This window comes from Urocitellus parryii, chromosome 6, assembly GCF_045843805.1.
Source record: "Urocitellus parryii isolate mUroPar1 chromosome 6, mUroPar1.hap1, whole genome shotgun sequence".
In the NCBI taxonomy this organism is placed as follows: domain Eukaryota; kingdom Metazoa; phylum Chordata; class Mammalia; order Rodentia; family Sciuridae; genus Urocitellus; species Urocitellus parryii.
In genome coordinates this window covers 171,761,326-171,817,445 of record NC_135536.1, presented here as the reverse complement: position 1 = coordinate 171,817,445, position 56,120 = coordinate 171,761,326, and the positions used below count along the sequence as shown (strand labels likewise).

The 56,120-nt window shown below is 46.0% G+C and overlaps 1 protein-coding gene across 1 annotated transcript; it reads left to right on the top strand.

Annotated features, from left to right (window-relative positions):
- The first annotated feature begins 2,291 nt into the window (after positions 1-2,291).
- Tgm3 (transglutaminase 3) lies at positions 2,292-33,953 on the top strand. Its single transcript, XM_077800164.1, has 13 exons — positions 2,292-2,311; positions 7,776-7,978; positions 8,326-8,571; positions 9,090-9,208; positions 10,005-10,133; positions 13,453-13,630; positions 13,735-13,870; positions 21,101-21,204; positions 22,258-22,503; positions 26,273-26,581; positions 29,652-29,809; positions 33,231-33,364; positions 33,806-33,953. Exons 1-13 carry the CDS (start codon positions 2,292-2,294, stop codon positions 33,951-33,953), a joined length of 2,130 nt encoding a protein of 709 aa, XP_077656290.1.
- The last annotated feature ends 22,167 nt before the right edge of the window (positions 33,954-56,120 follow it).

Genomic DNA, 56,120 nt, shown 5'->3' with positions numbered 1-56,120 from the left:
CTCCTCCTGCAGGGCTGTGTTCTCAGTTGGGGCCATCGCTGTCCTCCCCAGGGACACATGTCAGGCTGCGTGTGTGCTGAAGTTAGGAAATTCTTTTCCTACCACTTGGGAGCAGAAAGAGCGAGAGGCCCGTCGTGGGCTGGGAGATGAGCTCCAAAGAAGCCAGCATTCCCCTCTCTTAGATTTATTTGGGAGAAGAGGACAGTGACACCCCCCTCCCTCTAGAGCAGCTCAGGTGAGATCATGTGAAAAAGTGTCAATAGTATCAATGACACAGAGGCCTAAGGCAGGCAGTGCTCACAGAGCTTTTAAAAATACTAGCGCTCTTCCTACCCCAAAAGTGCTAATTGACTGGTCTGGGGTGAGGCACAGACCAACATGACACTCTCCAAAGGATTCATCTGGGCAGCATGGTCGAGAGACCCTCCCCTGGTCTGAGAGATTCTAAACTCTGTTCAGAGGGGAATGAAGTCCCCCTTCCCCTCTAAGCAGGCCATGGATGGCAGTTTCCAGGGACTGGCCCTAGTTTTTGCCCCCCCCCAACCACTTGGGTTAGCTGCAGGGTGGCAACTTCGAGTCATCCAGGCTGAACTGGGGTCCAGGCTCTGCCTGAGCTCGTGATATTGGACAAATGACTTCACCTGACTCAACTTCCAAGTGCCTCATCTATAAAACGGGCATGACCACATCAGAGAGTTTTTCTGACATTAAAAGATGTCATGCAGGTAAAAGGCTTGACATAGTGTCTGGCTCCGAAGAATACTGCCATGGCAGCCCACAAAAAGCTCAGACCTTCCTCTGCTCCTGCGTGACTTTGCCATTATATGTGCAAACCCAGGGATAGCGGTGGGTCTGCCTTAGATCCCAACAATAACTCTACAAGGGAGGACATTCAGATGGCAAAACTCCTTTCTACACATGAAGAAAGAACAAATTAGAGACACTGATACTCTTGCCTGTCTAGGCCACCAGTCCAGGGCTCTTCCCTCTTTGTCCCAGAGAGCCTCACACCAGCTCCTTCCTCTGTCCACCAACAGAGCCCCAGACTTCCCACTACCTGGTGCCACTGGTGCTACTCAGGGCTGGAAAGTATGAATAGGGAGGCCAAGCTAAAACTGCAGAGGCTGGAAAGAGAAAGGGGAAGGGAGGCTGTCGTCAGAGCCAGAGGTGGGGCTGGCCAGGAGCTGGAGAGGTAGGTGCCTGTGGCCCAGGGGGCGGGGAGAGCGGCAATCGGAATGACTCACAGCCCTTACATGACTTGGATCTGAGACCCGGCTTCTGGGCCAGGCTCGGCTTATAAACTTCTCTGTGATCTCAGCAGATCTCTTCTGTTTTGAGGTGGGAACAAGGGGTGGGGGCAAGGGGTGGGGGCTCAGTTTCCTGTTCCATAATGTTCAAATTTTGGATTCTATCACTCTTTTTCCAAGCTGCCCATTGAAACCCGTGAGCGGGTTGTGAAATCAGCTTAGTGGATGGTGACCAGCAACCTTTTAAAAATATGAAGTAACAGAGAAAGTATCTGAGTGCTTTATACCCAGCTTTATAAGAAGCGCTAACATTGTTTCGTGAAACTTGGTGTCGGTTGCTGATTGATGTGTGCAGACACGGTGTAAAATGCGTTTCTTAATGTGGTTTCTAGATTTTTTTTTTTTCTGAGAAAGAGAAAGAGAATTTTTTAATATTTATTTTTCAGTTTTTGGTGGACACAACATCTTTATTTTTTATTTTTATGTAGTGCTGAGGATTGAACCCAGCGCCCCGTGCATGCCGGGCGAGCCGTTACCGCTTGAGCCACATCCCCAACTCAAGTTTCTATTATATATTTTTTAAAAAGCTCAAAAGCCATTCACCTAGATGATTTTTTTTTAGAATTTCCTCTCAGCTGTAACTCTAGAAGTGTGTCAGATAAAAATGTATCTTTGTCTTGAGTAGAGTCTGGGCAGGTAGGAGGTCCACCTCCTGGGGTAGTTGTCATGCCACATTGGGTCACCTGCCAGCTCCTCTGTGGTGTGATCCTTCGTGGAGCAGAGGTGAAACTTAACCACACGCCCAGCAACCAAGGCGTCCTTACCTGCATGCTACAGGGACTCACAGGGTCAACTGGGCTGATAGTGACCCCCTTTCACAGTCTGCCATGTTCTCCCATCACCCCTGCCAAAGTTAGACCCCAGACACCAGCAGGGCAATTGATCAGGTTTCTCTGTGACAGTGAGCCTCCAAATAAGTGTCTTACCAAAAACAAATAAGTAAATAAACACGACAACAGTTTCTTTCTTACATAAGAGGTGTAGATGCCGGCAGTTCCGGGCAGGTAAAGGCACTGTGGAATCTTCCTTGGCCCAGGCTCTGTCCTGCCTCCAATTCTGCCATCTCTAGGGTCTGAGGTGGCCACTGGAGCCCTGTCCACCCTCCAGACAGCAGGATGGAAGAAGAGGGAGGAAAACAAGCAAAGGACATTTGCCAACAACTTTTTAAGAGAGCCTTCCTCCACAGGGCATGGTGGCACACACCTGTGATCCCAGTGGCTCAGGAGGCTGAGGCAGGAGGATCACAGGTTCGAAGCCAGCCTCAGCAACTTAGCAAGACTGTAAGCAATGTAGTGAGACCCTGTCTCAAAATAAAAAGTAAAAAGGGCTGGGATGTGGCTCAGGGGTTGAGTGCCCCTGGGTTCAATCCCTGGTACTGAAAAATATAGAGCCTTTCGTATGAATTTTTATAGCAGCACTCTTCAGAAGAGTCAAAAGGTAGAAACCATCCAAATGTCCATCATGTAATGAATGAATAAACAAACTATGATCTATTCATAGAATGGAATATTATTATTCGGCCATCAGAAGAGAATGAAGTACTGATACATCCTATAACATGGATGAGACTGAACAGCAGCATTATGCTAAAGAGCACATGTTGTGTGACTAATTTATATGAAATGTCCAGAACAGGCAAATGCATGGGAGAAGAAAGCAGATTTGGGGAGGGGGACTGCTAACAGAGGGGGCTCTTTGGGGACCAGATAGTGCATAACATTGTGAATGTACTAGAAGCCACTTTAAAATGATTAAAATGGTGATTTTTTTTTAATGTTATGGACATTTTACCACCATTTTAAAAGTTGATTCTCTGGAATCTGTTTAAGCGTAGAACTGCCTACAAGTCGGGGCCAAACCTTATTCATGTGACCACCCAGGTGCAATGGAGCCAGCAAAATATGGTGCCTGTTGATAAGGGGGATTTTATGACCAGGAAAGGAACAAATAAGTATTGGGAAAGAATTTAGTAGTGTTCTCCACAGTAGGACTGCTGGTGAGAAATTGCCTGACCCTCGAGTTAAGCAGTAACTCAAGGAGGTGGCATGATATTGTGGGATGAGCCCTGGAATGGAGATCCAGAGGTGCCCTTTGTGGGAACCTGTATTTTCCTCTGATTTTTTTTTTTTTTTTGCATTCTGGGGATCAAACCCAGGGCCTCACACATGCTCTACCACTGAGCTACACCCCCAGCAAGAATGCGCCTCTCCATTCCCTCCCTCACCTAGGCTGGTGCAGGAAACAGCCCTGAGGTTCAAACACGTTCATGAACTGCAAACTCGAGGAGAACCATAGATGGTCAGGTCCCTTCTCCCCCTTTGTCTCTGTGCACGGGTGGCAGCGTAGGCAAAGTGCTCTGCCAAGGGCCAGGACAGGAGCAAATGGGTATTGGGATAGAATTTAGTAGTGTTAGGTGGAACTCAGAACTGTGGATTACCATCCAAATGCAATAATAATATTCCATTCTATGAATAGATCATATTTTGTTTATCCATTCATCCCCAAGTAATCCACAGGGTCAACAGGTCCTTTCCAAGATCCCAAGAATTTTAGGAGTTGGGGGTGGCAGAAGCATGCATTTCTTATGGTGTCACACCTGGGTTTGGAACCCTGGCTTTGGCAACTCCTGGATACAGGACCTCAAATAAGGTGCCTTGTCTCTCTGAGCCTCAGTTTCCAGTTGCGAGAGTTCCTCGATGACTCACTGCAGCCTGTTGACCAATGTCTTCCTCCTCCGTCCTCTGCAGCTCAGAGGAGGCTGTGATCCCACGATCCCCTCGTGGAGAGCAGACCTCCTCCTCCTTGCTGGAGCTTTCACTTGGTGTAGGAAAGGAGGCGATGGTGAACGTGGGCTCCGGAGGCAGACTCCTGCGACTGTGTACTATAGTCCTCCACGCTGGAGCCGGGTGACCATGACACGGCCTTCTCCACACCTTGGCTTCCTCATCTGTAAAACAGAGTATTACACATGCCCAACTCACAGGGTTTATGGGATGTTGCATGTAAGGACTGGAGTAATGACAGGCACATGGATGCCCAGTAAACTTCAGCTAGTACTGTGATCGTGGCCACCACAATCACCCTGGCTCTGACCCGGTGGGTCATGCAAAGTGCACCCATCTCCTCGCCGCCCATGTCCCTGGTGGGAGGAATGTTGTTTCTGCAGCCGAGGCCCCTGGAGCTCAGTCTTGTCTTGGTCATTCTCCCAAAGGGCCAGTCACTGGTCCCTGGGATGAACGAGACGGGCCTTTGCTGCTGACACAGATGCAGCAAGGACAATACAAGCTTTCCTAGAGCTGTCACAGGTGTGGGCCTGGCGGGGAGGGAAAGTGCCAGGTGGAGCTGCAGAGTCCCTCCCTTCTTTCCTTCCCCTGTGTTGGCAGAGAGCCATCTGGGGACACACTTTCTGTGCCCAAAGAACTCACAGTCTAGAAGAGTGAGTTTGATCTGGAGAAGGGCGTGCTTCCTTTAAGGTTGAGAAAGGAGGTGAAGAATCTGGAAGTGGCGTAGGGGGCTCAGGTGGTCTGAAACCAATTGTTCCATGCAGGCCTTCTTTTTCCTAAAGTAACTCCACGAATAAAGCTCTACCAGATCTCCACTGACCAGGACCAACAGAGAGCAGTGAGCAAGGCCAGTAGGAGGCAGAGGTTAAAAAAGCTGGGGACCATAACCCTGGAGAGACCGAGGACCCAGCAGCCTGGTTGTCTATGAACCATGCAAAGCTCAGTGTCAGCTCACATCTGAGTCTCTGCATGGCCATCTCACCTGCTACTGATGGCCAGGACCATTCACCTTTTCTTCCTCCTTCCCTCTTCTCCCTCCTGGCCTCCCTTTCCTCCGCCCTTCATTCAATCAATTCTTGAGGTTTGCATGCAGGTCTCTGTTTCCACAAATAACCCTGCCCTGGCCCCCTGCTCGCTCCTGTCTCCCTCCCTCCCTCTTCCGTGCAGGGCCTCTGTTCTAGGCAGCTCACTCATCTACGCCTGCGGGCCTCTCTCCCCATCCTCGGGAAAGCACACTGCTCTATTGACACCTGACAAAATTATCTTCTTTCAAGTCCCAGCATGTTCATCCTTCTTTTTAATTTGAATTTATTTTTAATAGATAAAGACTGTATATATATTTTTGGGACACATACGATGTTTCAAGGCATGCATATATTGTATAATGTTTAAATCAGGTTCGACATGTCTATCTCACCATTTACCATTTTAGGGTTGGTTGTTCGTCTTTCTTAGAGCTCTCTAATTATAGCTTAGTACTCATTGATCAATCTGTCCCCAATGAGATCAACCTTTTGCATATGAATGAGACCATGTGGTACTTGTCTTTCTGTACCTGGTTTACATCACCGTACAAATGATCTCTAGTTCCATCCGTGTTGTCAAAGGACAGGATTTCAGCCTTTTTTTGTGGCTGAATAGTATTCCATTGTGTGTATGTACCACATTTTATTTACCTGCTCATCCCCAGATGGACACTTAGGTTGACTCCAATTCTTGGCTATTGTGCCCAATAAACCTAGGCTGGCAGAGGTCTGTTTGACATACTGATTTCATTTCCCTTGAATATTTACACAAAAGTCGGATTGCTGGATTATAGGATAGTTCTAATTTTAATTTTTGGAGGACTTTTCATACAGTTTTCCAGGCTGGCTGAACTAGTATACATTCCCACCTGCAGTATGCAAGCCTTTCCCTCTTCTCTTACCTCCTGGCCAGCCCAGCCCTTGTCTTTTGTCTTTTTTACAATAGCTATTGTTTCTAGAGTGAGGTGTGGTTTCCTGTGGTTTTGATTTGCTTTTGCCTGGTGATTAGTGATGCTGGGCATTTTTTCAGAGACCTGTTGGCCATTTATATGTCTTCTTTCAAGATCCAGCTTTTCACCAGACACAGTTAAGCAGGAGGTTCACCAGTTCAAGGGCAGCCTCAGATACTCAGTCCTAAACAATTTAGTGAGACCTTGTCTCAAAAGATTAAAAAAAAAAAAAAAAAAAAGAGCTGGGGATGTAGCTCTATGGTCAAATGCCCCTGGATTCAACCCCCAGTTCCTAAAAACAAAACAAAACAAAACAATTCAGCATTTTCAATGAAGCTTTTTCTGATCCCTATAACTGTGATTGTCTGCTGCCTGTGTGACTGATGCACCATCCCTCTGGGCAGGGGACAGGATTCCCCTGACTCCATCATCCTTTGTCACTCATGCCTATCTCACCCGCTACAGATGATCTCCATCTCACACGTTTTTCCACTCCGACATAGGGTCTAACAGAGTGTGGTACAAAGAACAGGTGTCTTATATCTGTCTAATGAATGGGTGCCCTGCATCTCACCTTCCTTTATGGACCAAATTTTGAGTGGTAGTTACGAGGGTGTTTTGTGCCGTTAGTTTTTTCTTTGTTCACTTATTTTTTCATTCATTTATATATCCAGTTATCCTACCCCAGTCAAGCCATGTGCGAGGCACCAGGATTCACAGATCAGGAAGGCATATTCTGATGGTGAGAGAGACACAAGTTTAAGAATCCAATGTGACTGGGGTGTGCGTCTCCCTCGCAGCACGGTTGTGGACTGGTCATGAAGACAGAACTGTTGGGGTTACGGAGGAATGAGTGACACAACATCTCACTCATCACTCCAGGGAATGAGCTGTTCTACAGGTTTCCATGAGCCAAACTCATGGGGTCTGTCATAAGCCCCATACAGTGTGGCTCTGTCACTTCTACAATCACATGAGCAGGACTGGAGTGGGGCGGATTTTGAGATGGGTGTCCTTGGGGTCTCATCCGGGGATTTCACTGGCCTTTGATCCAGTCCTCTGTGTAGCTTTTGCCGGTGAGTTTTTGCAAGTTTCCTCGGAGGCTGGAATTTCCCAATCTCCAGGTCTAGAAAAGTTGCTGAGGGTCATGGTTAGCAGCATCCTAAGCTCAGGCCACCTCCCAGTAAATGTTTGGCCCTTGGTGACAGGGGAGATGCAAAGACACAAGAAAGCAATCCATGCCCCCAGAGTGGAGACGTGCATCCTCCTCCCCAGTTCTGTTGGAACCTCATCCACTAAGCAATGAGACATGCTGAAACATAGGACAGAGTTGCTCTGGGGACACAGGTCTTCTGAATGGCTGGTGAAGTGTCCCTGAGTGTTTGGCTTATTCCTTGAAGTCTTGAGTGACAGGTCACCGGATACAGATGAAAGACCCTCTCAGCAGTGGGAACAGTATGTGGAGTGGCTCAGCTCTTTACAAGATCGGGGCCTTTCTATAATCTTGGATCATGTGAATTGGAATATCTGGGTCTAGAAAGGCCAAATTGGAATAGACGGTGAGATTTTTAGCAGGCAGGATCAAAGTCTTTTTGACTCTTGATGTGATTCCTTCCAGAAGTTCGGCTCTGCCCTGATTAGCCTCACCCCATCGCTGCTTTTTGGTGTCTTATACTCTTCTTCTCCACTCCACCACCCTTGACTCCCAAGAATTCAGGTTGTCCTTCTCTGTCTCACAGCTCTGAGACTCCAGAGTGTCAACTGGCAAAAGTCTGCCAACCGGGATGCACATCACACGGAAAAATTCTCCAGCCAAGAACTCATCGTGCGCAGAGGCCAGCCCTTTGAGATCGCAATCGCCTGGAACCGAAATATTGCCCCTGAAGAACATCTAGATTTTGTGGTCTCCACAGGTACCTGCTCACCTCCCCACCACATCCACAGACACCTGAGTAGATTTGGGGACTGCCCATCCCAAGGACAATGGCCACCACACTGGGATCAATGGGCTTTTTTTTTTTTTTTTTTTTTTTTGACTCTGGCCCAGCTCTGCCATCAGTTCAGTGTAACCTTGGGCAAGTGGCTGCCCATCTTTGAGCCCAAGAGTCATCACCTTCAGATGATACTTCCAGCGGGATCATAGGAACTCCTTTGGATGAATCCCCCCTGAAAGGACTTTGCGATCTTACTGGAACCTGACATGTCCCCATGGTCTGACCCACCGTCTTGGGTCTCCTTCATCTTCTGTCTTCTTTGACAGGGCCTTCGTCCTCAGAGTCAGCCAAGACAAAGGCGATATTTCCAATCAGCACTGGGAGCGCTGGAGGAGGCTGGAAAGCTCAGCTCAAGAGCAAGGAGGGCAATATGCTGACGGTCATCATCTCCAGCCCGGTCTCTGCACCCATAGGGTGGTACACGATGAACATTCAGGTCACCTCCTCCTCGGAAGGGATGTACACCTCGAACCTCGGAGTATTCGTACTGCTCTTTAACCCCTGGATGCAAGGTAAGCCCGGATCCAAGCTGTGGACCTGGAAAGGAGGTGAGGGAATGCCCTTTTGCAGGCTCAGGTTTCACTGGGGCAAGTTTGTGGGCTGTGGAGAGAACAGGGAAGCTAGAGATCAGAAGCTCTGCCACTTACCAGCCTTGTGACTTTGAGCGGTCAACGCTGTCTCTCTGATCCTCAAATCCTTCCCCATCAAGTGAACATCCTGCTATTTCCTCTGGGGATCACTTGAATTTTTATCCTGCCTAGCATGGTTCATTATAATTCTGACTCCAATACAGTTCTGAAGCTTGGCGATAGCTCTCTGCCTGAAGGAGGGAGTATGTGTCATCCCTGGGGTCTCATTGCCAGACCCCCAGGTCGGCCCATCTGCTCTTTCCAGCCCAGAGCACCACAAAGAAGGTTGGAAGCATTAATAACCCAAGACCTCATTCCCTAGGCGCAGGTTGGGGGAGGGCTGATGGCTTGGATCCTCTGTGGGATTCTAGTCCCTGGTATCTGCTTTCTGTGTCCAACAGGGGATGATGTCTTTATGAGTAACGAAGCCGAGAGACGAGAGTTTGTTGAGGAAGATTCCGGCGCCATCTTCGTCGGAAGCACAAATCGAATTAACATGGTTGGCTGGAATTTTGGACAGGTAACAGTGAAGACTAAGGACAACGTCCCAATTAAGCAAGCTCAGTGGCTTGTCTCACAGATCAGCTCCGTGTCTGTCCATTTGCCTGCCCTTATTCATTCATTCAGAAGATATTTATTGAGCACCTATTATGCTCCAGACCCTGAGCTGCTCACTGAGGATACACAAGATGGAGAAGATCTGCTGCTTTAAGGAGTCACAAGCTAGTGGGCTTGACAGACACACGTTACTCAATTAGTACAAAGAAGTATTACCGGGGCCTCAATAACATAAGGCCCCAGAAAGACTGTCAGGACAGTCACATAGCTTCGGTTACTCATTCAGTGTTTTAAAGGCCAAAGGACCTAGTATGAGGCAATTACTTAACATAAGCCTCATATTGTGACAATGGCTTCAGGTGTATTTTTAGTAACATTTTCTCTTTATAAAACTGGTTTCCCAGGAGTCTAAATAATATAGTCCAGGTCACAGTCATAGCTATAAGAAAACTTTGAGAAGACCTTGGCCTGATCATTCACTGGATAGAGCAGCCGGGGCCACACAGGCTGAGCAACAGACTCCCAATTCTACGGCAGCAAAGCAACGGGGGAGTAGGAACAGGGTCTTGGGTACAGCAGTTTGCAGGGCTAATGACCGGGCACGGCCACTGTTCCTCAGAGGCTCTCCGTTCAGGAGGTCACAGAATGGAACGTCCCATCGAGATCCTGTGGCCTCGCCATAGAGGCTCGCGTTCTCTTGGTTAGCCAGGACCACTTGACATTTCTTTCGTGGTAACATATAGTCCCATTCTGAATAGTATGAAGAAGACATTCTGAAAATCAGCCTCGCCGTGTTGGATAAGAGTCTGAACTTCCGACGTGACGCTGCTACTGATGTGGCCCGAAGAAATGACCCTAAATACATTACCCGGGTGCTGAGCGCCATGGTGAGTAACAGTAGGAAGGTAATTACTGGTGGTTACCTCCATAGGGAGGCCTTTCTCAGATGAGGGGTTAACCTGCAGCTAAGCCAAGGAACTTGCCCGAATGCAGCCAGATTCAGCCACCTGCCCACATCATAGACAAATGGGAAAAAAAGAAAAGAAGCCCAATGCAGAGGCGCACACCTGTCATCCCAGGGGCTCTGGAGGCTGAAGCAGGAGGATCCCAAGTTCAGAGCCAGCCTCAACAACTTAGAAAGGCCCTAAGCAACTTAATGAGACCCTGTCTCAAAATTAAATACAAACCAAAGGACTGGGGATGAGATTCAGTGGTCAAGTACCCCTGGGCTGGGAGCACAGGTCAGTTTCTTGTTCTCAGCACGAGGAAGTTTGGGTGCTGTCTGTTCCAAAGGGCACTTCCCCTTTGGGCATCTTCCAGGGATGGGTCAGGAAGGAGAGGGGATGCAAAGATAGCCTCTACTCTATCGTGGGGCCTCTGAGAAGGGAGGCACATTACATCCACTAGGGAGCCCGGGGCTTTAACCTCCTTTGCCATAATCCAGCTCCTCCACAGAAGAAAGCTCTAGACTGCCGGGACACCCATTCATTATCTAGATGGGGAAAGATGCTCACGGAGCTAGTGTGTGTCGCTCACAGTGCATCAACTGTGAGTCAGACCACAGGAAGGCCTTGAGCTGCCCACCCAGGCTCTCTTTCCACTGACTTCGACCTTGGCATGAGAGATTTGCCACACATGAGCATGCACACACGCGCACACACACACACACACACACGCACACATGCACACACAGCTAAATCCTGGAGGAATCTGTGGTTCTGCACTCAGTGTGTAGAGAATGCCTCCATTAAAAAATGACCAGACAAGGGTTGGGGTTGTGGCTCAGCAGTAGAGCGCTTGCCCAGCACGTGCAAGGCCCTGGTTCAATCCTCAGCACCACGTAAAAAGATAAATAAATAAAATAGATTGTATCCAACTACAACTAAAAAATAAATATTAAAAAAATGATCAGACAGTGTCCCAGTAAATCCCATTATCATATGTAATCATAATGCATCAACCACAAAATTTTTTTTAATTCAAGTAAACAAGAGGATCAACCAGCTTACAAGTTAAGAAATAAAAGTCAAAGCAAGTTCTTTCATTTTAACTTTCTTGAACTAAACAATTACCTAGAAGTATCTCAAACTGCTTTTTTATTTTGGTTCATGATTTAGGCTTGTCTTGGTCTTTTTACTTTTGAGATGTATTATTATTATTATTATTATTATTATTATTATATTTCCAAACAAACTAGTTACTTAGTTAGAAATTCCAACAACTTCCAGTTGCAGGATACATAAGCAGGGTTAATTGGAGAGGGCTATTTGAGAGTTGAGTCTGAAACCAAGCCTTGCAGGAAAGGAATGGAATAGGCTCCAAGAACCTGGGGGCCCCGGGATCAGTGAGGGCCAAGGCAGTCAAAAAATAGTACAAAGAGGAAGCAAGATAGGGGCTGAATCTTGAAAACCAAGTAACCTGGAGGAGGGGTTATTAGAGGGAACTCAAGTCTAGCTGGAGTTCAGGGCTTCCCAGGGAGCTGAGCTCTTCCACCAGGAGCGAGAGGGTGCGGCCAGCCGGCCCTACAGCTGCTGACTCACTAAGCCAAGGGCCAAACCACTTTATCTCAGAGCCAATTTCCTCAGCTGCACCTCCCTGATGCTCTCTCTAGACCTCCCTGTTGGGCTGGGCCAGGAGCTAATTATGGCCTGTGAAAGGGCTTTGAACACTCAGCTTTCGGCCAGAGGTGACCCTGCTGATTACCACACTGGTGGCTGCACACTTGTGACGTAGGAGAGGGAGAAAGGCTGCACATGTTCCATCTCAGAGGAAGGCCCTCATGGCCTGGTCCTACAATTATAGTCCAGACCCTCCTGGAAGGGGTGCGGAGCTCACCCCTGGACTGAGAGCCAGGAAATGTTGGGCCCAGCCTGTCCTGGGCCAGCATCTGTCTGTTTCCAGAATATGCATTCCCATAGGCCTTTCCACTAGGGATGTTCCAAAGAGAGGGAGTGGAACCCACAGGCTGGAGAAGCCATTGGAGGTCCTGGTCCAGCCTCTTGTACAGTGGGGATAAATGACACAGGTTGCTAGAAGGAAGGCAGCTTAGAAAACATTTCTTCTCACTTTCTCTGCATTGAAGACATAAGGCCCAGGGAGGTGAGTGACCTGCACAGGATCCCCAAGCTGACCAGCAGCAAAGCAGTGCTTATAACCTAGGTTTCTCCTCTCTTTCTGGTGTGTGTGTGTGTGTGTGTGTGCACGCGCACACACACAGGCATGTGGGTGCATGCACACACCCACACTAAGCATTAACCCAGGCCCTCAAGCATTCTACTACTGAGCACCATCCCTGGCCCTCTTTTAACTTTTTATTATGGAAAAAGTTCAGATTTACACAAAACAAAGGATAATAAGTTCCTATGTACCTATCACCAGGTTCAGCAATTGTCCACCCACTCAGGACTGATCTCGTGTCACATCTGACCCCCCCTCCTCCACAGATCATTTGGTAAATCCCAGGCAGGACATTGTTGACATCATTTCACCCATAAGTAATCCAGGTCCTTACTCGGTGCTCTTTTCTTTTCCTTTGTTTATCTGAATGGTGCTGGGCTAGAACCTAGGACCTTGTGCATGCTAGGCAAGCCACCTGTCACTGAACTGCACCCCAAGCTCTAGTGCTCTTCTTGTTCTGCAATACGATTGTGTTCCTTATAGTAGAAACATGCTCTAAGTCGAATGCATGAATGAATGAATAAATTGAATGGATGAAAAAATGGACAAATGAATGAATAAAAAACAATATTCCCTTTTTATTCTTTCCAAGAAGTTAGATACTTAAGTCTTAAAATGGTCTTTGTAGAACACGAGTTTCAAGTCATGGACCCCCAAGCTGACAGACAGCAGTGATAGCTAGCTCATGAGTTCTTTTTTGCAAGAAGTCCTCTGCAAGCTGTGTTTCTGGCCCTGCTGGGCCCCTGGCAGGCTGTGGAGTCTCTGTTTTCAACTGCAGTGCAGGACTGATGTGGGGATCAAGGGCAATCCAACATGGCCCATTAAGCAGAGCACCTCTGAACCCATAAACCACATAGGACTCCTAAGGGGTTATTGTTAGAATTATCGTCCCCAAAATGAAAGACATAAAGGTTCCCTCAGGGGTCCCTGATTTTCTTTCTCATCTCCCTACCTGGTCCTCTGAATTCTGCAAGTCACTCTCCTCGGACAAGTATGGTGTGGATTCATTTGTGGGGATTTTCTGTCCAGATCAATGGCAACGATGACTACGGTGTGCTTCTTGGGAATTGGAGCGGCAATTACGCCGGTGGCCGGGATCCAAGGAACTGGAACGGCAGCGTGGAGATCCTCAAGACATGGGAAACTTCTGGCTTCAGGCCAGTCCAATTTGGCCAATGCTGGGTGTTTGCTGGGGTCCTCAACACAGGTACGTTGACTGTGATGTGCCTTTGCTGGGCCAGGGGGTAGCCATGGGGTGTGCCAAGGTACCCGCTCCACAAGCCAAGCCCTCATGCCAACCCTGATTTGCAGTGATGCGATGCTTGGGGATTCCCGCCCGCGTGGTCACCAACTTCAACTCGGCTCATGACACAGACAAAAACCTCACCGTGGATGTGTACTATGACCCCATGGGAAACCCGCTGCAGAAAGGCAGTGATAGTGTATGGTGAGTATCTGACCCTGCCATGTGACCGTAAGCACCAAGTTTCTTGCCCTCACCTTCCCCTGGAACCCAGGTCCATCCGGAGTTGGAGGGAAAAACGTGCCTAGTCTTAGCTTCCTCTCCAAAAGGAGATGGTTGGTGGAACAAGATGCCTGGTCTTCTGGGGGAAGGTTCTCTAGTTGCAACCTTTCTGTGACCATCCTGTACACTAGGAGCTGCAGGGACACCTGAATGTTTAAGACTGGCTCTCTCTGCTCAAAGCATTTATGGTGCAATTAGGAGACGGGGTAGGAAGCCCTTACTAGAGGTGACTTAGCCACCGGCATGGTGTGTGACCTGCCTGGTGAGTGATTCAGACAGTGAGCACTGTGGGAACCTGGAGAGGGAATCTTCAAGAAAGGCTTCCAGAGAGCAGGAAGGTGGAGCTGTGAAGCTGAACTTGGAATTAGAACTCTCATTCAGATATAATCCCTTTTGGGACAAGTAGAGCTTGATGAAGACACACCTGGGTGGCTCACTGTCATTTCTGTTGGGAGGGTTCCAGGTCTAGGAGCTCTGACTGTTCCTGAGGGTCCTGTCGCTCCTTCCTCTCGCACCTCCTTTTCTGATCCCTTCTCTGCAGTGGAGCTGGTGGCCATGCCCCACCCCAGCTCCTGCCAGCTGTGGGAGGGGGAAGCAGCCCACGATGGTATGAAGACAGGGAGTCCTGAGCCCTTGTTCCAGTCCTACTACTGGCTTGCTGTGGGCGGTTCCCGAGTTCCTCCCGTCAGTGAACTCAACTGTCATTTAAGTCTCTTGCAAACTTCCCTAGTTTCACTCTCTGTAGCTCCAGCCCACCTCACTTTTGCTATGAGGGCTACCCCTCCCCAAGCAGCCATGCTACCCTTTCTACATTAAATCCATCCAGAGGAGAGCTGAAGCAAAAGGCATTTCTGTCTGAAGTGAAATTACTAACCTATTATTATCAGAACAGCCTGGGTTTGGATAGAAAAACCTTTGGTCTGAATCTTTGTGAGCTACAAATGTTGGAGGCTTTTAGAACCTTGTCCAGTAATAGAATGTGAGGGTCATGAGGCTAAGTATCACAAAATGCTTAGTAATGATAACAGTGTAGCCCGTGGCTTGCTGAGCCATGGCTGTGTGCCAGGTCTGTGCTCACATTCATCTTCACAAATGACAAGGAGTGCCCTATTATTGTCATCCCCATCTTATAGTCGAGGGAACTGAGGCACAGAGGTTGAAGAATTTACTCAATGGCACATATCCAGAAAGTGGTGGAGATGGGATTTGAACTCAGATTTATAAACTATAGAACCAGGCATAGTGACACACGCTTATAATCTCAACGACTTGATTGAGGCCACTCTCAGCAACTTAGCAAGACCCTAAACAACTTAGCAAGATCCCGTCTCAAATTTTTAAAAATATTTTTTAAAGGGCTGGGGATGTGGCTCAGTGGTTAAGTGGCCCTGAGTTCAATCCCTACTACAAAAAAAAAAAACAAAAAAAATACTAACAATGACAGAGTGTTGTTACTATTCCTAACTGATGTTTGAGAAATCTGACAGCTCTCACCTTGAAATTTTTCCAAAAGAATTTGGCTGGTCGCCAATGAGAGCTCTGGTTATGTTGAGTGCTACACAACTCATTCCGGAGAAGCTAGGCTGGTCTTTTGTTTGTTTTTTGGTTTTGTTTTTTTCGGTTTTTGTTTTTTGTTTGTTTGTTTGTTTGTTTTCATGCAGCAAAAGCTACTTATTTGTGAGACTAAATGTATCCCAGAGTCTCCATGAAGAAAAATGACTCGCCCAAAATCACACTGTGAATTAGTGAGCGAACTAGAGGTAGAAAACAGGCATCTTTAAAGAGGACTCTACCAAGCCAAAGAACATTAGCACTGGAAGGGTCCTGAGAGGGATCTGCTCATTTCAAAGATGAGAAAACAAAGGCACAGGGAGAAATATGGTCAACCCTGTGAGTCTGTGGGTGTCACATCCACAGATCCAACCAACTGTGAGTCAAAAATGTAGTTATGCCTATGATGATTGCATCTGTGCTGACTGAATACAGACTTTGCTGTCATTACTTCCTAAACAATACAGTGTAACAACTATTTCCATAGCATTTGCATTGCATTAGGTATGAGAAGTCATCTAGGGATGATTGAAAGCATATGGAGCATGTGCAAACACCACACCATTCTACATACGGGATTTGAGGTTGCACATTTTGGTATCTGCAGGGGGGTCCTTTTCTACATCTCAATCCCCACTCCCCAACCCCATAAAAGGAAAGGCTAGATAAGGAATCCTCTGCTATTTCTTCCAGGTCTTTTTAAAAATCACATTCACAGCGTCCAGTGGGGAACATATTTTTCTAAGCCCTTCTGCTCATGCCAATTTATTCAGAGTCAGGACAGTTTAGGGAGAGCTTAGTTAAGGATGCTTTTCTGATCCAGTTCCCTGTCGGGCCACTGTGAAGGAGGTCTCTGGAGCCCACTTAGTCACTGAGCAGCCACCAAATGATTCAGAACAGTTCGGCCAAGGTTAGCTTGATGTTTCTGGCTTGTTTCCTTAATTTGTTAGACTCCATCTCCCAATTTCTGTAGTCGCAGACCTGAGTGTACTTGGAGGCGGTGTGGAGCTCTGGGGTAGGAGGCAGGTGTGGGTTGTGCAGCCCTGCCTGGCAGATGGAGCTGGGCAGACCCACTCGGCAGAGCCCCTGGCTCCTCGTGCCGTCTCCGGACACAGCTCTGCCTCTGGACACGTGAGCCCACTAACACTTAGCTACTGAGACCCACAGTGAGGCCAACAAGAGTAGCCTTGTCCTCAGGACAGCTGAACTCAGCAAGTGTGACTCGGGACCTCCTTGATAAGACACTGAGCACTGAGAGGGGTCCATCCTGTAGCAGGGACTGCAGTAGAGGACTTCATAGCTTGTAAAAAGATTGGCTATGATGGAGCAGAAGAATTGAAATTGTTGAATGATGTGGAAGACTCAGAGACAGCAGAGAGGTCCCGGTTGGCATGCTCTGGGCGTGTTGGGAAAGATAGCTTGGCAGAGGCTGCATCTGAACTGTGGGTTGAGTCTATCTTTAGAAGGGGTTGTCATTGGGGTTGCTTTCCAAAATGGTCTCCTAAGCCCGTGAATTCTAAAGTAAGCTTACTCAGTTGCTTTCTCTATAGTAGTGGTTTATAAACGTCCAAGGTTACATTAGAATTGCTTTGGATGGAGCCAGGGGTGGTATTGTGTGTTTGTAATCCGTAGGAGGCTGAGACAGGAGGATTGCAAGTTTGAGGCCCTGGGTTGAATACCTCATACAGAAAAAAAATAAAAATTAAAAAGAAAAAGTTAAATTGTGTGGGAAGAGACAGGAATCTACATCTTTTAATAAACAACTCAGGTAGTTCTGAGGTCTGAGTCCTTCCTGAAACCCTGAAGACAGAAATAGGAGCCTAAGTGGGTGGTGGGAGAGAGTGTGGTACAACCAGAAGCTCAAACTGGAATTTCTGTGACGGTGCCGATGGGCATCTGAATGGCACGCGTCCCCAGTCTGTGGGACCAACGGAGTGGCTTCTACGTGAGGGAGGAACCAGGATGCGTTTGTCATCTGCTCTGTCTTAATCCCCACTTTGTAAATAAGTACTAAAACGCTGCTACTAACCAACCCACCCTTCCCCTGGGGTTCTTTGCCAGGAACAGCACAAATGTGGAGTCGAACATGGTGTTCTTACCGCCCTCTCTTCCCTCCCTGTCCCCTGTGCCCACCTAAGATCATCTTCCCACACTCCCTCTGTCTTCTCTTGGTGAATTCTAACCCGTCTTCAAGATCCATTCCAAAAGACACTTTGTGGGTGTTCCTGGAGATAAATCTTATGACGACTTTTTTCCACAATTGTAGGAAATGTCAAAATGTATATGGAAGTAAACCTCACGATGATTCTGTCGTTCACATATTTCTAACACTGATAGTTTCTATCCAAACTTTTCTCCATGAGTTGTTGCTATTTGTAGAATTGGGATTACATTATGCAAGATTTGAGAGCAAGACAAAACCTTTAATAGGTACACCCTTCCCTTTCCCACACCTGGAAACCAACCACTTAACAGATTTAATCATGTGTTCATGGCTAAATATTTTATTACAAGCATTTTCCTGTCATCAAATAATCTTCAGAAATAAGATTATTTCAAATGAAAGATAATCTATTATTAGTTTGCTTTTGTGTATAATTTTTTATACACAAAACTTACTAGGAGACCTTGAACATCACTTCACTTCTTTGCACCACAGTGAACTGATTTGCCAAATGGGGATAATAATCATTTCTATCTTATAGGGTGCTATAAGGACTGAATGAGTTGATATAGCCAAGGAGTGAAACTCAGTGGTAGAGCCCATGCTTAGCATGTATAAGGCCCTGGGTTCAATTCTCTGTACTGGAAGAGAGAGAGAGAAAGGGGTTGAGTGGGGAGAATCAGAGAAGGAGAAAAAGAAATAAAGAAGGAATGGCACGTATCCCCAATATGTGAGACCAATGTAGTGGCTTCTGCGTGAGGGAGGAACCAGGATGCACTTGTTATCTGCTCTGTCTTAATTTCCACTATAACAAAGGCAGTTAGAACACAGCTTTCCATGTTAATACTATGTTAGCTATTATCATTTATATACTATATATAATTATTAAATCTTCATTTATTTTCTAGTAATAGAAGTCATGAGTAATTTTGAACATACAAAATGGAAACGATATAAAACTTATTTCATATATTACCATATACACAATGTATACACCAAACCGTTAATCCCGGCTAAGACAGTAGAACTTTGGGTAATTTTTTCCAATTTTTTATGTATATATATTTTTTTTAATTTTAAGGGATTTCATCACACACAAGATTTTGTAACTTGATTTTCTTACCTCATGGTGTACTTTAAATATAAGTAAGCACCAGATTGAGTTTTTCTTTTTTGCTTAATTTAATTTCATTTTTAATTGGCAAAAACCAGTTGTACATACCTATGGGGTGCTCATTCTCTTCCATGTTTGCATGATGCCCTGCCCTATAGCTGTGCTACAACGTACCTGACATTCCCTTATCCATCAACTCTTTCTCCAACATTTTTACTATTACAAACAATACCACTGTGGACATCTTTATGTGGACATCTCTATGTACTCACGTGAAGTTTTCTGTGGGAGAAATTCCTAGAGGTGGAAATACTGGCTCTGTGGGCCTGTAGAGGTTTAAAGGTTTTTATACTTGTTGCCAAATTACCCTCCACACAGGTCATACCCATTATACTCCCACCATTGGTGCATGTCAGCACTCGTTTTCCCACCGGGAGAGGAGAACAACATGAGCCTGTCATACTGTGCTTTAATGTTTGCCAGTCTAATAGATGTAACCTTTGTGTCATTGTAATGGTTTCTCTCCATCATTTTAATTTTCTTTTAATAGTAGTGAGGTTAAAATCATTATCATGTTTATTGACCATTTGTATTCCTTATGAAAAATCTCCTGCTCATTGCCCTTGATGGTCATGTGTTTCTTTTGGTCTTTTTTTTATGTCTTTGTAAGTATAATGTTAATCTAGTAAATCTCTATCTAGTGTGTGAGTTGCAACTCTAACAATTTTTACTTTATCAATTTTGTTTCAATTTTTTTTCTCCCTTGTCTTCAGACTGGGTAATTTCTACCTATCTGTCTTCAAGTTTATTCATCCTTTCCTCTGTCATCTCTATTCTACTATGAAGTCTGCCCGTGGAATGATTTCATTTCAGTTAATTGATCTTTTTTCAGTTAAAAAATTCCATTTGGTTCTTTTCTAAATATTTTGTGTTTCCCTGCCAAGGAGCTCCTGTCTTTTCATTCATGACTACCATATTTACCTTTATTTCTTTGAACATGGTGATAGTAGCTGCTTTAAAGCCCTTGTATAATAATTTCAACATCCACATAATTTTACAGTTCATCTCCATTGATTGTCTTTCCCTTTGAGAATAAGTCACATTTTTTTCTGGCTCTTCGCATGTTGAGTCATTTTAGATTGTACAGACTGTGTCTGTTTTCTGTTATTTTGTTTGAGTAATCCACTGTGGGGAGACTCCCTGCAAATCCTCTCACCTGTAAGTGAAGCAGCTCCAATCTCAGTTCTTTCCTTCATCTTAAGTTGCATTGTGTGTGATGTGTCTCATACATGTGTGATTCAGGGGCCACTCAGAGGCTGGGATAGAGTTTATAGACAACTTGGGGCACCTTTTCCCTGATTCTTTCTTTTCAGAACACTCCCCCTCTCTCTCTAGCTACCCTAGTTACCCCAGGATCTGTTTCCTGGGTCTTCAGGCCAGAAGGATATTGGGTTATCTATTTTAGAGTTTTTTACTGTCCTTCACTTTTCCCTTACCATAGCCCCTCCTTGGGGCAAAGTCACATAAAGTACAACTCATCCTCCAAGTTTTGACTCTCCTCCAAAACCTTCGGACTTTGTTTACTCTCATGTTGTTGTTTTTCTTTTCTTTTTCCTTTTTTTTTTTTTGCAGTATTTATTTCCACATTCAAAAGCGTCCATGTGTCCTATGTTTATCCTCCAAACCAAAAGCAGAGCTATGGGCTTTAGTTTGTAGGGCCCATGTCGTTGTAGCTAATTGTGCCTGGCGAGGGGCAAACAGTGACAGAAGTTTGCAGACAGGACACAGAGTGCTGTTGTGGATGAAGACCACCCCAGGGCCGATCTGGGTCGTGTTTCCATTCAGGCCTCAGCAAGAGAGTGTGTGTGTCCCTTGGCAGGATGTCACTCCTGCTGCAACTCCACTCACTGTCAGCCCACACAGGATACAGCAATGTCCCCAAGAGGATACAGACTATCTGGCCAGCTGCCTTCTATTCATTCTGCTCCCCAGAAAGGCAGTGGACCATGGTGGGCAAGGCTTTGGCTTTGAAAGTTAGGCACGTCTGGGTTCAGACTTTGACTCCGTCTTTGCTAGCTGCTCAGTGTCTCTGAGCCTCAGTTTCCCTTTTTATGAAATGAATCTAAAAGTAGTACCCATTTCACAGTCGGTGCGGATTCCTGTGGGACAGTGCTCACCCAATCCATTGTACAGTAGCTGGCACAGAGTTAACTCACCTGATGAGGACCAGGGTGCTCTGCTGCCAGGTCAGGGATGTGGTGTTGCGCCACTTGTCTGCTGTGTGACCTTAGGCAGGTTCTGCAGTCTCTGGTTCTATCTGCAGGAATTTTCACGTCTGGAATGAAGCCTGGTTTATGCGAAATGACCTGGGGCCTATATTCAATGGATGGCAGGTGTTGGATGCTACCCCCCAGGAAAGGAGCCAAGGTAACCCTCTGCTGGCCCTGCTTTGGGCTTAGCTGCAAGTCATGAGCCTCCCCATTATTTACAGCAGGACAGCAACACATGTAGAAACCTAAAAGGCCTGTCTCTCACTGCAAAGTGCAACACGGTTTTTAACACTGTTTTAAAAAATAGTTTCCCCCTCCTCATCTCTTCTGGCTCGGGCTGCTAGTTAACATGGTGCCTCCTCTGCACCCCGTCTGGCTGCTACTCCCACGGGAGAGGCCCCGGCATGTGCCAGGTGACTTCCAGCAGCTTGTCCTTCCCAGCACAGAAACCTCATGGCTCCCTTTGGCCCTTGGGATTTATTCCACATTCTCTGCTCTACCCCAGACCCCAGGATTGTGACCACAGCAGTCCCCTCTCCTCCCTGGGTGGCCTCACACACAGCTCTCCTTCCAACAGGCCACCATATCGCATCTCTGTTCCAGGCCTGAACTCTGACCCCTGGCCTCTCTCCCTCCTCTCTCCCATCAGGGCTGGGGTCCCAGGCTCTCTTGGGGCCTTTCCTCTTGCTTTTCTTTCCTCCACAGCATTTTGAGTTGTTTCTTTCAAACCTAAGCTCCCTGTGCTGCGTGCCAGAGGAGGATGGTGAAGATCAGGGCACGAGAGCTCAGAAAAGCAAGAGATCCTGGGGGCTGGGCATTGAGGGAGTCTTCCAGGAATAAGAGAGCAATGAATGACCTTGGAGGCCAGAGTGATTCGCAGAGGAAGAAAAGAGACAGTGGCCATGAGCACAAGACAGGGAAGACTGACTAGACCTGTTGAGATTAGGCACCCCAGGGAGGCTGGATGGAGCCAGGGTTAGGTAAGGGTGGAGTTGGAGAAGGGTGCCATTGCAGAAAGATAGCAATGGGAAGGTGCCCACTGAGTCCAGATGAGTCGGACACACCGTCCCCACTGAAGGAGCTTGGCCAGGGCAGAGGCAGGGGGCTGGCATGACGGCAGAAGGTCCTCAGAGAAGCAGGCTCTGCAAGGCGGTGGCAGATGGGTCAAGCCTTAGCATCTACACACCCAACCTCTCGTCCTGGCCACCAGGAGTGTACCAGTGCGGCCCAGCTTCGGTGAACGCGATCCGAGAGGGTGATGTGGACCTGAATTTCGACATGCCCTTCATCTTTGCGGAAGTGAACGCTGACCGCGTCACCTGGATCTATAATGCTTCCAATGGCAGCCAGAAGCAGAACGGCGTGGACACTCACAGCATTGGCCAATTCATCAGCACCAAGGCGGTGGGCAGCTACTCTCGCATGGATGTCACGGAGAAGTACAAGTACCCAGAAGGTAAGAGGGCCCTGATGGCTGGCCCCGCAAGGCTCCAGGGTGGGCGGGCAGTTTTGAGGGTGGAGAGGAGAAAAGGCCTCATTCCCCCGCCACCTTTCTCAGCTACTTCTGCCTGAATGGGAGGATGGCTCCTTGGCATGGAATGTCCTTGGCAACTGCCCGGACAGTAGGGATAGGAATGTCAATAGTAGCTGCATTGCCATAGAAGTTTGCTTCAGGGCACAGGGAGCTGTCTGCCCAGCTCAGCTCCAGCTGTGTCTCCTTGTCAGTGCACAGCTGGGGAAGCACTAGGACTGAACCCCACAGGGGGAGACATGTTACCCATGAAGATCCCCAAGGTTTGGGGAAAGATTTTCCTGTCCTCCTGCTCCCCTATCCTCCATTTGAAAACAAGAAACGGACAAAGAAATCTAGAGACACAGGCCTGGGCTATGTTCATTTAGAGGCTTCCCAAAAAGCCAGATGAGGTGTGATCGCATGGTAAGGCCAACACTCGAGTCCCCAAAACCTCCAGCATGCACACCAGCGCTGGTCCTTGGGGTGGCCTTGAAAGGTCAGGTGTTATGGAGCTCCCTGCACTCCAGTTCCATCTGTTGCTTGGAAATTGTTTTTGGAACCAGCAGCAGAGTGGTTGATTCTTGGTGGTGGCCTGTGAAGGTGAAGTTCATGGTTAGAAATAGCCCAGAGTAATGTAGCACTTGTTCTAGCAGGTCATGGTCACTCCTTAATGGGTTCAATGGTTCACTCTTTCTGAAATGTTTGGAAATAGTTGATGCATTGTTCCTTGCAGCTGATTCCCAAGGTCAAGAGGAGAACTCTTGCAAAGGTGCTCACAGTGCCCCCTAAAATAAGCTTGAAATCTTTTGAGCAACTTCTGGTTCTTCTTGGTGTTGTCCAAAGTTTACAGAAGAGGAAATCTGAGACAGGGCCTGACCCCTATGCCAGAGGTACAACCCTTCTGAGTGACGATCTTTGTAGAGATTTTTGAGAAATACCTCTGGGGTCATGAGATTGATGGCCTCAGTTTGGCCTCCACCTGTCTCTGCAGGGTATCCCCAGAGTGGAGGTCAGATGAACCTTCTGTCAGTCCATAAGCATGCAGGGAGCCTGTCATATCTAAAAAAATAAATAATTAGAGCCAGGGTTCTCCAAAAATAAGTTATATTTATTTGGGAATGGCAGAGCATTGTAATGGGAATACACGTACCATAGTGAACCGTGGGTGTGTGCAAAGAGAGTGAGACAAGGAGACGTTTTTTAAGGCAAAAAACAAAGATTACATCAGATATTTTGATGCAATAAACTTTGGGCAGAATGATTAATAACCAGAGTGACATCAGTCCAAGGGTTAACAGTCGCTGGGAAGATGTCCTTGTAGAGGTCATTTTTGTGTCTGGCCGTGGTGGCCTCTGTGATAACTCTTGGTTCTGGCAGAGTCTTTTGAGTTTGTTGCTGTCAGTCCATTATACATGAGAATTATTATTATTATTATTATTATTATTATTATTATTATTCTGGTTAGGGTTGACACCAGCAACTCCATTTTTATGCCGACAGCTCTCCTCAGCCATTCTTGAGTGCCTGCCCCAGGCTTGGGCCCGGGGCATGCGACAATAGAGAGCACGGCAGACAGGGTCCTGGGGGAGGCAGATGGAGAAGGAGGGTTTTTCAACAATGTCATGATGCAGAAACAGGTGTACAGAGAACAAGTGACCTAGGACAGAAAGTGAACTCCAGTTCTACCACTTATATCTATGCAGCCTCAAGCAGGTTTCATATGATCTCAGATTCCTGGTTTCCTCACTGGGAACATGGGAATGGCAATACCTGTCTTCAGTTGGATTTAAATATAGGGCTGTACGCAGTGTGCCAAGTGCAGTGCCTGGCATCTACAGAGGACTTAATAAATGGTGTGGTAGCCTATCTTAACATCTGTAACCTCCCTGGAATAATGACTTCTCAAGGCACTGCTTACTTGCATAAAGGAGCCTATGAGTCTCCTATTATTCCTGCACCTTGATCCTGCTCTTCCGGGGCTCTGGCTAACCCAGCCAAACCCCCTAAGCAATGGAGAGAGGCTAAGTAGGGGGTCCCTGCAAAATTTCCTGGAAATGCCTCAGCCCTGGCATGAGCAAGACAGATCACCCTGACCAGTGTTGCCCAGTCTTTCTTACCTGATAATACCAGCTTGTCTCTGAGGGCCCCAGGGAGGAAAAGCTCATAAAATGGGTTGCTAAGCATTTACACAACAGCAACACCACAGGGAGAAAACAGCAGCAGGAAGTTTAGTATTGAGTAAGCCCAGCAGGTGACCTATATAGGCATCTAAGCGCTGAGCCTCATTGTGCAAACACACCTGCTTGGAGGTCCCGGGCATAGAAGGCTCAGATCCCTGCGTGCTCCCAGCTCGCTCACAGCCCTGGGCATGGACTGACAGCGGACCAGACAATGGAAGGGCATCCAAAGGAACCCAGCCTACCAGCAGCTCTTGGCTCGGGTAATCAATCTGGCTGCCTCCTTTCAATAGGGCGTGTGGGAGGAACCTTAGGCCAGGGCTCTAGAAGGTCCCTTCCTCCTCTGCATCTAATCCCCAGCTTGGCTTGACCTAGTCACCTCTTAGCCTGATGTGCTTGGATCCCTCAGCCTCTGAAGTCTCTGCCTATAACCTACAGGCAAGAGCTCACCAAGTTGTCAAGTGCTGATCATAAGTCACCTGGCGCCTTAGAAATGTCACAGGTTGGTTGAGGGAGCAAGGGTCCATCGGGTGGCCTACAGAGGTCAATGTGGTCATTCTTCCAGATTCCTGGGAGAACTCTCCTTCTTCTTCTCCGGGTCCAGGCAGGGAGCCTCATACCGCCTAGCCGGCCTCAGGCTGCTGAGTCAGCCTGGCAGAGGCCAGTAGTTGGTTACTCAGCTTTTATTGCCCCCAGAGCCCTTTTTGGGTACATAATTGTCACTCTCCAAGGGTTCCTTATCCCCCTCATATTGGGCAGCACTCTCAACTGCATCAGAATCAGAAAACCCACCCTTTTATTCACAACTTGGAACCATACCAGCCACGGGAATTTCTAGTTGACTGGCACAGACAGAAATGTCACTCTCTGACTTTTAAAGTGCCTTTAGACACAAGGCAGGGGAACACAGGGAAGTGTTTTGAGTTGTTTTTTTTTTTTTTTTAAACAAAATCAGGTCTAAATCATAACTTTGGTTTTTGTATTTTTTTTCTTATGAATTCATCCTAACCTTTTTCAGCTCAGTTTTTATTATTTACTTTAAAATGGCCTGTTAAGTCCCATAAAAACCTTTAAAAAAAAAATAAAGCAAGGTATGGTGGTGGTCTACACCTGTGCTAAGGTAGGAGGATCTCAGGTTTAAGGGTAGCCTGGGTAATTAAGTAAGATCCTGTCTTAAAATTAAAAAAAAAAAAAAAAAAAAGGGCTGGGTGGTAAGATCACTCTGAGTTCAATTTCCAGTACCAGAAAAAAAGAAAGAAATCTAACTTGACACGAGAATGACCAAGCCATATAGTCATCTTGGGCAGGAGCAGACCAGCCTCATGACAATACTGACCAGATTGGAGAAAGGACCCGCGACCCGCAGCCTGGGAGCCTCAGTTAGGAGTATGCATGGATATCTTGCTTTGAGTGTCATAGTGGCAGAGCAGTAGAGCCAGTGTTAGTTCCAGGACCCCCCTTCCAGGTAGGCCACTGACCTTCGTCCCAGTTGCTGCCACCTCTCTGAGATGCTGCTGCCTTTTCCCAACACCCAGGTTCTGGTGAGGAACGACAAGTGCAACAACGGGCAATGAAAAAACTGAAACCCAGTGCGTCCATCAGGCCGACATCGGCCGAGAGTGAGGAAGGAGAGGGGTCGTCGCCCAGCATCTCTGGGAGGTTCAAGGTCAACGGTGTGCTGGAAGTAGGCCAAGAAGTCAACCTAATCCTGCTGCTCAAGAACCAGAGCCAGGACCGAAAGACGGTGGCCGTGCACATGACCGCCTGGACCATCGTCTACAATGGCACCCTTGTCCACGAGGTGTGGAAGGACTCTGCCATCATATCCCTGGAACCCGAAGAAGGTAACTCGTCCTCTAAGCGGTGCAAAGTAGTTAGCAGTCTGTGGAGAACTGGAGGGCTCCTGCTGGGCTCCCGGTGAACTAGCTGACTGGGGACAGAGGAATGAAGGAGGATAAGCCTCAGATTTGAGTGCTTGGCAGTTACCATCTCTATGAACAGCATTAAGTCGTGATGGTATCAACCAAAATCCTCTTACACCCTAGGAGAGGGAGGGAAGGAGACGTTGGCAGCTCATAGTCACAGCACAGGCATACACACCCCAGCAATTTGCAGAGTGTCCTTAAATACTACTTTGTTCAAATCTTCTCCAAGAGGGTAGATATTAGTGTCCTGTTTAGAGATGGCATCAAAGCCCTTGAGTGGCAATGCCAAGGTCTTCACATTGGTTTCCAGAGCCTGTTTGCCATGTCTCCATTCCCACCTTCACCCCGCCCCCACCTCACTTCCCCTCCCCAGGGATCGCTTTTCAGGTTCAGCCCCAGGTGGACTGTCATAGACCACAGGGTCTCGAAGCCTCCCAGGGTGTGAGTGGAGTTCTTGATTCCTGACAAAGTGACAGGTTTTCTTGGAGCTTTGAGCATTTGGGAGGAACAGTGAGTGACTCCTTGCCCCAGGGTGGTGCAGGCAAGTGGGGAGGGAAGAGGTGGAGCGGAGGAAGCCAGCCGGGTTTTGTGGGATCAGAATGCAGGTATGCCCACACTGGCAAAATCCTTCCAGCTGTGATGAAAAGTTTGGACTTACAAAGCCGATTAGCAAGGGCGGGGTAGCTATTTGCTTCACATAATGGAAACTGATTAATGATGTAGCCCATCATGAAAGAATTGTGTCTGCAGAGAAATTGAGATGTGCTTCACCTGTCAGAAGGCAGCATCCTCCACCAGTCTCTTGTGGCAGATTTTGGTAGAAATGTTTTCAATATCAGAAACAACTTGTTTTAATGTTTTTAAAATTTGTTCTAATTATTATACATGACAGTAGAATGCATTATGGCACATCATACATAAATGGAGTATAACTTCTCATTCTTCTGGTTGTACAGGATGTAGAATCCCACTGGTCATGTTGTCACATATGTCCATAGGGTAACACCGTCTGATTCATTCTACTATCCTTACTACCCCCCTCCCTTCACTCCCCTGTGTCTCATCCAAAGTACCTCTGGTTTTACCTAGCCACCCACTCGTTGTGAATTAGCATCTGCATATCAGAGAAAACATTCAGCCTTTGGTTTTTTGAGACTGGCTGATTTCCCTTAGCATGATATTCTCCAGCTCCATCCATTTACTTGCAAATGCCAAAATTTTGTTGTTCTTTAAGGCGGAGTCATGTTGTATTGGGTATATATACCACATTTTCTTTATCCATTCACCTGTTGAAGGGCACCTAGGTCATTCCATAGTTTAGCTACTGTGAGTTGAGCTGCTATACACAAAAGGCACACTGGGGACAGTCATGGCATTGCTGGTGGGACTGAAAATTGGTACAACCATTCTGGAAAGCAGTATGGAGATTCCTCAGAAAATTTAGAAGGGAACCACCATTTGATCCAGCTATCTCATTCCTCTGTATACTCAAAGGACTTAAAATCAGCCTACTATATTGATGCAGCCACGTCAGTGTTTATTTCTTTTTTTTTTAATTACAGCATTACAGTTATACATAATGGTTGGGTTCATTTTGACAAAATCATACAGGCATGGGATTCAATTTTAATTCTGTTTGTCCCTCCCTCCCTCCTCTTCTCTTTCTCCCTCTTTTCCTCGCTCTACTCTATTTATCTTTCTTTCGCTAGTTTGTTTTTGATTGCTGCTTCCTATATACACATACAGGTGATATTATTTACCTTTGAAACTCAAAGGAGGATTTTGTATTGTTTGTTTTCATGTTTTGTGTGTGTGTGTGTGTGTGTGTGTGTGGAGTGTGTGGTAGTAGGAACTGAACCCAGGGCCTCACACATGATAGGGAAGCATTCTACCACTGAGCTACACTCCCAGCCTTGGAAGAAGCTATTTCTGGAGGCCAAAAATAATCCACATAAGGGAAATGGATTCAGAAACATCCTTTAGCAAGAGACAGTGGACCAAAATGGGAAAGAGGTGGGGAGGCAGGCACAATGGTCCTGGAGACTTGATGCTGTCTAGTGCTTGCTGGGTGATCCTAGGTAAGTCTCTTGCTCTCTCAGGTTTGGATCCAGACAGTTCAGTCACTGAGAGGGTTGGAGCATCTGATGCAAGGGACTGTCTTTTCCTTTCTGGGGACAGTCATGGCAAATTCCTCCTGGATCAAAAGCAGCACAACTGCATGAGGGAGAACAGTGTCCAGGGCCGTCAGAGCAGAGGCAGTGCCTGTGGACTGCAGTAGCAGAACAGGAGATGCCCTGAACCCTGGAGAGGAGCTGGACAGATGGGCTCCGGCCAGGGAAAGCAGTAGGGAACAAGAGGCAGGTGGAGAAGGGCAGACGTGCCTGTTCTGTGTAAGGAATGATGAGAAACGTGGAGGTGAGCCGGTCACAGACAACGCAGGGCCAGCTGAGGGTCTGGGCTCCATCTCTGAGGTAGCCAAAAGCCATGGAAGATTTTTATTGTGACATGAAAGAGGAGCAATATGATTTAGAAAAATGTGGCCTTGCAAAGCTTTGTCACTGGCGTGTGGATGATTCCAGAGCAGGAGAGCCCAGAAGCGGGTTGGGGAAGGTTTTGCAATAGAATCCCAGGTCATCAGATGACTAGGAAGGCTCCAAGCACTTCTTTAGCTGATACCCTGGCTTCCCTCCCCGGTTATTATTGTGTTGTCATCGTTATTGTCACTGCCATTAGGCAATCAGTTAACATTCCCACTCCTCTCTGCCTCTTTAGGAGGAAACTTGTCTTTAACATTTTCCAAAGCAGGGAGTGACAAAGCCCATCCTTTCCAGAGTCCAGCTCCCTGGAGCTCTGGGCCCTCCCTGGGCCCTGCCCTGGAGCCCACCCAGCGCAGGGCCTGGCCCAGGGAGGACTCTCCTCCCTGCTTGACCTGGCTTGACAGCAGGGTCCATCCCCACCCTCCCTCCATTCCCCTGGCTTCTTCTTACAGAAGTGCAGCATCCTGTGAAGATCTCGTACGGTCAGTATGAAAAGTACCTGAAGGCAGACAACATGATCCGGACCACAGCCATATGCAAGCTGGCCGATGAGGACGAGGTGGTGGTGGAACGGGACCTCGTCCTGGACAACCCTGCGCTGATCCTGGAGGTAAGGGGATGGGGGGAGTGCCTCGGCCCCCAGCGTCCAGCCTCCGCAGCTCGGCACACATGGTAGAGAACCAGGCTCAGCTTGGCTCAGGTCTCTGCCAAATGCATCAGCCCAGGGCTCTGCTCAGGCCACAGTGTGTGCTTCCTATCTGGAGAGATAAACAGGCACAGTTGCTGGCTGCTTCTTTGGTTCCCATTCTTGATCCACTGGGGACATCAGTGAGGCAGGACTGGGGAGGGCTCGCTTCCGCCTGTTGGACCATTACCGAGCACGTGCTGGACTCTGGGCCATGCTGGGCCCAGGAATCCCAGAGGCCCAGGCTCGGGAATCCCAGGGTCCAGGAGAGCTCCAGTGTCCTTCCATGGCTGCCGCTCAGTCACCGTCCATGGATCAGATAACTAGCAGACTTGACTCCCCGCATCTCCCCAGCCTCTGGAGCCCAGGGTTGTGGAATCATGGACTCTTAGAAGCCAAATCTTAGGTTCTTATATCCTGTCATTCACAAGTAGGTAAAGCAAGGCCCAGAGAAAGGGGAACAGACAGTTCCTACCAGAGCCGGGGCTAGACCTCTGGCCCCTTCCCCTAAACCTATGTCCTTTCCAAGGTTGGTCGCCACAGCAGCATCCAAAGTGGCTGAGCCCTAGGACCCTCTCTCTGTGTTCAGAGCTGGCCTTTGTCTTCAGACTCTGCTCCCAGACTCCCTCCTAGGAGCCCTGCCATGCAGGGGCCCCAGCTACCACTCTGTCCCTTCTTCAGTGCCAAGAAGGAGCGTCTGTGTGGACTCTAAGCCTGTCTGTCCCCCTACAGCTTCCCCAGTGCCTGGACGGTCCATGTGAGGACAGCAGGCAGAGGCAGTAATTCTGACCTCAGGCTGAGCATCAAATGGGCCTCAGGATGTATCAGCACCGACACTCTCTCATAGGGATAATAAGACACTTCCCTTTCAGGGTGCCATTTCCCCTGGGAAGCCTTTCCTGACGCCCCCAAATCAAGCCTGCTCCCCAGTTATACACTCCGCCTGCCCGTCTTCTTCCTTCACTGCATTTGTCCCAGCTGAACTCTCTTGTTTATTGGTACAATGGTTTGCTCCCCTCCCTGACTGTAAACCGAAGAAGGCAGGTGCCCCCGGGCTCTTCACTGAACAGTTTCTTAGTAGATCATCAATATTTGTAAAATACAAAGCTCGTCCTCCTTGGGTCATGATTGGCCAGAGCTGTTGGTCTGGGCTCGCATTCTTCCCTCCAACCCCCACCCGGGGGACAGATGGCACTGTCAGTCCCCTCATGTTCCCTGTACTGTATAGCCTTCTTTCTTCACAAGGCTTTGCCAAGACACTCTCCCCATCTCTGTTGACACAACGGATGGCCAAGTGTCCGTTCCAATGCCTCAGGCTAGAAAATGACGGTGGCTAGCAGCCAACTCAGTTATGAAAACATTTTGCCTTAAAATGATGAGTGTTGAAATGAAGCTGTTTTTCCCCATTCCATTCCTTTATCCAATATCCTCAGACCTCCTTAGAGTTATATTTTATTCAACATTTTAACCCTATGTCTTTTGGATCTCCATTTCAAGGCTACTTTATCTTTACAAAGAAAATCAGAACACGCACAGGCCAGAAGGGTCCCATCGTTAACCTTTAATCTTTATGAAACGCCCCTGAGTCTCCTTCTTACACTCATGTTCTCTCCTGGAAGCCTCCAGACAATGGACTTGATTGAACAAATCCAGGCCTCGCTCACTCAGAGCACGGCACAGATTTTTAAACTCGCCAAGGTGATTTGTATGAAAAGATAACAATTTGGGTAAAATCCCATTATCTCATCTGGCACTGATTGACAATTAGCATTGAGGACCTTAGGCAGTAGAGTCAGAAAGTCGAAATACTGTTCCAAAAGTTGACATCCTCCAAATCTGTGACCTGTGGTCCTCATGCTCTCCTTCCGGTATATTTACAGATCAGGGTTAGTAGGAGAAGATGGTCAATAGCAATAAAGAAAAAGAAACAAACACGTGGAGATCTCCAATATCGATGGAAAAAATATGACATCTACTTATGTTATATCCTAACAGCCTAAAATAGTGCTTCACTCTTAAAATTATACCAACACTTAAAATCATGGTCTCGAGACCACTTGAACTATGCACGAATTATTGGTCGGTATAGCAAGGCCTGTCAAAAGGGGTGAAGGCTCGGGAAACTGCTGGGCCCTGCTGCTCCTAGTGTGTGGATTTCCCAAGTTATTGCATTAGTCTGAACGCTTTGTCACTATGCAATGAGTTGCTGTGAGGACCAATGACAAGAAAAACAAAAACCAAACTAACAAAACACAGCAACCTCCCGTGATCCTAAAAGCAGAAGAAAAGAATTCCCCCAGCCACACAATTTCCATAATACTTTCCTCCCTGTCTGTGATCTCATTTGGTCCCTTCTAGTACAGGAGGGATAACTGTCGGTCTTTACCAGATATGTCTGTCCAGAGTGCTGGCCAGCTCTTTGCAGAAGGATAACAGCTTTCTCTGGGCGTGGTGGCACATGCCTGTAATCCCAGTGGCTTGGGAGACTGAGGCAGGAGGATGGCAAGTTCAAAGGCAGCCTCAGAAATGGAGAGGCACTAAGCAACTCAGTGAGACCCTGTCTCTAAATAAAATACAGAATAGGGCTGGGGATGTGATCAGTGGTCGAGGGCCCCTGAGTTCAATCTCCAGTACCCGCCCCCCCCCCAAAAAAAAGGACAATAGCTTTCATCTTAAACAGTCCAGTTGACTTTTCTGACCCTGAGTCCTGGCTTCACTTTCTTTACCCTTGACTGGTCAGTGTTGGAGCCCTACCCAGACCACAACATGACACACCCAGAACCAAAGTTTGGAAGGAAATCAGTAGACTGGGTTGTCATCAAAGAAGAGTGGCATGGATGGAGTGGGGGGGACCTAACACCTGTGACCAGGAGCGAAGGGCTCTGGCTGTGAGCCGGGATCTGAGCAGAACTCCGAAGCCACGGGGCCTCCTTGGAAGAGAGGGTCTGGCTTCAAGGCGAAAAAAACAAGCCCAATTACTGGGAGGCTCAAGAAAATGTTATTAAATTCAGCATGAAAAATGTCCTAATGCCCCAATAGCTGGCAGTTGGGATGAGCTGTTCTGGGAAGCAGGGGGCTGCCCTTCCCTGCGGAGTAGCAGAGAAGCCATCTTGCGCTCGGCTGCTGTAAGAGACCCTCTCTCCCTCCGAGCCTAGTTTTCACCTCCATAGCGTGGGGTTGATGGCGCTGGCTAAGAATCCCCTACTTGGATGTTGAGAGCCATCGGGCACTTAGGAGGGCTAAATCAATGGCCCTCCCCTTTTCAGGATGTTCTCAGTGACATCTCCCCCATGTGTCACCACCTCATCCTGCCCCGCCCTCACCAGGTGGCCGTTCTCCTCCACAGGTGCTGGATCAGGCTCAGGTGCAGAAGCCTTTGAATGTGCAGATGATCTTCTCCAACCCCCTGAACGAGCCGGTCAAGGACTGTGTGCTGATGGTGGAGGGCAGTGGCCTGCTTCGGGGCAACCTCAAGATCGAGTGAGTCCCAGGCCGGAGCGGCCGGTGGGGGGATGGCAAGGGAGGGACAGAAGGCCTGCCCTGGGCAGGACAGACAGAGCTCCCTCTGGCCTTGAGTTCTTCACTTTTTTCGGTGCGGGGCGGGGGGGGGGGGGCAGGAGGAGGTGGTCTTGAAACTCAACAGTCTGCATTTGCATTAGGTTTGGGGGTTCGCCAGTCCTGAGCTCCTGGGAAGACCCAGTCACCAGAGCTAAGAGCCAGCCCTCAGGGCCCATGCTTACAGGGCCACGAATCTGCCCCCACAGTCCCCTGTTGGGTGTCATAGGGCTAGAGGGTCCAGGTGACCAAGAGAAGCAGCTGGAGGGAGCTGAAGAAGTGGTCAGGGTTGGGGTCACAGAAGGCCCATGGGGCCCCAGGTCTGTGTCTCTCACATCAACACTGCTCTGTACCCTTCCCCACCAGCGTGCCAGCTCTGCGCCCCAAGGAGCAGTCCAAGGTCCGTTTTGAGATCCTGCCTACCCGGAGTGGCACCAAGCAGCTGCTGGCTGACTTCTCCTGCAACAAGTTCCCCGCCATCAAGGCCATGCTGTCGATCGATGTGGCCGAGTAAAGGGCCCCGGCACCCCCCTACAAACCTGGGTACCATGCAGCAGGAACGCTCACCCGTGGAGCGAGACCTCTGCCTGTGTGGCCCAGACTCCGCCCTCGGAGGCTGCCGGACATGAACTTCCAGCACATCCCCCCTCAGCTCCGGGCCAGGCCTTAATCACTGGCCTGTGACTTAAATCATTTTTGCACATTCCCAGCTGCTGCCCCCCGCTGCAGCTTCCTGCTGTGAACCCCATGACCCTGCTCACCCTTCAAGCCGGTCAGAGCACCGACCCAGGCACTCTGCACATGGATACCGGGAGGAGCCAGTCTGGACTGCTTGGTGATCCCCAGCCTGCAATTGGGACACATCTGCTCCGCCCTTGGGTCACCATGGACGGCAGGGAAGGCTTAGTTGATTTGCTGTAGCGTAACATCCTTACACTCAAAATAAATAAGTGCAATCACATGGCAACAACTCTAGCGACTGCTGTTTCACTTGGGCTGGTGGAGGAGACAGAGGAGCCAGGGCCAAGACCTTGTGGAGAAAGGATGAACTTGAGGGGGGGAGGCCTTGTCCTCTGTGTTCCCATGTCCGTAGGAGGTGGAGTTCTTCTGTGGGGCTCCAGGTGCAAAAACAGGAAGACATTTCAAGCCAATCCATGGAAAGATTTCTAACATGAGGTCTAAAAACAGATAAGGCTGCCTTAGGAGAGAGTTTCTGGTCACGGTAGGCTCCACGCACACCCTGTGTGCTGGGCAAACTCTTTTAAAAAATGTCTCTACATGTTTCCCCATTTTCTGTTGCTGTAACAAAAATTCCTGAGGCCACATAATGTTCAAAGAAAAAAGAAACACTTGACTCACCGTTTTGGAGGTATCAGCTCTGGTGAGACCTTCATGGCAGATGGCAGGAGTATATGTAAGAGGGAAAGATAAAATGTCAGAGAGTGGGGAGGGACTGTCTTGCTCTGCTAAAGCAACTTGTTCTCATGAAAATTAACTTGAGGTTCCAGGAGAACCACCTAATCCCGTCCAGCACCTCCCAGTGACCTAACGACCCCCCAGAATCTCCCTCCCTCTTAAAAGTCCTTCTAGCTCTTCACACACGGCCACCCTGGGAACCAAGCCTCCAGCCTGTGAACCCAGACCACAGCACCTCCTGGGTGCCTCACCCAGGACAGAGGCACCACTTCAGCTGGCCACACAGTGCTGTTGCCCAGAACCTTCTCTGCCTTCACACGTGCTCCTCAAACATTCCTTGCCCCTTAAAACAACCCCAAGCAGATTCCATAGCTTTCCTGTCACTTGCTCTGGTTAATCCCTTTGTGGCAATTCTACCGCACGCTCCCAGTTAAAGGGATCCGTCTGGTCTAAATAGAAACCTTGACTCCACATCGGCCCAGGACCTCTCCCCTCCTGCTCAGTTCAGTCCTGCCCCAGGCTTGTGAAGGGGGCACGGTTGTCCTAGTCGTCCCTCTCTCCCTTCCTTCCTTGCTGGATCCCTCAGAGCCAGAGCAGTGGAGAGAGACTCGGTGGCAAAGGTCCACTTTCACTGGTGCTGAAGTCGGGGGGCGCCCAATCCCTGACCAGGCAGTATTTCAATGCAGCCTCCCTACTGACATGTTTCCTGATGTGGGCCACCGGGGCCCTCTTGGTTCTGGCCCTAGAAGTACAGCCCCCCGCCCAGGCGCCATGGAAGTTCACGGTGCTGCTTTCATGATGGTGGCTCACTTCATGGGGGCCATTGGCCCTTGGGAAGCTCACCCCCTCTTGCCCCTCCAAGCAAGAGACCAGTGGGCTGCCCTCAAACGCCCTGTCCTCTGCCTGCAGTTCACACAGTTAACGGAATCTCCTGAGGGAAGTCAGCAGCAGAATCTGGGTCCACATTTGGCCCCCATGTCCAATGCCCCCAGGAACTCCCACCAGGCCCCCACTCAGATGACTGAGCACAGCAGGCCCCCAGCTGCAGAGCGAGGTGTGCTGTGACGCCTCTTTAAACATCTTCCCCCTCTCTGTGGACTCTTGGGGTCGCCCTTGGCCTTGGCTTGGGGATAAGGGGCGTTCTATTCCTCATAGAGACTCTGCCCCAGACCCCATTGAGGAGCATCTGTGTAAAACAGACAGACCCCCTCTGCTCTGGATTCTGACTGAAAGAAATCCCAGAAACTTCTATCTCCTTCCATTCATGGGAGGCTTACCCCAGACGAATACCCTCAAGCATCATCTTCACCAGCCAGCATTCCTTGGGGCTACACTAATTACTAGCCACAATCATTTTTCCTCATTTCACCATCTTTCCTGCCCCCATGCAACCCCCCACCCTCCCTCTCCTTTGCCCAATCAAAGTTCCTCCACTGTACCATGCCTACCCCCTCCCCATTGTGGGTCAACATCAAAATGCATTCTGTTGTCATGTAATAACAAATTAAGAAAAAAAATATTTTTTCTACCCCTTGAATTGGAGATGAACCTCAGTATTTGGCCTGCTTCGGCCAATAAAACCTGGCAGAGGTGAGACGGTGTGAATTCTCAGAGCCAGTCCCTCGAGAAGCTTTGTGTACTTCTGTTCTCACCCTCTTGGGACAGTGCCCAAGATCACTATATGAAAACACCTGATCCATTCTTGTGTCAACCATGATTATGTGTCAATCCTTTGTCCCTTCAAAAAATACCTTTTCAATAAGTGTAATTCATCACATCAATAGATTTAGAGATAGGAATCATGATCATCTCAATAGACACAGAAAAAGCATTTGACAAAATTCAGCACCCCTTTATGTTCAAAACACTAGAAAAACTAGGGATAACAGGAACATATCTCAACATCGTAAAGGCTATCTGTGCTAAGCCCCAGGCCAACATCATTGTAAATAGAGAAAAATTGAAGGCATTTCCTCTAAAAACTGGAACAAGACAGGGATGCCCTCTTTCACCACTTCTATTTAACATAGTTCTTGAAACACTGGCCAGAGCAATTAGACAGATGAAAGAAATTAGAGGGATATGGATAGGAAAAGAAGAACTTAAATTAGCACTATCTGCTGATGATGATACCTCTGGTTATCGGTGACGAGTCCTGCTTCCTCACATGTTGAAGTTTTTTTTTTTTTACTGAACTTTTCATTATTCTTTTTTTTAATTTTATTTTTTTATTGGTTGTTCACAACATTACAAAGCTCTTGACATATCATATTTCATACATTAGATTGAAGTGGGTTATGAACTCCCAATTTTACCCCAAATGCAGATTGCAGAATCACGTCGGTTACACATCCACGATTTTACATAATGCCCTATTAGTAACTGTTGTATTCTGCTACCTTTCCTACATGTTGAAGTTTGAACATTAGAGAAGCACTCCAAGGCAAGCATATAAAGCAGGGGCTTAAAAGGGGGTAACATAGACTTCTCCTGGGAGGGAGAAGGGCGCCATAGTTGATATCCTGGTACCCCAAGAAGCGAGGTGTTCTGCCCTGTTTCTATGTGTCCTAGGCTTCCTCTGCTCTCCTGCCTTCTCCCACTCTTATATTTCTCCTTTCTTCCTACAGGACTAGGCCCAGGAATGCTCGGTGGGGTGGCCCAAAGGTGGGAAACAGGTGGGCTGAGGGGGGAAGGGCAGGATGGAGCAGCCAAGGACGCATTAACAAACTTCTAGCTCCCTGTATGAGGGGCAATTCCTGGGACAGGTTACTTTGACAACAGGTTGGAGCAGGGGCAGGTTCTGGATAAGAGTGGAGAAAGGGCTCTGAAGGAATTAACATTTCAATCCTTCAAGGGACAGTCTCCAACTTCCCAGACTCACTCAAAATTGGCCTGACTCCATCTGACCTGACTCGATTTACCTATCTATACTGACTGCTTGTCTAATTCTGGCTTCAATAATATGACTCTATACCTAGAAGACCCAAAAATTCCACCAGAAAACTCCTAGAATTAGTAAATGAATTCAGCAACGTAGCAGGAAACAAAATCAACACCCATAAATCAAAGGCATTTCTGTACATCAGTGCAAATCCTCTGGAAGGAAAATGAGGAAAACTACCCCATTTACAAAAGCCTCAAAAAAAAAAAAAAAAACAAAACTTGGGAATCAACAACGAAAGAGATGAAAGATCTATACAATGAAAACTGTAGAACCCTAAAGAAAGAAAACAAAGAAGATCTTAGAAGATGGAAAGATCTACCTTGCTCTTGGATAGGCAGAATTAACATTGTCAATACGACCATACTATCAAATGCACTATACAGATTTAATGCAATTCTGATCAAAATCCCAATGGCATTCCTCATAGAAATAGAAAAAGCAATCATGAAATTCATCTGGAAAAATAAGAGACCCAGAATAGCTAAAACAATCCTTAGCAGGAAGAATGAAGCAGGTGACATCACTATACCAGACCCTAAACTATGCTCAGAGCAATAGAAACCAAACAGCATAGTATTGGCACCAAAACAGACTGGTAGACCAATGGTACAGAATAGAGGACACACAGACTAACCCACTAAATTACAATTATCTTCTATTAGACAAAGGCACCAAAAACATAAATTGGAGAAAATATCGCCTCTTCAACAAATGGTGCTGGGAAAACTGGAAATCCATATGCAACAAAATGAAATTAAACCCCTATCTCTCACCATGCACAAAACTCCACTCAAAGTGGATCAAGAACCTAGGAATTAAACCAGAGACCCTGCATCTAATACAAGAAAAAGGCCCTAATCTTCATCATGTCAGATTAGGTCCCAACTTCCTTAGCACAGAATTAAAATCAAAAATCAATAAATGGGATAGATTCAAACTAAAAAGTTTCTTCTCAGCAAAAGAAACAATCTGTGAGGTGAATAGAGAACCTACATCTTGGGAGCAAATTTTTACCCCTTACACATCAGATAGAGCACTAATCTCTACGGTACATAAAGAACTCAAAAAGCTAAACACCAAAAAAACAAATAACCCAATCAATAAATGGGCCAAGGACCTGAAGAGACCCTTCTCAGAAGAGGATATACAATCAATCAACAAATATATGAAAAAATGTTCATCATCGCTAGCGATTAGAGAAATGCAAATCAAAACTTCTGTAAGATTTCATCTCACTCCAGTCAGAGTAGCAGCTATTATGAAAACAAACAACAATAAGTGTTGGCGAGGATGTGGGGGAAAAGTCACACTCATACATTGCTGGTGGGACTGTAAATTGGTGCAGCCAATATGGAAATCAGTATAAAGATTCTTTGGAAAACTGGGAATGGAACCACCATTTGACCCAGCTGTCCCTCTCTTTGGTCTATACCCAAAGGACTTAAAAACATACTACAGGGACACAGCCACATCAATGTTTATAGCAGCACAATTCACAATAGCTAAACTGTGGAACCAACCTAGATGCCCTTCAGTAGATGAATGGATAAAAAAAAAGTGCCAATTGAATATTCAAATGTACTCAATTAAATATTATTCATCAATAAAAGAGAATAAAATCATGGCATTTGCAGGTAAATGGATGGAGATGAAGAATATAATGCTAAGTGAAGTTAACCAATCCCCCCCCCCAAAAAAAAAACAAGTGCCAAGTGTTTTCTCTGATATAAGGAGGCTGATTTATAGTGGGGTAGGGAGGGGGAGCATGGAAGGAAAAGACGAACTCTAGATAGGCAGAGGGGTGGGAGGGCAAGGGAGGGGCATGGGGTTAGAAATGATGGTGGAATGTGATGAATATCATTATCCAAAGTACCTGTATGAAGACACAAATGGTGTGAATATACTTTGTAAACAACCAGAGATATGAAAAATTGTGCTCTATATGTGTAATACAAATAGTAATGCATTCTGCTGTCATATATTTAAAAAAATTAATTTAAAAAAGAGGAATATATAAAGAAATTAATTTTTTTTAAAAAATAGAAATATCTTGTTCCTCTGCAAGGAGGGCAGTTAGCTGACAGCTTCAGCTGATAGTGCCTTCTGGCTCCTTTTCAGCATTTGAGGCGTGCTCTTCCTGGGTAGCTCCAGGCAATGACTGAGCCAGCAGGAGAAAGGGCACCTGTTGAATTCTGCCCATCACTGGGTTCCTCTAGTGGGCGATTTTTGCTCTGGGGCTCCCCTTCAGGGTGACTGAAATTGACAGATCTCCACTGCAGACGGAAGCTCTCCTTTGCACATCCCTGATTTCTCCCCTGTTATCTTTCAAAGTCTCTATCACACACTCAACAAATCTCTTAACTTCCTAACTCCAGCTCCGGGTCTATTATCTGGAGGACCAGCTAATTGGTGGTAACAGGAGTGGCGTAAGAAAACAGTAATTTGGAGGAGAGCCCATCTTCATTCCATATCATTCCAGGGGATGTGGAGAGGGTCACTGGATGGAGACCTCAGAGATTTGGGTTCTCCAGAGGCTCCTGAACCCTCGAAGCTCATAGAGATGGATGATGCCCTTCCTATTAGTATCCCGCCATGTTTATTTTTGAAACAATGTTGTGCTACGTTCCTGAGGCTGGCCTTAAACTTGAAATCCTCCTGCCTTAGCCTCCTGAGTTGCTGGGATTACAGGCATGTACCGATGTACCCAACAGGGCCACACTTTTCGTGACATAGGATTTAATACTGTGACCACCAGGACACCAATGCTGGTGCAGATTTGCAATTAAGTGGCTCCAAACATCTGGGAAAAGTGATGGCTTATGTTGAGAAAGACTCACCAGGACAAACCCCATCCTACACTGAAGAGAATCTGTAACCTATATTAGAAACAAAGAAAGAAATTAATAGATGCAGCTTCCTCCTTAAATCTATAGCCAGACTGATCAGGAAAAAACTGAAAATACAATGACCAACATCAGAAATAAAAAGCTGGACACAGTGGCACACATCTGTAATCCCAGTGGCTAGGGAGGCTGAGACAGGAGGATGGCAAGTTCAAAGCTAGCCTCAGTAAAAGTGAGGCACTAAGCAACTCAATGAGACCCTGTCTGTAAATAAAATACAAAATAGGGCTGGCTCAGTGGTCAAGTGTCACTGAGTTCAATCCCCAGTATCAAAAAAAAAAAAAGAAGAAGAAAAGAAAAGAAATAGGTTATTTGAAGAATAATAAAGGGATACTACAAATAATCTTATGCAAATAAATTTGCATAACTTAGATGCAACAATAAAAACTACCTCCACATCTACTAAAGGAATGAATTTAAAATGAAGACAGGTAGAAAAAACTGAGCCTAATCCAAGTAGCCAGCCACAGATCTGCTTGCTGTCACACATTGTCACGTGGTTTGTTATGCAGCAAAAGATATTATTAAATATCATTAGTTTCCATCTCCATGAAAACTCAAAAGTCCCCTCTTGTGGGAAGCATCCCAAACACTCATGGCCTCTCCTCCCTCTGCTCTCCCCTTCACTGTGCATAGGTCTTTTTTAGAACATTTTGACATAAAGTCAACTGGCCTATGTCTTTTGTCCCCTCTCCTAGACCATGTACTTGTCATGTGCAAGAACCATTTCTTTTTTTAGCCCTACAACCTCCACATCTAGACAGTATCAGGTATAAATTAAGCACCCATATATGTTCTTGAAAGAGTTAAATAAATGATATTGTGGATGAATAACTGAATGAATTAAATGATGAATGAAGTGACCACCTGGAATGACTGAAAGAAATGTCATATCTCACATTCACTGAGAGCGAACCCTCTGTTGGTCTCTGTTCTAAGACTTTGAGAGGTATTTATTTAACCTTTCCAACAATCCTCAAGGATAGTGCTCGTCTTATTGCCATTTGCAGATGAGGAAGTTACTGAGGTCACAGATAAGTGAGGTCAACAGGGGACAGAGCTGGGATTCAGTCCCAGGTGGTCTGGCTCCAGTGCCTGATCTGCATGTCATGCAGTACCACCTGTCCAGCTATAAATGCCATAACAGGGTTACGAAGAGACAGGGAGGTAAATGATGCAGAATATCAAGGCAGTGTCTCTGCTATGATGCCCAGCACCGTGAAAGCACTCTTGGACGATTCCTCCAAGTCTCCTTTCCTGTAACTGCTAAGTTATTGGCTCTCTCATTCCTATGCTGAGGCAGTGTCATTGGCAGGGGCCCCAAGAGTCCCTCTTCCCAGAAGCAACCTCTTTGGCCTCCTCTTCTGGCTCTGGGCCACTCTCCCTCCCAACCTGTATCATAATCTCCTTGGGAAGCCAGCCTCAGGGAGCTACACTCAACCTGGAGCATGCCCAATACCAGGGACTCCCCTTGCCAGTACATAATTTGTCCTCTCAACAACCTTCAAAGGTGGATATTATGGTACCAAGGGGAAACAGTGGTTTAGAGCAAGTTCTCTCTGTTCCTTGCTCCCATACAAGCCTTTCTTTTATGATCAACTATAATAGTTTTTAAAATAATGTAGTGATATCGTATCACAAAATATGTATGTTGGTCAGTTTTCAGTTACTGTAACAAAATACCTGAGATGATTACCCTCTAAAGAGAAAGGTTTGTTTTTCATACATGTGGAGATTTTAGCCCATGAAATTTCAGCCCATTGTTTTTGGTGAGGCAGCACATCATGGGGTGGGGGTGGGGGGTCAAATGATGGAGTAAAACCCCTCAATTCATTGCCAGAACTCAAAAGAAAGAGTGAGGAGGGGCTACGATCTCACTACTCCCTTCAAGGGCACACTCCCAATGATCTAAAGGCCTCCCACTAGGCCCTACCTCTTTAAGGTTTGACCACCTCCCAATAATGCCATAGATTGGGGAGTAAACCTTTAACACATGGAATTCTGGGGACACTTAGGGTCCAAACCATAGCAACATGGTGCTTGGTGACTTTATGTGATAAGTTCAATGTGCCCTCCCTCCATGAGGCATAACTTGTATTGTGCAAAACTGCAATGACAGAGGAGTGTTCATGCAGCAATTCCATCAACCTCACACACCCTTCAGGTTTCACTGGCTAAACCTGCACATTTACCATGCCTCAGAGGACACAGAACTGAGGGGGTTTAATTTGGAACAAAGTTAGATATTACTTATTCATACATTTATTTATATTTATTATTTAAAGTAAGTATTTCTATTTTACTTCTTTTATTGCTTCTGATTACTTAAAATCTGAATATTTAGATTTTATGGCTACTCCTTAAAAAATTATCTTTCTCTATATTAAAATAAAAATATTTAAATATATGCAGACACATTAAAATATTTTTTACAGAAATATATTCACAACATAAAAAAAATCTTTATATAAGCATACAAAGGAATTTTAAAATGTCAGACATCTCCTCTTTCCCCAACTCATGCCAGAGGACACACTTGTTGCTAATTTGGAGTGAGCCTTTTCCAATATTTCTGAGCCCTTAGGGATTCGAGTGGAGCACCCCCTACTGGTTCCTGGGAAAAATCCAGACCCATGTGCAAATATCTGACAGTGTTTCAGTCCCACCGAACTATGTAATGCCTGTGGGGGTTGGGAGCATGACTGTACAGAAGGATTTGAGAATTTTTCTTATTTGACACTGGCAATCTAATGCTTTTTATCCTGTAGGATATGACCTTCTGGGGTCACCATGCCATTAAATTCCATGACCAAGATTTCACTGAATCACAAATGATTATTGAGCCCCTCCTGTGCTAAGTCATGGAGACTCATCAGAAATGATTTGTGCTTTCTGGAAGTCTGGAGTCCTGGGGATTGGGAGGGATGTAAGAGGGGTAGAGGTGAGGATGCAGTGAGTAATCATATAAATACAAAATAAAAATCCAAGTTAACAATTACTACACTGGTGAATAAAAGCCAGAATGGAGCATGTGTGGGGGAGGGACCGGACAGGAGAGGCTCTCTGATGGGGGACGTGTGAGTTGACACCTGACATGAACTAGGAGGGGAAATCGTGTGAATCTCAAGGAGCGAAGTGCAGGGACCAAACCCTGAGGTGGGAGCATGCCTGGCATGTGTGTGGAACATGAAGGAAGTGACGTTCCCAGGGTGCAGAGGTGAGGGTGCAGGTAATCAGGGGTGAGGACAGAGAAGGTGGGCCTCATGAGCCATTGTGAGAACCTTGGCTTTTATTCTGAATGTGATGGGAAGCCCAGAAAGATTTTGAGCAAAGAAGTGACAGGATCTGGCTCTTGTTTAAAAGAAAGCCTTGGGTGCTGCAGAGAATCCATGGAGAAGGCTACCACAACCATCCAGGTAACAGAGGCATCATGGTGGCAGGGACCAGGGTGGTAGCAATGGGTGGGCTCGGAAGTGGAGACAGAGCCCAGGAGTCATGCCGAGGGATTGGGTGCAGGAGGTCAAGGAAGAGGCATGCAGCTGACACCCTGATGTTTAGGCCTGAGCAGTTCAGTGGTTCTGTGTGTCTCCACCGACCCTCAGAACCTAGCGGCCATGTTTTAGGAAGCCCAGACCACATGAAGCGGCCTATGCAGGTGCTCCAGGCAACAGACCAGCTGAGGTTCCAGCCACCAACCATGGGAGTAACTAAGCCCTAGATGTTGAGTTATTCCCAGCCCTTGAGACCTCAAGCTGAGGCTCTAGAGACTGTGGTACAGAGGCCAGCCATGCCACAGTGCCTTGTTCAAACTTCTCACCCTTGGGAATATACAAAATATTTTTCACGACTGAATTTGGCATAGCTTGTTATGCAGCAACAGTGACTAGAAGAAGCCTCAGTGCAGTCAGCCTGATGCATAATTCCCCAGTGTCATCATGACCGTCTCCCCTATTATTTCCAGGGTTGTCAATGTCCAAGTAGGTATTAAAGCCAATTATAACCTTTATTCTAAATATTATTTTATTATGGTCTCCTGTTGTGCTTGGCTGGTGTCTGTTTGCTGAGGGCACAGATGCTTTTTCCACCCAGGGCAGAGACAACCCTGTGATGCTGCTTAAAAACAGTTGCTTATAGTCAACAAGAGGCCTGCTCATCATGGAGGAGCAGAACTGAGGTCTCCAGGTCACTCTGCAGGAAGGAATGTGACCTGCAACACGGGACTCATCAGTCCACCTAGTGACTCCCAGGTCAAACCCGACTCAAAACAAGCTTTCTCACCATCCATGCACCCATCCATCTATTCAGTCAAATACAGCCCTTCTGAGCAGGGATTTTGCTCTACACATAAAAACACAGGGATCTGTGGCCTGGAGTGGGGGGGGGGGGTCATATCCTAGTTGGGAGCCAGTTAGGAGCAAGTACACAGACCAAATCCAGACAGATTGTGATAAATGTAATGAAGGAAAAGCAGGTTTTGTCCTGGGGAATGATAGGCAGTGTTCCCTCTTGGCCAGGCGAGATCCTTCATGGAATCGTGTTTCAGCTAAGACCTGGAGCCAAGCATGGTAGACCTGACTGCAAGCAGGAGAAACCAACTCCGGCTGAATCAAGGGCAGGGGAAAATATGTAAAGATGCTGAAATATTTCCAAGACTACCTGAAAAAATGAAAGAATCCAACTTAGAAAACAGGGAAAGCCCTACAGATGTGGCTCAGTGGGAGAGCATTGGCCTAGTGTGTACAAGACCCTGGTAGCCACACAGCCACCATAACTGTCAAAATGACATCATAAACCTATCAGGTGAGACCTCATTGCGTGACCTAAGAATAATCTGGCATAAGAATCCTTTGTGGCCACGGAAAGCATTGCTATTATCTCCTAGAATGGAGTTCCAAATGTCCCCTCCTTCTTGCCACCAGCTCCCAATTAAAATTTCCCACTGAGAATTTCTGCTTGGCTCAGTCTACGTCATGCAACTTGTCATGGCCTTGCTGCAACAAAATCTAGGGAAGTAACGATGTGGGCCAGATGCTTGGATCCACAGCAGCCAGCCATCAAGAGTAGGGGAACAGAGGGACTAAAAGAACTAAGTCCTTTGTGGTGCTGCTGAGCTGCTTCATCAGTCTTGGGAGTGAATTCTGGAAATTTTATTAAGTAAACAATATAGAGCTTGAGGATCTTAAGCCTCTATTGTTGGGGAGTCCATTACTTGCAGAGAAAGCATTTTAACTGTTATATTTTTTATCTAAAATGACTGAAAGGATGTGCTCTCATGGATGCAGGGCAGATCAGTGAGATTTCTCAAACGTTGGTGTGAATCAGGATTGACAGGAGATACTTATTAAGATGCAGATTCTCATGACCCATTCCTGAACTTGAGGAGTGTGCTTTTAATGGCATCCAGAGGACCATGAGGCACACAGTCCATGGAGCATACTTGGTAAATTCTACCAGCAGAGGTCCCTTGGCTTTGGGGAGCATGGGACAGACAGACCGACCCAACAGGCTCCATTCTCTTATTCTTCCTCCCTGAGTCCCTATTTCTCATCTGCAAAACTTAAAATGACCATCAATGTCAAATAGCTAACAGTGCCTGAGCACAATAACAATATATATAATAATATTTATTCACGAGACTACTAGGACCCCAGGGCTCTGCCTGTCAACTGACTGTATAACTTTAGGACAATTACTTATACCCTGTGCCTCAGTTTCCTCTCTTCTACGATGCAGATAAAAATGGTGCCCACTATAAAGAATCATGATCATGGTTGACTTCGTGATATTGAGCCCTTAGAACAGCCTGACAGAGGGAAAGGCTCAGTACAAATCAGCTTTAATTATTGCCGCGAGAGCCAGGCATTAGGAAAAAAAAAACATCATTTTAGTCAACATGATTCCCACCCAACCCCCACAGCACCAGGACTCGAGAGAACCAGCAAGGACAATTCGTTTTGCCTGGACGTAATTGGAAAGATATTTGAAGGAAGTGAGGTTTGAGTTCACCTCTGGTCAGAAGTGGCCTCAGTCGGGCATGGTGGCTCTCAACTGTAATCCCAGCAGTTTGGGAGCCTAAGGCAGGAGGATTGCAAGTTCAAAGCCAGCCTCAGCAACCTAGCAAGGCACTGAGCAACCCAGTGAGACCCTGTCTCTAAATAAAATACAAAATAAGTTGAGGGTGTGGCTCAGTGGTCAAGTTCCCCTGAGTTCAATCCCTAGTAGCCCCCCCACCAAAAAAAGTGGTCTAAACAGGGCCGGGTCCGTGGCACCAGGAAGATGCCTAGGCTGAGAATCATCTAAGAATTCTGAGGGTTTACCTAGAGCAGAACAGAGGGCCCCCTTCTTTTTGAAGTCACAAGGACAGATGCAGGTAGCTGTTGCCTGAATGTTAAGACCCAAGGATGGTGAGGACTGGTGACGGCCTGCTGCAATATTAATCATCACCAGCAGAGGGAGACCTAGACTAGAACCAGCCCGTGGAAGGTAAGAACTAGCTGATGTCAAGACTGGAAACCAGGGTTTTCAGCTTGCCACAAGGTTAGGGCTGTTAGCTCAATGGCAGAGCGCTTGCCTGGCACATGTGAGGCACTGGGTTCGATACTCAGCGCCATATAAAAATAAACAAAGACATTCTTTCCATTTACGACTGAGAGAGAGAGAGAGAGAGAGAGAACCAACACCCTAAGAGTTCGTTAAAAGCAGCTGGGAAGCCAGGAGGTTTGGGGGGTACATACCTGTAATCCCAACGACATGAAGGAGGATCATGAGTTCAAAGCCAGCCTCAGCCAGCCTCGGAAACTTAGTGAGGCCCTGAACAATTTAGAAAGACCCTGTCTTAAAATAAAACATAAAAAGGGCTGGAGATGTGGCTCATGGTTAAGTGCCCCCTGGGTTCAATCCCTGATACAAAAAAAAAAAAAAAAAATCAGCTGGAAGCAGGGCATTTAGGAGGAGAATCACAAGTTCAAGACTAGCTTTGGCAACTTAGGAAGAACTTCAGTAACTTAGCAAGAACCTGTCTCTAAGGACACGGGAAAAACACCTGGGAAGCTTGTTATAAAGGCATGCCCTGTCTGGTACAGTGGCGCATGCCTATAATACAGCATCTGGGGAGGCTGAGGCAGGAGGATTGCAAGTTTAAAGCCAGCCTCAGCAACAGTGAGGTGCTAAGCAACTCAGTGAGACCCTGACTCTAAATAAAATACAAAATAGGGCTGGAGAAGTGGTCGAGTGCCCCTGAGTTCAATCCTTGGTACAGACCCCACTCCCAAAAAATGCATGCCCGGATCTGGGGTGTAGGTCAGTGGTAGAGCACTTATCTAGCATGTGTAGGCCCTGGTTTGAAGCCCCAGTAGAACAAAACCATTAAAAATGAATGCATGTCCTAGTCCAGCCTGAGAGAGTACGGGGGCATTGGGGCAGGAGGTAGATGTGTATCAAGCACTCCAGATTTTTCCAGCCTCACCTGTCACTTGTCCCAGTCACTGCTGCAGCTCTCCCCTGTGTTCTGGACTCTCAGAAGTTATTCCCCAGTACCAAAAATAAGTTCAGCTTCCACATATGCAACTGTAAGTACAAAGCTCTGAGCAGTCTGTCTGGTGGTCCCATCACAGGAAGATGGAGCTCAATGGAGAAATTCTTCCTCCTTTCTCACCCAGAGACATGGCCCTGACTTCACGGCTCGCCCTCTGGAAAGCCCTCCTTGGTGAGGTATCCCTGTGTCTTTGCTTCAGACCTCTCCTTTCTCACGAAACAGGAGAGATCAAAATGAAACCAAAGAAGCCAAGGTTAATACCTGGTGAGCCTGGCTTAATGGGCACTTGGGACTTTCTTATTCCATCATCTACACTTTCATACATATTTATACAAGATTTCCCACAATATAATACATATGCATACATAAAAATGAATGTTGTATAGATGGAAATTCAGGACAGAAAGCAATGACAACACTGGGGAAAAAATGAACTCTTAAAATTAAATTTACAATAATCTAATGAACATTTATTAATGGAAATTTGCTGGTTCTCAATAAAAGAATTAGGATCTGTGGCTTTATAGCTTGACTTATTTTCCTATCCCTTCCTTTTCTCTGTGATAACTTTAAAAACCAGACCCCTCAGAGTCACTGTATCTGTAAAATCAGCAACCTTGTAGCCACCAGAGGGAAAGACTAGGTTTGAAGCTCCCCGATACCAAAAATAAAAATAAAAAAATGAAAATTCATCCTCAAAGCATTATTACTATCTGATCTATCTTACATCTCTCTGTAAAAGTTCCATTCACAGGATGCTGTTCTTTGATCTAACTTGGAGCTTGCTCTGCAGGAAAAACCCCGTCCCTGGGGTGTTTGTCAAAATAATCAGAAGTCATTGTCTAATATCAGTGGCCGCCTGGGTTGGTGATACCAGTTTGGTCAAACAAGAAGGCAAAACACTTAAGATCTTGGGAGTAAAATGTCCACATTGAAAAGATCTGACATCTTCCTGAGGACTTAGAAGGCTGTGTCCTATGTTCTCCTATTTGATTTTTTTTTTTTTGAAACTTACAAAAAAGTTAGAGGAACAGAAACAGTGTGGTACTGGCTATAAAGACAGACATGTGAACTGACGGAATGGAGAAGAAAGCCCATAAATAAGATTGTGAAGACATTTATAGTCAAGTGTTTTTTGACAGAGGTGCCTAAATCATCCAATGATGGAAAGGACCATCTTTTCAACTATCAGTGCTCAGAAGGCTGGCCATCCACAGGCTACAAAATAAAATCGAAACTTAACTAATTTTCCATATAAAAACAAACTGAAAATGGAGCAAAGACCTAAATGTAAGAGCTAAAGCAATAAAATTCTTGGAAGAAAACAGGAGGAACGTTTCATGTCATTGAATTGGCAATTATTTCTTTCTTTTTTTTTTTTTGAGAGAGAGAGAGAATTTTTAATATTTATTTTTTAGTTCTCGGCGGACACAACATCTTTGTTGGTATGTGGTGCTGAGGATTGAACCCGGGCCGCACGCATGCCAGGCGAGCGCGCTACCGCTTGAGCCACATCCCCAGCCCCGGCAATTATTTCTTTAAATATGACACAAGCAATGAAAGAAAAAATACACAATGGGACTTAATAACTTTTGTGACACTATCAACAGAGTAAAAAGGCACACCACAGAATGGGGGGAAACATTTGCAAAGCACATATCTGATAAGGAGTAGATATCCAGGACATAGAGAGAAAGCTTAAAATTCAAGAACCAAAAGCAGCCCCAGAATGTGAAACGGACGTAGAACTTGTACAGACAGACCTTTCTCCAACAGAGAAATGCAGATGGTCAATAAGTACATGAAAGGGTGCTCAATCTCACTGATTGTTAAGGAAATTAAAAAAATATAAAGTCAAAACTACAATGACATGCTATCTCACGCCCATTAGGATAAGTACTATTTTTTTTAAAGAGAGAGAGAGAGAGAGAGAGAGAGAGTTTTTAATATTTATTTTTTAGTTTTCGGTGGACACAGCATCTTTGTTTTATTTTTATGTGGTGCCGAGGATTGAACCCAGCACCCCGTGCATGCCAGGCGAGTATGCTACCACTTGAGCCACATCCCCAGCCCCCTATTTTTTTTTAAAGCAGAAAATAACTAGTGTTGACAAGAATGTAGAGAAATTGGAATCCTTGGGTTGTGTTGGTGGGAATGTAAGATAGTACATTTTTATGGAAAACACTAGGATGTTTTGTAAATTTGTTTTTCTAAAAAAATTAGATGTAGGACTACCATATAATCCAAGAGTTCTGCTTCTAGTTGTATACTCAAGTGATGGGTAAAGCAAAATGGATACACACCACGTATGCGCGCGTGCATGCGCACACACACACACACACACTCACACTGGATTATTCAGTCTTAAAAAGGAAGAAATTCTGACATGAGCTACAACATGAATTAAGTTTGAGGACACCATGCTAAGTGAAATACACCAAGCGAAAGGCACAAATACTGTACAATTCCACTTATCCGAGGTACTCATTGATAAAGACAGAAACTGGAGCTGTGCCTTCCAGGAGAGGAGCGGGGAGTGGGGAGTTATTGTTGGATGAGTAGAGTTTTAGTTTCTAATATGAAAACTGTTCTGGATGGTCATGACAGTTGCATAGCAATATGAATGTATGTAATGCCTCTGAACACGTTTAAAAGTGGTTCAGATAGTAAGTTTTAACTTATTTATAGTTTGCCACAAGTTTTAAAAATGTGTGTGTATGTGTGTGTGTGTGTGTGTGTGTGTGTGTGTGTCTGTGTGTGTGTGTGTGGTGTGCTGGGCAGGGCCTTACTCACACTAGGCAAGCACTCTACCATTGAGCTACACTCCCAGCCGCATTCAAGAAGTTTTTAAATAATTTTTAGAACAACAAACTAAAGCAATAATTATAAAACTACATTGATCAATTCACTATGTGTCAAGATGCCACTTGTGTGATGATAATTACACCAAAGAGGGGCAAGAGGAAGAGCGGTGGTGGAGCACAGTTTGTGGATGTGGGGGAGAGTAAGGTAGCATTCATCAAATTCAAATATTTTTTAAGCAACCCCCAAGAAAATAACTTAAAAATGAGAGTGAAGAAAATTAAATACAAGGAAATATTTTACATAAAGAAATCAGTGGTGGAGGACTAAGAGGTACAAAGATTAAAGACAAAAAAAAAATAGCAAAATGGCAGGTATAAATCCCATCTTGTCAATAATTACATTAAATGCAAATAGCAACTCAAAGAGGGTTCCTCTCCGCAGATCATTTTAGCGAGATCCAGTGTGAGTTGAATGAGATTTTAATGCCCAAATTGGCTTACACACACACACACACACACACACACACACACACACACACACAGAGCAAATATATATTCGCATACACACATAGACACACATATGTACATACGCACGTATGTGTTAGTAACAGGCACACAGTGAATCTATTCACTAGTGCTGATTATGAAGGAAAGTGTTTCTCAAGTGATTCCAGCTGCAAAATGCTTTCTTCAAATCAAACAACTAATGGGACTTTAATGTGCATAAAGTAATCAGGGAAGTAGCATGATTTGGCGGGTGTGGGGGCCTGGGGCTGGGCTCACTCCACCTCCCCCTTGCAAGGAGACATCCATGATTCACCCTGTCTTCTGAGCACAGCTGGGCCGTTGAGCCCTGAGCACCACGGCAGGATCTCATATGCAGGCCTCCCTGCCCTGCTTCAGAGGAGCGTCAGAGGTTTCTCAGTCACGTGAAGGTGCGTTGGAGAAATATGGGGACGTTAACACCCCTGGAGATAACCCAGAGGCTGCGGAGGCTGGAGGCTGGTATCAGCCCGAGGTCTTTTGGTCATTTGCTCTTTTGGAGGGATAGTTCTGAGGTGTATTCCATACAGTTCTTCAGAGAATCCCTGGTGGCACTAAGTCCCAGTTACCCATAGTAACCAACTCTTTAACATACACTTGATTGACATTTTTTACCTTCCTTCTGTTACTCTTTTTTTTTTTTTGGAGGGGGCAGCAGGTGCTAGGCATTGAACTCAGGGGCACTCGACCACTGAGCCCCATCCCCAGCCCTATTTTGCATTTCATTTAGAGACAGGGTCTCACTGAGTTGCTTAGGGCCTCACTTTTACTGAGGCTGGCTTTGAACTCACAATCCTCAGTCTCTGGGATTACAAGTGTCTGCCACTGTGCCCAGCTCCTTCTGTTACCCTTAATGCTCCCTCACTTCTGCTTACTTGAGTCCCCTCCCAAAGCAACTATATGCACCATTGTTTTCTTAAGGTTTGCTTCCGGGGAAACTCGTCAGAGACACCTGGTATCTCTGCTCCTAAGGTGCCTCCCAAGACACCTGACAGGGCTCCTCCATGGGACGTGTGTGATGAACACTGCCCCTACACTCTCTTCACTCAAGTTCAAGCTCTCAGTGGCCTTAGCCTGTCCCACATCACATCCAAGAAGCCACCTGGATAAAGTAGCCAAAAGGAGAAGCTCAATACATACGCACGTATGTGTTAGTAACAGGCACACAGTGCCTATCATATGATATTTAGAATTCTTCAGCTAATGTTCTAACAAGGTAAACTGGTTCTGGAGGCTGGATGCTGGTGAGGGCAGGGGAGTAGAGGAGGACCCCAGGCTTCCAGGTTGGTTCAGGGATGGGAACGGATGTCATCCGAGGAGATTGGATTCGTGCCTTTTTTGGAGTCTGAGGCTATCCCAGTATAGTTTCCAGGACTCATTGGTTATTGGTTTCTGGAACTCAGGAGATAGAGATTTGAAAGACATCAAACTGTAAGTGACATTCAAAGTCATGAGCATAGATGAGATCACCCCAGCTCAATTTTTAGAGCAGAAAAGGAGTTTAAGAATCACCATTTTAAAAAAAAATCACACATAGTGGCTTCTGAAGACTGGGATTTCAGTGGTAATCGAATGAAGAAACTTTTTAGACACTTTCAGTTGTTGTTTTATGTCTATTTATCTGTAGTGGATAAAAGTGAGAGAAGAGAATTAAAAGGTCATGGAGATCCCCTACCATGTTGTCCCTGCTGGGCACTTCTGACGTCCTCTCAGCACCCGTTGGCAGGGGGCCACTCCCCAGCACACGGCCCAGCTCAGTGGGAAGGTCCGTTCCAGACCCAGCCAGCACCGGGGACATCACATGCCATGCAGTTTGTTGAAGGGCGGCAGAGGATGTTTACTTGTTTTCTGTGGTCGCCGCCTACAGTTGCCATGTCCCTTTGGGCTGTTTCAGGGCAGTTCTCCAAGACATGCATCCACTCGCTCTCCAGCTGAAGAGTGCCACCTGCAAAACTCAGGATGAGACGCCGGCTCCTGGAGGCTGAGCAAAAAGACGTCCCGTGTGGTCCCCGTGGGGAGATGGGGCCAGAACACGATCATGGAGGAAGTCAGGGGCAGAGTGGGAATGGCACAGAGACAACCCCAGTTGTGGTCCTTTGCCAAAATGTTCCCATCGGAGTCAGTCTCCCTATCAACAATAGGAAATAATGACCAGCCTCTCTGAGCAAAATCCTACGGATGGCATATTGGAGATTTTTGTATAAATTGTAATGTGCTGATCACACTGACAAGGGGTTGTTATTGTGACCTGACTTGTCACCACCAGTGGCTTCTCCTCCAGCCAAGTTACATGAAGTATCAGAGAGGATACAACTGATGTCCATCATGCCAAATTTCTGTCCATGGTGATCCATCTTCAGGATTTTTCATCCCTTTCTGAAAACCACTGATTCTGTCTCTGCTTCAGATTTTTCATGAAAGCATTGTAGTTAAACATAATAGTTGGGTTCATTTTTGACAAAATCATACATGGATGGAATTTGTACTTAAAAATTTAATGTTTTCTAAATTATTGTGGAGATATAATTACCATACCCCCCCCCAAAAAAAAAGCCACGCAGATCTCAAGGGCTCATTTTGATGAGTTTTGATAATTGTTTATACCCCTGTCATTATCATCCAAATTAAGACAGAGAACATTTTCGTCTTCTCCAAAAAATAAGATTTTTTTAAAAAAGTATTTTTTCCAGGTTTTTTTATTGTCATAAAATACACACAGCATAAAATTTGCCATTTTAACCATTTTTAAATGCACAGTTGAGTGGCATTAGATCCATTTATATTATTGTGCAACCATCACCACCATCTGTCTCCAGAATTCTTTTTATCTTGCAAAATTGAAACTCTACGTTCATTCAACAATAGCTCCCCATCACCCCACCCCCTGTCCCTGGTGACCACCATTCTACTTTCTATCTCTGAATTTGACAACTCAAGATACCTCATATAAATGGAATCATTCTGTAGCTACTTTCTTTGTGGTTACCATGGAGATTACATTTAACATCCTAAAGCTACCACACTCAAATTTAAATTTGTGCCACCTTAACTTTAATGACACACATAAACTATGCCCCATTATAGTTCTATCTCTACCTTTTCAATTGTTGATGTCACAAAATTGCTTCTTTATCCATTGTGTTTGAAACAAAAACTAAAAATGCATTTCAAAGCATTGGTCTCTTGAAGTTGATAGAAAACAAAATATGTGGTTACAAACTACAGTTATAATACTAGCTTTGTCTAAAAATTGTTTTTATTTATTCATCTCTTAAATCATGTAGAAAAAATTTTAAAGTTACAAACCATTGTTATTATAACACTAGCTTTTATAATTGTCCATATATTTACAGAGATCTGTATTTCTTAATAGAAGTTTGACTTAATATCTAGTAAGATTTTTCACCTAAGATAATGAGCCTCCTCAGTCTGGAAGTGTGTTAATTTCTTGCTTACTTTTGATAGTTTTGCTGAATAGAGGATTCTTGGTTGACAGTTGATTTTTTTTTCCTTTTAGCACTTAGAATAGGTCAACCTGCTGCCTTCTGGCCTCCAAAGTTTTTGATGAGAAATAGTCCGGAAAAGTTATTAAGACCCCTTGTACAAGATGAGTTGTTATCTCTTGCTGTTTTCAAGATTCTTTCTCTGTCTTTGACTTTTGACAGTTTGATTATAATGTGTCTCTTTGAACTCCTACCTGGAGTTCATTAAGTTTCTTGGATGTTACATTTATGTCTTTCATCAAATTTGAGATACTTTCAGCTATATTAATCTTTTAAATAGTCTCTCTTTCCCCTTTTCTCTCTCTCCCCTTTCTGAGACTCCCATTATACATACGTTGGTCATTTTGATGATGTGTCACGAGTCTCTTAGTCTGTGTTCACTTTTCATTAATCTTTTTTTTTCTATTTCTCATATTAGGTAATTTCCATTGCTTAAAGTTCACTAATTCTTTCTTTTGTGTGTTCACATCTGCCTTTTAATTTCTCTAATAAAATATGGTTTTTAAAATTTTTTTCAGTTGCAAATGGACACAATACCTTTATTTTGTATGTTTATTTTTATGTAGTGCTGAGGACCAAACCCAGAGCCTCACACATGGAAAGCAAGTGCTCTACCACTGAGCTACAACCCCAGCCTCTAATAAAATGTTTTTATTTCAGTTCTCATACTTTTCTGTTCCAGAGTTTCTTGTCGGCATCTCGTTGCTTTTTATCTCTTTGATATTTCCTTGTTCACCTTTTCTTGACTTTATTTCTCCACATTTACTCTTAGTTCTTTAAGCATCTTTAAGACAGATACTCTATAGTACTTGTTTAAAAGGTCCTTAGGCCTTTTTCACAGACAGTTTCTATCTGCTATGGAACAAACTCTTTGCCGCAGTATGCATGCCCCTCAGAATTCACGTGTTGAAATTCAGTCCCCACTGAATGAAAAGGTGGAGGCCTTAGGAAATGATTAAGTCAAGAGAGCCCTAGCTTCATGAATGAGTTTAGAGCCCTTACAAAGGATCTTGAATTTGAAGAAACACTCTCTC

Coding starts and splice junctions, on each gene's coding strand:
- Tgm3 (XM_077800164.1), top strand. CDS start 2,292: ATGCCGGCAGTTCCGGGCAG. Junction 2,312..7,775: donor ATGCCGGCAGTTCCGGGCAG/GTAAAGGCACTG, acceptor TTGACTCCCAAG/AATTCAGGTTGTCCTTCTCT. Junction 22,504..26,272: donor GAAGTACAAGTACCCAGAAG/GTAAGAGGGCCC, acceptor CCCAACACCCAG/GTTCTGGTGAGGAACGACAA.